Source organism: Polyodon spathula, chromosome 15, assembly GCF_017654505.1.
Source record: "Polyodon spathula isolate WHYD16114869_AA chromosome 15, ASM1765450v1, whole genome shotgun sequence".
Classification (NCBI taxonomy): Eukaryota; Metazoa; Chordata; class Actinopteri; order Acipenseriformes; family Polyodontidae; genus Polyodon; species Polyodon spathula.
Genome location: NC_054548.1, coordinates 25070204 through 25142292, shown reverse-complemented (window position 1 = coordinate 25142292; position 72089 = coordinate 25070204). Strand labels below are relative to the sequence as shown.

The 72089-nt window shown below is 39.0% G+C and overlaps 2 protein-coding genes across 2 annotated transcripts; one reads left to right on the top strand and one right to left on the bottom strand.

Moving 5' to 3' along the window:
- The first annotated feature begins 12347 nt into the window (after nt 1-12347).
- On the top strand, nt 12348-38397 carry LOC121328079 (growth hormone-regulated TBC protein 1-like). The gene is made up of 8 exons (XM_041272559.1): nt 12348-12430; nt 12942-13093; nt 15984-16142; nt 24232-24356; nt 28795-28891; nt 36015-36187; nt 37577-37762; nt 38290-38397. Exons 1-8 carry the CDS (start codon nt 12348-12350, stop codon nt 38380-38382), a joined length of 1068 nt encoding a protein of 355 aa, XP_041128493.1. The 3' UTR covers nt 38383-38397.
- A 6499-nt stretch (nt 38398-44896) lies between these two features.
- LOC121327917 (lysosome-associated membrane glycoprotein 1-like) lies at nt 44897-70217 on the bottom strand. The gene is made up of 9 exons (XM_041272250.1): nt 69897-70217; nt 60817-60935; nt 59232-59448; nt 56785-56946; nt 54461-54654; nt 53939-54061; nt 47059-47101; nt 46787-46957; nt 44897-45495 (listed from the first exon to the last, which is right to left on the bottom strand). The coding sequence occupies exons 1-9, from the start codon at nt 69958-69960 to the stop codon at nt 45356-45358; spliced, it is 1233 nt and encodes a 410-aa protein (XP_041128184.1). The 5' UTR covers nt 69961-70217; the 3' UTR covers nt 44897-45355.
- Between the last annotated feature and the right edge of the window lie 1872 nt (nt 70218-72089).

Sequence of the window (72089 nt, the reverse complement as noted above, 5' to 3'; positions counted from 1 at the left end):
ACGAGGAAAACCTACAGCACTGACTAAACTGATAGATAAATATGAACAAAGAGGGTATAGTCCATAAAATCTAACAGATCAGGAAAAGATCCTGAGAAACCCCAGGCTAAAACAAGCTTACAGACAGGGAGTTATTAGGCTGGAGTTACACAGTGTGGAAGAAATGTGCAATCAGCCTGTATGTCAACATATACTTGGTACTGTGGACAGAATGTCTGTCTTGAGGTCGACCTTCATTGTTGTTCGCCCGGCTGTCTGGTGCAGGGTTAATGTAACTCAATTGCATGCTGCTTATCTCAAAGTGATGGAAGCAGCGAGATCTAGAGCTGCAGGTGTCACTAAGCCTGGTGTTATTACATAGCTAAAAAAAAAAACATCTTCGGAGAGAAAAGACAGGAATAGCCCAGAAGTCACAGAGAACAGAATGCCCAAGGTCATGACTATCCGGTCTGACAATATTTGGCCTAAAACAGATCGTACAAAACAAGAGGCTGAACTTTTCTCCAATCTTAGAAGCAGCTCTTCAGATGGAGTTGAATGTAAAGCCATCTTGAATGCCGTTCCTGCTTTATCTCCCCAGTGTGTGTGCTCCCTGCAGCTTGTTCTAGGTGCTGCAGAAAGGACCTGGGTGATAATGTAAATGTCAATAATATCCACACAGCTGAACTGCAGGGACCCCATTCAGAGAAAAAACAAGCTCCCAAAGCAAGGGATTATATACTTTCTGTTGGTTTACAAAATGGAAGATTTCTGCCAATACTTAACCAGAAGCCAAGCATGGGGTCTGTAATGACCATAACACAACTCTCCCGAGTGGCTCAAAGGTACTTCCCAAAACCTTCTTTAGCTGAGACTCTTTGTCCAAAGGTAACACAGTTTTGGAACCCGCAATGAAGGAGGAAAGGCCTACTCATCTTACAAAACCAATAATCAAAACACTGAAGCTTCTGGTACCAGCATCCATTTTAAAAATGTTTTCCAGTGAAGTTGGACACAGAAATTTGCCCCAGACCAAACAAGCCCAAACATTTATAAATGAACACCAGTCATCTGTTACTTCGCGCACAGTGAGTAACAAGAAAGCTACCATACTTGGTTTCTTAAATAAGGGACCAAAGATAAAGACAAAAAGCTGCAAGATAAAGAATTGGCATGGGAGTCAGTTAGGTGTGAAGTTGATGGCCCTTATCTCAGCCGACCAGTGCTGGCTGTAAATACTCATGATAAACAGGCTGGTGAGGGTGGTGGCTCAGTATTAAACGATAGGAGTGATGGATTAGGTAGGTATAACATTATCAAACATCACTGTATCAGTGAGACATCAGTTAAATGAAGAGTCAAAAACAAAAAGGACTCAGGACAAGCATGCCTTACACTTGGCCGACACCTTTTCATTTAAAAACTTTAGTGCTCCACAGTGACATTCAGGCTTATACTAAAATAGCATTCAGGGTATAGTGCTAATTCCATTATTCCATCATTTCCCCTTCTGTGCACACTACTGCACCAAGAACTAGATGCCGTGAAGTGTGCTTTTTGTTTGCTGCCTTCCTCATTGAAGCCTGTCACTTTATAACACTATAACATAAACAGGAATCGTGCTACCAAATACAGCCGCTGTCCAAAAGTTCAAATGTCTGGTATTGTCAACTTGAATGTAACACCCTTTGTATTCAATAACTATTTTTTAAAACTGTATGGGCAGTAGAGTACAGAACGTTTTCAGTAGCAAGTCTCATGTAATTTTTCTGTAGATCGTTTAGTTTTCCAGAATGGTAAACTGATTTATCCTGCCATGGCACTATAAGCTGACTTCCTGAGCAGCTTGTGAGACCCTACTAAAGCTACACGCTCACTATTGAGCCTTGATATGTGCTGCACACCACCTGCTGGATCAACAGCATTGTGTTTGTACAAATGGACTTGACAAGGGTCAAAGTGACAATAAGCTATATTTAGTTGATTTGGTGTTTAGGCAAGCCGCCACCATAAATCTGAGAAAGCTGACTGTACTTTGAGGTTGCTGAAATGGGCTGTGATATGATGGCGCTGAACTGTCAGGAAGTCTAATGGCACAGCTATCCCAAAAAGAAGGAGTTGTGTTTCAGACAAGTTTGCTCATAGTAATCCTGCAAAAACCTTTCAATACCTCTCACGTGTCAATTCACCATCAATCATATACAGCATCTGTCTTGCATTAAAGGACATATATCTTCAAATGCAATTTAAATATGTTGTTGCTATAATACAGGGATGGAAATCCTGTTGCATAGCAGTTTGATCAATTCCTGGTTTTACTACAATCTTTTAGTAAAACCTGGAATAGTAAAAACTGCTATGCAATAGGAGTCTTATTTCCATCCCTGTAATATATGTTTTTCTATTTTGGCTGCTTTCTAGCTGGCTAAATTGTGAAGCTATCTGGCAATGTGGGTGCTGCAAGCGTAGACATGGGGAGCGTCAAGGCATGAAATCCAGGAGAGGCTGGGAAAGGGTCAGGCTGGTTACAGAGCTGGGTGTACATGTTCTACCATCTTCACACCACAGGGGTTAGTCTTGTACCACGCTTACAGCACAGCTCCAGTCCCTTGCCAACCACATCATACTACTTTACAATAGCTTTACAGATCATTCATTAGACATTAATTACCTTAATTAGAACAATGTATCCCTCAGCACCACCTTAGGTATGCTAGCTAAATGGTCAGAATCATTTTCAGTTCAGATAAATGAGTTTCTTCAAGCTACCAGATGTGTGGTTATTTATCTTCTTTGGTTAAGCTTTTCTTTTAGGAATTAAAGGCAGGTTCTTTACTGGAAACTTTATAACACAATTGACCCACACTGTAAATTGCAGAGCTATGGACCCTAAAAAGTACTTAATGAATAATGTTTGGTGCCATTGTTGCATAATTTATAGAAATTACAGAATAATAATGTATTTGCAAGCAACATTTTTTTTTTTTTTTTTTTAAACACAATTAAATATATTTGTATTGAAGGTTGAAAGACTACCAACAAGGTTAATTATAGCCATTGCACTTATATAAACACAATTTTTTCAGGAAAACAGCATACTTGAACTAGAAAAAAGCACTGCAACATCTTATTTATGTTTTTTTAATCTATACAGTGTTAGGGCATTACAAGTAACTCATTACGTTTTTCAGTAACTTGTAACTGTAATGGTTACTTTTTCGTACAGGTAACTAAATGTGATCATATTATATTGTATGGTGAAAAATAACAGGTACTTTTAGTTACTTTAATTTACTTATATCTTGTATATTAAAAATATATAAATGGTATATATATCAATATTCAAGCTCCATATTTAGAGATATATATATATCTATATATAAGCTATATCTATATATATACCTGATATAAATAAGTACTGGACTGGTCAGATTCATGCTTTAAGAAAACTACTTTTCTATCAAATGTTTTATTCAGCTGTGCTGATCATGGTTAGGAAGTCATGCAGAACACAAGAATTTGCATAAATGTTGGTCTATCAGAACACAGATGGAAATTTTAGCAAACTGCATTCCTCATAAAATATTGTGGAAACACGCTTGTATTCATTAGCAAGAAAAAAAGAATACTACATAAAATAATAATAAATAAAAAAAACCTTGAATGTATCCATTTTCTAATAGCAATAGGACTCTCATAAGATGGTTTTACAGTCTGGTAAGGCCCTTCTTGGCTTTCAAACTGTTTTTTCTCCGCACTGCTATGAGAAAACAACATTAATCACAGTGAGACAGAACTACGGCTGAACACAATTATATAACTGCAACAGGGGGTGTCACCTGCGTGGGTCATCACTGAACAACAATGAGTCTGACACAGAACACTGAGTGTTGACACGCTGCACAGGTGCGCAGATTCAATAAACTCAAAGGTGCACAAATTCAATAAACACACAGGTGCTGCCAATAGGGTACCAGCAAAATCAAATTTAATAAAGAAAACAAAACAAAGCTAAAAATAAAAAGTTGCCACACAAGGCGACCGTTAGTGTCATGAAAAGAGACGTCCTGCTCCAGTAACCTACTGCACTACGTTACCCTTTCTACACTATTTGGGATCAAGTAACTTCCACATTAAACCATGGTCCTTCCACTTTCAGCCACTGCCTTCATCATTTATAATGGTCCTGCCACATTAAACCGTGGTCATTCTACTTTAAACTATGTGTGGCAGGCTGACGAGTGGATAGAGGCCCAGAAACAGTCTGCAGTTAAAAAAAAAAAAAAACTAATTTTATTATAAATAAACAAAAATATAGGTGCACAAGGGCAAAACAAAAAATCTTTAAACACAAATAAAACAAAAAACAAACTTCACAAAAATAAAGGTTTCCAGGCTGGGCAATGCCTTCACTGGATTCAAAACTTTCAAACTTTCAAAAATACCACAACAAACCACCAACCTGCTTCCTCAACTCCCTCCTCTCAAATGAGAAGCAGAGGCCTCCTTTTATGTCAGGTGGCTGGGCGCTGATTGATCATTAATTAAACTAATCATCTAATCAACCCCAGCCAACTGAACACAATGAACCCAGGCAGGGAGGGGAATTTAACCCCATCCCTGCCAATTTCTAAAGAGCAGAGCTGTGCTCTGCCACATACCTCCCCCCATGTACAACGTACACCGGCCGCAATCGGCCAACTCCCCCCTTCCCCCCCCACCCCCCCCCCCCCCCAAGAGTCCAATTATGTCCCTTGGGTGGGCTGTTTTGGTGGGTGGTGGTGGGCGGGGTTGATGTCGGAGCCCCCAAGACTTCTTTGGTTGAGGGGGCCCCGAATCTCCAAGGTAGCACGGCGACGACGACCCGGCTCCCTCTCGTGGCGGAGGCGGCGACGGCGGCCCGGCTCCCTCTCGTGGCGGAGGCGGCGACGGCGGCAGCAACGGACCCTCGGGAGGCCTAAAAAACAAAAAAGAGACAACTGCAGCCCCAGGCGATGTGGAGCAGCAGGCAACCCCAGCCGATGCGGAGCAGCAGGCGACCCCAGCCGATGCGGATGCGTCATCCCTGAGCGGTGCAAGGCAGGCATCCTTGGGCCATAGCTCCTCCCCTCTGGGCTCTGGGAGCGGCGGCTCCTCCCCCTCTCAAGGTCTGGGAGTGGCGGCTCCTCCTCCTCCCTCTGGCTCTGGGAGCGGCGGCTCCTCCTCCTCCCTCTCGGGCTCTGGGAGCGGCGGCTCCTCCTCCTCCCTCTCTGGCTCTCGGGACGACAGCAGCTCCTCCTCCCTCTCTGGCTCTCGGGACGACGGCAGCTCCTCCTCCCTCTCTGGCTCTCGGGAAGGCAGCTCACCCCTCTTTATTGGAGTGACCGGGGCATCTCCCATGTCTACCGCCAGGTAATTAACCACCATGAGGGCAACCTCTGGGAAGGACGCCGGGTGGTGTTGTTCCTTCCATTGTTCCCACCTCTCCCCATCTCGACGCCACAGTGTGCTGATAGCTATGGGGAGATTGTGGACGAGGTCTGCCTCAGGGTGCATCAACCGGTCCCAGATCTCCTGGGACGGTGGTGAAGGTGGTGGTGCTGGAGGTAGTGGGGTGGCCCCTGATGCCCAGGGTGAACACGACACCTCTTCTTGGGCCTGGTTGTAGGGGCATCCTGCCCAGTTGTGGCCGTCCTCCTCACACCGGCCACACCAGTTTGCCGGTGGCACATCTGGGCAGGACCGCCAACGATGGTCCTCCTTCCCGCACCAGGAACACCAGGGGAAGAGGCTGGCCGGGTCCTCCAGCGGTGGCTGCAGCAGCTTACATTTCTTCAGCTGCTGCTTGTCCTGCCTTTGCCGCTGTCTGCTCTTCTTTCCCATGTTAAAAAAAAAAAAAAAGATCCCAAAAATTCAAAAATAAATAAATAAATACTGCTCTGAGCCTCTAGGTGGCGCTATCCCACTACTGACATTAAATGTGGCAGGCTGACGAGTGGATAGAGGCCCAGAAACAGTCTGCAGTTAAAAAAAAAAAAAAAAAACCTAATTTTATTATAAATAAACAAAAAAACAGGTGCACAAGGGCAAAACAAAAAATCTTTAAACACAAATAAAACAAAAAACAAAATTCACAAAAATAAAGGTTTCCAGGCTGGGCAATGCCTTCACTGGATTCAAAACTTTCAAACTTTCAAAAATACCACAACAAACCACCAACCTGCTTCCTCAACTCCCTCCTCTCAAATGAGGAGGGAGTCAGGTGGCTGGGCGCTGATTGATCGTTAATTAAACTAATCATCTAATCAACCCCAGCCACCTGAACACAATGAACCCAGGCAGGCAGGGGAATTTAACCCCATCCCTGCCAATTTCTAAAGAGCAGAGCTGTGCTCTGCCACACTATGGTTCTTAGGAACGGTAAAAATATTGGGATTGGGAATTCTGTACTTCTCATATACCACTGTTAGCATTTCTGCATGTTCTTTTGTCTATTGTAAATACTTCCCTCTACTGGCTCATTAGTATGATGGCTGGTTATAATGAAGTCCTCCAACATAATCTTTACATTGAGGAGAAACATCTTTTGCTATGTAAAGAAAGTGCACATAGAAAAAGCAAACCAAAAATTGTTGTTTCCCCCCATTTAACCAAGTAACATTACAGAAATAATAACCTAGGTATGGGGTTGTGCAACCTGAGGTCTGTGGATGATATGAGGTCTTCCAAGGATCACCCTGCTGCCCTTACACTGTTGGCTTAGGAACAGTATGCTAGGATGAGAATATTTAATTATCTTTTGGAATTCAATAAACAGATCATCCTTTCAACAAATGCCACTTCTTCTCTGTAGTTTACTCCAGAGTGGAACAATGTCATTACCTTCTGTGATCTAGTCATGGCCACAGTTCCATTTTCTATCTGTTTATTTTGTAATGAGCTCTGCTGATCACTAATCAGGTTCTCATGCAGAAAAAAAAATGATTTCACTGAACAGGCCCTTGTTAAATGAAATTAACAATTTATTGGTATTCTTACAGCGATTATTATGAGACTATGAAGCAGATGGCTAAGCATTATATTTCACTTATACAAAGAGATAAAGGATATGAAAAAAAGAACACTAGGATCAGAATTGAAGTCACAGCAAAACAAACAAAAAACATTAATACCATGGCTTCAAATCAGTGCGAGATGACAGGAGCAGATGGCACTTTTAAAAGGGTACCAAGCACACCAGCAGAACAGTAGGTCACATATAGATTTGCAAAAGTAGCACTTCACAGATGAATGTCACTTCCGAGCATCTGCCATTATCTGTACAGCATCGTGCTGGGTGGAGTGGTTACATAACAAAGATAGTGCTTTCCTATTCTATATAACCGTCTTTTTAAGATAAAGAAGGTCTAACTATAAATATGGTATACTGTATTTGAAAGAGTACTCCATTGAAAACAGAACAAGGGGTTAGTTTGTGTCTGTTCATGGAATATACGAGCAGTAGATCCATGGCTATGTACTGTCTGCTGTAAAACACTGCCTGTTGGGAGAATACTTACTGTATGCATTCTCTTTTTTTTTTTTTTTTTTTAATTTAGTTGTCGGCAATTTTTTTACCCAGGTTTTTCTCCTCAGATTGGTATGCCCAATTATTATCTTGTATCCTCGGCTCACCACTCGCAACCCCCCCCCCGCCAATCCGTCATTTTACACGCTGCGGATCCACAGTGAGGCCGCCAGACCTATAGTGCCGGAGGACAACACAGATCTGGAGGCTCCACTGTAGAACCACAGGCTCCCTATTGGCCACAGGGGTCACTGATGCGCGGTGAGCAGTGGAAACCCCTGCCGACCTAAGCGCTCGGCCAATTGTGCGCTGCGCCCTAGGAACTCCCGGTCACGGTCGGCTGTGACATAGCCTGGATTCGAACCTGAGATCCCCAGGCTATAGGACACATCTGCGTGGAGTGTCTTGGATGCACCACTCGGGAGCCCCCCTACTGTATGCATTCTCACTGTATAATGTCATACCAATCCAACCATGATGAGGCAAGCGAAACAAAACAATTACAATGAACACATATTATTTTTCAACTGCATAATATTGATCTTCTCTTTGGAGTTTTTAACTATATATCTTGGTCACTCCATATATAAATATGATTGACATGCATATATGCTTCGTTATTTCCCTGTAATACCACTCTACACTGAACACAAGCATCCCTACATAGTTCCTTATAGTGGTATATATTGTTTGTCACTAAACCACGTAAACAAAGTGCAGGATTTAACCCTTCATACCACTAGAACTGCTAATACAAAATGATGCTCCTTCTTGGAGCCCCAGTCCAAAAAGGCACCAATGAACATAGTTAATCCCTAATCTGAGCCTTTATGGCTGGTTTCACAGCCCCTGATTAGCACTAGTCCTGGACTAGCCAGTGTTAATTTAGGTAAAATAAACCAAGATTAGTGCTAAACTGGGTCTGTGAAACCAGCCAACAGTGTTCCAGCTGCTCCTTTTGTGTTTATCGTCATTTATACCTGTGTTAAGGACAGCTCCTGCCAACATCTAGTTCCTGCTGTATAGTGTTTGTGTTTGGGTAGTTAAAGATTTAAAATACGTGCTTTGCCATTGTTACTCTGAACCCATGTAGGGACACTCCATCACTGAAGACACTGATAAAGACTTCTAGTCTAAATATTTGTCAAATAATTCTACATAAATGTATTTGCCAGGTTGTGGTACACAAATACACAAATACAGAGTTGTGAATATGTAGAGTTGCACAAGTACTGAAACAACAATAGCCCTTTCACTGTCAGCGTTATCACCTGCTTTATAAAAAAACAATTAAAACATCGATTTTCAGTTCACTTCAGATTAGTTCAGCCTCAACCTAGTGTATAGCAGGATGAATCAAGGTCCCATTAAATTTCTGTTAATAAATAATAAAGTTAAAAATAAATAAATGTATCACAGAAATATCAAATGTTGTGTTAAAAGTAAAAATATAAAAATAATTTAAAAAAACAAAACAAACAACACATCAGCTTGGCTGTTGGCAGTACTGCACAACAAAAACTACATTTTTGTTTTCCCGAGCTACTGTCAAGCATGCAGATGGCACTATAACCTCCCTATGCTGCAGGTAGCCATAGGGGTATGTACTGTATATCGGTTTACTTTGCAGGAATCATATTTTAGTGTAAAAAATAAAGATGATAGTAGAACTCTACATGTTCTAGATGTTAATATATTCAGAGATAGAGAAAGAGAGAGAAATGTAGAAAAACAGATTAATCAACTCATACAAAATGCAACAAGCCAATCCAGCCTTGAAATATCTACATCTAACACAGAAAAGCTGAAAGACAATTGTTTTATTCAGATCAAGAGCAGAACGAAAACTCCTCTCTTCAACTGACTTACATAATGCAATGGATATCCAAATGTATATAATGCTGATTGACCCAAATATAGATAAACAACAACACATTTACAATCTCTTCATGGTGCACTGTGGGTTCCCTTTCAATTCGAAGATGACCACCAACAACATTATGTATGGGTATGCCTAACCATTCGGTAGGTACTGCTGAGCTCTCTATACCAGAGCTGCCGTACGTTTTCAAAGTGCGTATATGCTATCCTGGCCCCTTTGCATTGCAGGGGATCAGTGTACTAAGCTACCTAGATAACTGGCTAATCTGTGGTCAGCACCGGGAGGAAGCAGTGGCTCACATGGCAATGGTGATGCAGCATTTGGCGAGGCTGTGCCTCACAAAGTACTTGGGACTCCGGCTGGACTCCAGTACGATGCGCGCATAACTGATGGACAACAGAGTAGCAGCTATTCAGGACTGTCTCTCCCTGTTCAACAGGAATCGAAGATCCCCTTAGTACGGTTCCAAAAACTGTTGGGTCTGATGGCCGCAGCCATATCAATCATACAGCTGGGTCTACTATGCACGCCCACTCCAAGTGTTGCTCAATGCATTCCAGTTACACCCAAAGCATGACAGAGACCGTCGTCTGACAGTGTCTCGCACATGCTCAGCGGCCCTGAGATAGTGGATATCCTCCCACCTCCGCGAGGATGTACAGATGGGAATGGTGTTAACTCGCCAAGTAGTGATGACAGAAGCCTCCAACTTTGGTTGGGAACAGTCTGGGAAGGCAGAGAAGTTCACAGCACCTGGTCGGGCTGCTGGACATCCCTCCACATAAATATGTTCCTAGCCCTCCAGCACTTTCTCCCAGTGTTTCTGAGCCTTGTCATTGAATAAGGCTAGGAACTATAAAAAAAAAAAAAAAAAAAACATATCCCTGTCTGCAAATTTTGATGATGCACGTCAACAAACTGATGCACAGGAATTGTGTCTACCAGCGCTTATTTTTAATTTTTTATCCCTTTGCTGCCAGAGCTGTTTTTTTTTTTTTTTGCGTGGGTCATAGCCATGACTACCGACCATGTTTCCATATTATTACGAGTTTACTTTTTCTATGTTTTTATAGTTTCTGTGTGTGTGTGTGTGCGTGCGTGCGTGCGTGCGTGCGTGTGTAAAAGGGTGGATGGTTATTATTTTTATTATTATTATTATCATTATTATCATTATCATTATTATTATTATTGCATGTTTTCTCTTTCAACGTTCTACCCTCCTGACATCACACAACAAAGGCACTGTTTCTGTAAATAGTTTACTGATCATTATCTTGTATATGTTTACATAAATAGATATAATACATCTCACAATTAAATACATGACACCATTGGAAACAGTTATTTTATACCTTTCTGTAGATATACTGCGTTTTAATTTCTGATGTAAGGTTGCCAAACTACAAGCGCTAAACACAAAGTGGTCATATTCAAGCCCACATGAGGTCATTCTACCTAGGCGTCAAAGGGTTAAAGAGCTCAGAGATACCTACCCAGTGGGCAGGCATATCCCACACAAAGTCATTGGTGGTCGTCTTCTCTTTCAGTGAACCAGGCTTACAGTAAGTAACCTAACATTTTGTGAAGCAGCTTTCCCAGCAGCTATCCCAGCAGGTTTCCTTTATTATTTCCTACATGTTTAGACCACCTTTAAGACACAAACGTACACAGGCATTCACGACTATACTGCTGCAAGCGAGGTTTTAAATCCCTACCTGATTTAGGCATGCGTTTCTCAAAGAACCGTCGCGTTCAATTTATGAAGTACTGGACGCGAGACGCAACCTGGGCAGTGCAATCCAAATTCTATATCTAGCAATTCCCATTTGAGATTAACCGCTCCTTTTTACACACAGTCTGCAGTTCAGACAGTTTATTCGTACAGAAATAACTTTAAACAAAAAATAGATTCTTGAACCGTATACTGCACACGCATTCGCTGAAATGACTGTCTATCCAAAGAATATACATGCCCAACAACAGTCTCAGGTGCGCATGTTTGATTGCTCTTGAAAGTTGACATCTCGCTGATGTACTCCGCGTTTTAACAGTAGAATAGGCAGCGTTGAAACTACACCCTCACTACACCAACACTGAGTTCATAGATCGGAAATTATGCAACGCCTAATTTTAACTTAATCTTAAAACCCGCGCACGGCTGATACTAGTAGTTGTAGGTAAATCGAAGTGCAGTGAGTGGCACCTGGGATTTACAGCAACTGTGGTTGGGCCACTAAGCTCCACACCGTTTTCCTAATCGACAGCTGGTGGTGTCCACAAACCTCCTCCTGTCTCAGTGCGCGTAGCTGCCAATGTATGTGTCTGAAACAAGTAAAGGCGAGGGAGAGGATAGGTAGAGAAAGAAGGGCAATTTCCAAACAGCTGTCTACAACTATGTTCAACGATTGTCTGCTTTAAATAAGTGCGAGTCTGCGTGTTGCATATTTGCAAAAGTGAAAAATACAGGCAGGTGAAAAAAATAAACAGCGTGTGTCATATTACACGGGAAGACTGGAAAAATAACATTGCAAGGTTGGGAGAGAACAGGCATCGGAGTGCACCCTTTTAATGCTACAAAGTTGTCACAAGCATTTCATTTTGAAAACAGTCGGAATGAACCGTGGATAACAATAATAATAATACAAGATCTCAGTCGTAACAAAAGCGGGTTGTGCTGTCCAGTGACTGCCTGGCGAACTCTGTTTCTTGGGGTTCTTTACTCGGTGATGAACTTTGGAGGTTCCACCGTGCCATGGCTGCTCTTCGCGGGATGTGCTTGCCATACATTTTCTCGGGTGTCTGATTTAACTTCAGCTTTAAAGGGCGACACCTGCCTCGGTTAACCAACCTGCAAAATATTAAAACATTTTTTTGTTTGTTTATTTCGTTGAAATCTGAGGTTTGTTTTCTTTTCTTTTTGAGTCAACCAATTTATTTTCAATGGATAAACAGAACGGGACACGGCAAACCGAAAACAAGCAGAGCGAGTTTAACAGAAGCACTGCAAAAGAGCGGATAGACAGGTAAACCTTCTATTGCATTATTGTATTGGTCTTCTTGATTTTAAACTGTAAAATATAGGTATATAATATGGTTATGAAATATTATTGTGCGGTAACCAGTTTAAAATATGTATTTCTATACTTTTTTGCTTACCTGCTGCACCACTGGTCAGGTGACGTAGCAGTGTGGTGCAGTCACTGACTTTTATCTCTTTCTCTTTGGTTTAAAAACCTTCATAAATCTGGCAAACGCTCTGCATGACTTTAACTGTTTTACGGAATCCACAAAATGAATTATTGCTTCAAGAAAAAGTAAACTTGAAACTTTTAAATTGAAGTGAGATCTCAGAACTCAACTGATTAGTAAATCATCTTTCATCAGAGCTGGCTGGGCTTTTTGATGGCGATTTAATAGAACTACTTCAGTTTTTCAAGAATTTCAGGTTTTTCTTTGGTCTAGGTTGGGGCTAGAGCTGAGGTGTCCTTATGTCCTTTCACACCCCGTTTACAGTATTGCACTTTGTTTTAACAGGATTGATCCTTATGGGTTTGAAAGATCAGAAGACTTTGATTATGACTCTCATGAAGAATTTATGTCCGTCTATCTTGCCATCCTCACTAGAAGGTCGATCAAGTGGTCCAAACTTTTAAAGGGAAACAATAAAGTGGTAAAAAATATAAAAGGTAGGTTTTGTAATGCATAAAAGCTTATTTAGGGTTAAAAAAATGTGTATGGAATTCAATATAATTCTATAGAGATTTGCAAGATATCTATAGAGTTGTATAGAGAATTGTTAAATATCTATAGAGTTCTATGGAGGTTATCAAAATCTCTATTGAAAGCTATATAGTTCTGTGGAGGTTAAGGAAATCTCTATAGAATTCTATGTAGCATAACTAATTAGGGGTGCCAACTATTTCTGAGCAGAGCCTCTTACAAATTAAGAGTAACCATAAAATCTAAAAAAGTGAGCGACTGCCAGAAATTGAAGGTCAGTAATATTTTTTAAATGCTGCCAAATTGTCTCTGTTTAAATGCAAGTGTGTGCTAATGAGAGGGATACAAATAATGCATTCCTGTTTTACAATACAAGGGTGTGCTGTGCATATAGTACATTCTACAGCAAATCAACACAACATCACCTAGAAATTTCCGATTAAGTTCCCAAAATATTAAATTACAAAATATTTATCGGTAACGACAATTGAAATGGTATACTGCGCATGTGCACACTTTGACCCTTTTCTCCTGCATGTGGTTGTAGAAAACAGAGAAAATAATAATAATCTGTTGTCGGTCTGCATGCATCCATTTGTCTAGTTGGAGATAAAGTAATACATTTGTTAAAGTCCGCATATATTTGCTAATAGCTCATAGTGAAGCAGCAAATGTTTTCCAATTTTAAAATGACATGACAATTTAAAATAATGTCTGCAAAAGAAACTGGTATTATAGAAGAGGATGAGCTGTTGGAAAGGCTGATTGCACATTGTGGGGAACCTGAATAGAGGTATAGGATAGTAATCTTTGAATTTAAGACCTGACACTTCGATAAAGCACTTGAGTTATTGGATTGGCCTCTGTTCTATCACAGAAATGTCTGGACTTCAAATCATACTTGGGCTACTACAGTACTTCGCATGCAAAAATATCCTGCGTTTTCCGAAAACCAATCCATCTATACAGTTGAATTGTAATTAGATTTTCTATCGTTAATCATGTAAACACAGAAAAGTGATGTTTTAAGAAAATCAGTTTTCTAATTCAGTAAACGTACTGAATGATAGATACAAGTCAGGAAGGAGGGACATTGCCCAACTGTACTGGGAAAGGTAATTTGTTTTTGTAGCAGTTTTTTTTTTTTTTAATGGGAAAGGGGTGAAGTCAACGTGAATTGAATAACCCTTTCCAGCGTTTTTTGGTGTTAGTTGGCTGTACACCAATTTCATTTTTTTAATCAAGGGTGTTTTATTGATTTAAAACCGAAAATCCGAAACCCTAGATAGACTGTACACATTTCCCGGGAATTGTCCACAGAACCCTGAGCAGTTGTATTGCTTCGACATTATTACTCGCACTATGGTGAGTGTTGTTGAATGTGTTTGTACAGATATTTGTATTCATTTTCCACAAAACAAGTTGCAATACTGCAGGGCTCTTGCTTCTAGAAAGTGCAGTGCTTGTGAGTGTCCTAAATAAGTGACGGCTCAATGATTTCAAGTCCCCCGGGGGTCTAGATTCATAGGTCTCATTCGTCAAGATGCTGGAGCTGTAGTAGAGCGTATTTATTATAAAGAGAATGACTCGCAGAGAGTAATTTTATACTAAGAAAGGTAGTCTGAGGCAGCCTATTTTCAGCTGATACTGAAATACTAGTGATTGCAATTTCATTCAAATCTAGAGTAGTAGGAAGCATTTTGCATAACAGGCTTTCTACTGAGTGTGCATATATTTGCAGATATTATTTCCGATATACAGTACATTGGTGTCAATTAAGCAGTACAGCTATACAATATTATACAATATTCTGATATTACATGTGATACATTCAAGCTATTTATTCAAGGAAAGTTAGTTATTGTAATCTGATTTTTTTCTCCATTTAAACAGGATTTCAAAAGCTGATATGCATGGACATAGAGACATAGAATAAATATAATGATAGTGCTAAAATACACAAGAAAAGGTTGTTCTTATTTACCAGTTTATTAGTAAACTGGAAGGTGTATTTGGGCAAGCTGGGTTGCACATGAAACTAAATACTATTAAATCTTTAAAACAAATATGAAAATAACAAAAATAAAATAAACAAATTGTAAAATATAAATACCAGTAGGCTGAACGTAGCTTTACAACTATTTCAAGTTCCAGCTTGAATTTATTAAATGGAACTAACGTGTGTTTTAATAAATAAGTGTAACGCTTAAAATACATTTCCATTATATTCAATGAACTTTGTTATAAGAGACTTTCTGTGATAAAATGGTAACTTACACAATGTACTGATAACTGCCTATTGTGCAATTCAAAAAGGTCATTAAAAGTAGACCAGACTCCAAATGTCTGTGTTCGAGGTATTGCAGTAAGTGTTAACTAGTAAGATGACTTGGTAGACACGGTTTCTGTTCAAATGCGTAACACCTGTGAGGAACTGTAAAGCGTCACGTCCAGAGCTCGTCTTCTCCAAATCACTGACTTGCAGTTTTTCAATTCCAGTTGCTGAATGAACCATAGTTCATTATGAGCATTATGAGCATTGTGTGCCAAATCAGGTTTTTTGCTTTAATGAGCAAGTGTGGTGGTGAGATTTGGAAATTGACGATCGCGGAACCTTTCTTAAAACATCCCAGCAGTCCTTTCAGGTTCAGATTTGTTACAGCCCTCGGTGAAGCCTGTTTTACTTGAACATTGAATAAAACTGACTTGCAGTAGGAAGATGTATTTGACCAACCCCATGTTAAATAACCTGTCTATAAAGACTACATGTAGTTGTTTTGACCCATCATTCAGCTGATTTGGCTGTATTGAAAGCATGTTGCAGTTGGGTTAGTGACTGTGTGTTCTCTTGTACAGTGAAGAGGTATGTAAGGAAAGGCATTCCAAATGAGCACCGATCCCTGATCTGGATGGCAGCGAGCGGGGCGCAGGCTCAGCTGGAGCAGAACCCGGGGTACTATCGCAAGCTGCTGGAGGGAGAACGGGACCCCAAACTCGAGGACATGATCAAGACAGGTAAAGCCTTCCGGGAATGGATTGATGTTACTTTTTATTTACCTTTTGTTCCTACCACACGTTTTTATTATTTTCATTTGGACACCACTATTTACTGAGTGTTTTAGCAGTGAAAAAAAAAAAAACACAACGCAGAGTCAATATGGGTCAGAGTAATGGACAAAAATTCAATGGGCATTATAGTAGGGGCAAAATAGTCTGTTATACAATGACATTAGAAATATGTGTAGCAGAGGAGAAAATATACTAATGGGGGATTTCAACTTCCACCATATAAAATGGGAAAACCCGGTGGGGAGCACGACAGCCGAAATTGAAATGGTAGAAAGGACAAATGATTGCTTCCTAACGCAATTTTGCACCAACTAGAGGGGAGGCATGCCTTTATTTTGTCTTTTTAAATAACGAAGACAGAGTAATTAAAACAAAGGTCAGAGAACCATTAGCAAACTGAGATAACAACATGGTCTCATTTGAAATGCTTTTTAAAGTAATGACTAAAACTAAGGTTTACAATTTAAGAAGGCCAACTATGAGGGAATGAAGCAGAGACTAACGTAAGTAGATTGGAGTAAAATAGAGAAAATATCCACAGAAAAAGGATGGCTATTTTTTTAAAAGTGTAGTACTAGAGACGCAAAACAATTACATCCCAAAAGTACACAAATCAAAATCCAAAACAAAATGGTTTAATAGATCAATTAAAAAAATATATATCCAGAGAAAAAAGGCACTTACAGAACATTTAAAAGGGACCAAGAACAAAGTACACAGAAAGAGTACTCGGAACTGCAACGCAAGTCAAATAAGAAGTTAGAAAGGCCAAGAGAGATAGAAATAAGCATTGCTAAGGGGGCTAAAACCAATAACAAAAATGTCCAATACTATAACAGCAAGAGAATTCAAAGAGGAGGTCAAATGTCTAAGAGATACAAATGGATGACATAATCATAGATGAAAAGAAAAAAATAGCAAATATATGAAAGATTACTTTTCACAAGTTTTTACAAAGGAGGATACGAACAACATGCCCCACATGTTAACATGATACCGATCCACAAAAAAGGGGACAAAACCGAAACTGATAACTACAGACCAAGAAGCCTGACTTCTATTATATGTAAACTTATGGAAACTATAATAAGATCCAAAATGAAAGATTACCTATATGGTAACAGTATCCTGGGAGACAGTCAGCATGGTTTCAGGAAAGGGGGATCGTGTCTAACTAACCTGCTTGATTGCTTGGAAGGTGCAACATCGACAATGGATAATTGCAAAGCATATGGCATGGTTTATTTAGATTTATAGAAAGCTTTTGACAAAGTCCAACAGAAAAGATTAATTCTCAAACTGAACGCAATACGGATTCAAGGAAATGCATGCACATGGATTAGGGAATGGTTAACATGTGGAAAACAGAAAGTACTGATTAGAAGAGAAACCTCAAAATTAAGTGAGGTAATCAGTGGTGTACCACAGGGATCAGTAGTAGGTCCTCTGCTATTCCTAATCTACATTAATGACTTAGATTCTGGTATAGTAAGCAAACTTGTTAAATTTGCAGATGACACAAAAATAGGAGGAGTGGTAAACACTGTTGCAGCAGCAAAGGTCATTCAAAATGATCTAGACAGCATTCAGAACTGGGCAGACACATGACAAATGATATTTTAATAGAGAAAAGTGTAAGGTACTGCATGCAGGCAATAAAAATGTGCATTATAAATACCATATGGGGGGTACTGAATTTGAAGAAGGCATCTATGAAAGACCTAGGAGTTTATGTTGACTCAGAAATGTCTTTATCTAGACAATGCAGGGAAGCTATAAAAAAAGATTGTGTTCAGTTCTGGTCACCTCGCTACAAAAAGGATATTGTTGCTCTAGAAAGAGTGCAAAGAAGAGCAACCAGAATTTCTCTGGGTTTAAAAGGCATGTAATATGCAGACAGGCTAAAAGAATTGAATGTATTCAGTCTTGAACAAAAAAGACTATGCAGTGATTGATTCAAGCATAATCAACAATGAAAGCATAATAAACAAGCAGATATTCAGCACAAGAAAGAAGGTTTGGCAGCTCCTATAACAGGTAAGAAAACAGATTTTAAGGCAAACATTAAACCAGCAACCAGGTGATTTTTTTCATTTGGATAGAAACCAAGAACAGGCCTTTCAGCTGCAAAGCACTGCTCAGACCTCCTGGAAATAATGTGATCAAAATGTGTTTGACTTCATGCCCCAGTTACCCATGTGAATAAAAATAGAAAAAAGTATTCTTGATTATGTTGGAAAAAATATGGCAGGGTATATGAGTTTTTTCTAAACCCCAAACAACACAGGACTGGATTTACTGATTTTTTTGCTCCATTGCAAAGTTCAGTACATAGTTATTAATATTTCAAAACTATAAATGAACAACCTAGTGGTTTTCTTGATTTTGGAACTGTCTCATTCCTCGTAATGGGAAAAAAAAGTGAATCAAACGTCTGTCAGATTTTGTGCCTGCTGACCATATCAATTATGATATGTATATATAGATATTTAGATATGTATAGCATGTTTTGTGAACAACTAGATGTGCATTGGCTTGCTTATGTTGAGAGATTTTTGGCAGAGGAACTTAAGAAAATCAAGAAAAAACAATTTTTTGTTTCTGAAGAATTAGGGGGGTCATGATTAAAGTATTAAAATGAGTTGACAGAGTTATACCAAACCAATGTTTAAGCGCAGCACAGAAACCAGGACCAGAGGACACAGGTGGAAACTAAGTGGGCATAAACTCAAGACACAGAGATGCACACAGTTCTTCACACAGAGGGCGATGAGGGTATGGAATGGGTTAACTAGTCATGTTATTGAGGCAAAATCACTTGGATCCTTTAAGTTCTGAGATCAAACATCTACAAGGATCTGGATGAGCGTAGATGGGCCGAATGGCGTCCTCTTCATTTGTACAATTTCTTATGCTCTTTTGTAATGTGGTGCTGGCTGACATTTTTCCATGAACGCTACAAGAATCGTCCTTTCTACAGGGCAGAAAACCCCCCAGATGTAATGTATGTGGATGAAGAATTGTTTAAACAAGTCCAGTTCACTCGGGGTGGACTCGGGTTGGACTCGGGTTGGACTCGGGGTGGACTCGCACTTCGAGATCGAGATTTGACCCACTCTAGGATTGATTAGTCCAAGTTTGGATCCTGGATTCATTTCTGTTTCGCAGATCAAGACTGGTGGCGGATCTTTGGATCTGAGATTGAATCTAAAATTCACCCCTTAATCCTGGATTCACAGTGTCTGTGACGCTGGTTGATTACGACACATCGTCTCGTGAAGTTGTACGGTAGAGCATAACCATGGCTACAACAAGTAAAACCGTTTTCTTTATTTGAGAAAAACCTGTTATCAAATTTAATTCTTGATAACAAAAATTACAAAAAAATTATAGAAAATAAAAAGATGGATAACATAACTTTAGCACGGAAGGAGTCAACCTGGGCAAAGATCAATGCAGAATCAATTCCCACAGTGGAGTAAACTGTCAGGAGCTGAAGCAGTTAAAACTGTTATATACAAGTTTAAAGGCTAAAACAAAAAAAGTTTCCAGGGAAAAAACGAGAGCAACACGTGACTGGCGGTGGACCTCCCCCGACAGCAATAGATAGTCTACCAAATCCATACGATGATGATGCCTGTTCCAACAAGGAAGCTTCCACCGGGGTAAGCTTCGGACAGTTGTAGAAAACAACCAACAAAAAAAACAAAACACTTATTATATTCCATAGCAATATAGCCTAGATTATACATTTACAACTAAATATTGTTATTTACCTTGACAGCAAGTCCGTGTGCTGATTAACTAATTTATGTTTGCGTTATTAATTAGAATAACCAATCAAGAACTGAATTAACTGAAACGTTTACTTACAACACATTTTCTTAGGTAGATCTGCAAGATAGCCCCGCTCCTAATGTCGCTGTCTGTTCTGCTACTAGCTCAGCCACTAGCTCGCCTCCGGTAGAACAAAGCCTGCCCCCTGTCACTTCACCTCCTGTAACACAGTGAAGAAGGGAATCAGCTGACCCTGGTCCAGCCCTCCTGGAGATGGCTCGTAAAGAGCACACATTGAAAATGCAGATCTACGCATTGAAAGAGGAGAAATTAATGTTGCAGATAGCTGCATTGAAAAGGAATGGGAAGGAATAAATGTACATCAGTGTGTACAGAATAATAAATACACTTAACTGTTATATCTTACATGACATCTGCTTTTTTTTTTTCCTACTGTTGAACGTAATTGTTAGGATATAATAAATCTCCACTGCCATAGTTAAAATCCACTGGTATCTACTTGTGGTGAAATAGTAATCAGTTAGGCTATTTTTCCTGTGTTTAACTGCTGAAACTGCTGCTGTCTCATCGCCTGTCTGCCTTGATGCCTTTCGTGCACAGGAGGCTGGGGGACGGGGTCATCAGGAGGTGCTTTGTTTAAAAATCCTGAAGCCCCGTAGTCTACTGAAATTATGCAAAACTGCACATGCAACTGTGATCACAAGTGACCTTTCCAGTTTAACACGGTCCAGATGCTAAACATGGAAATCTCTTTTTAAGAACTCCGAATGTCCATTCAGTAACATTTCTCATCTGTACATGAGCCCTGTTAAAACGTCTTTCAGGACCAGTTGCAGGGTTTACAATTGGGGTCATTAAATACTGCCTACAGGAGTAGCCATTATAAACCTCTCCTTATTAAATAAATCTCCTTATTTTCAAACTTGGCACAAACAAAACTTATCAAATATTCGAGAATCGTGTGGATCCAGGCCATAGACGACTACGTTGGTAATAATTAGCTCTGTACTACAAATCATTTGCACATTGATTGCAAAAGAAAAGCCTTTACTATTCCAAAAGCTAGAGCTGGAAAACCTGCTCTAGCAAAAAACAATTGCTGTATATGATGGCTTAAAATGCGTTCTCTCGTTGGAAATGTAACGTATTGCTCATGTAAATTTGCTATAGCTTCAGTGATCTTGTGAATTAATCTACGCACATAGTCAACACATCGACATGAAACTGGCCCCCGATTACTTTCTGAAACGACCTGGTGGCATAAAATCTCAGAGTAAGTAGCACTTGAATGAGTGGAGGAAGAGAGTCTTTTTTGTCTGTGTATGTAACTTTTTTTTGTTATAATACAATGACCAATTCCATTATGCTTTCATTTCTCATTCCGAATCGCTGTATAAAACTTTCCTCACTAAAATCAATAAAAGGATTGCTACGATCACAAACAACATAATATCTAACCATTCTTGCATCTCGAATTTGCCTAACACGTTCAAAATAACCAGCCATCTTCCCACGAATTCATTCTCAATCCACCTAACACCAGGATTGCGATGTAATCAAGGATTGAATTTGAATCTCAATCTGCGCAACGGAAAAAAAAACGCGTATCAATCCAGGATTCAATCCGGGATCGAGTCTGATCCAGGCAGAATCTCAATGTGCGTAATCCACCCTCAGTCTCTCAAAAAGGCTGAACCCCAGTGCATTGAGCTATAGAGGCAAAAGCTGTGGTGAAAAAACATTCCCTTTCCTGCAGGTCAGCTGGTGACTGACTGGCTGACTGGTGTGTGCTCAATAACAGGCCACAGGGTCCAGACTCCAGACATAAACTGCAGTCTGAACAGTTCCCAACAACAGACATGCTGCTTCCCCTCAAGCTCATCCTGGCTACAATTGTTCTCTTGAGTCCGGGATTACTGCGTAAGCATGCAAGACATTGCTAGAACTGGCAATGTTACGGAACTAGCAATAAACAACTCGGAGTTCTTAAACTAACCTCTTTGACATTCTTAAACTACCAATTGCGTCTTAATAGGAAGACTTGCTATATGTGAGCCATTGTGTTTGAACTGTACATCTTGCTGCAAAATTCCTTATTGGCACGCACCATAAACCGACTGCAGCTAGTCCAGAATGCCGCTGCCACCATCCTTACCAGATGTAAAAAAAACGTGATCACATCACCCCCCATCTTGCCCAGCTGCACTGGCTGCCTGTGAAGTTCAGGAATATTTTAAAAACTCTCCTGCTCCCCTACAATGCCGTTCATCACACAGGTCCAGAGTACCTCCTCAACCTACTGACCTACTATGTCCCTGCCTGCAAGCTGAGGTCCTCCGACTCTGGACTGCTTGTTATCTCCAAGCAAAAGTGCACCACACTTGGAGAACGCTCCTTTAGCTTCATGGCTCCGAGTCTTTGTAACTCTCTCCCAGCTTTGGTGCGTGATGCTCTCACTGTCGCTCGCTTTAAATCAGCTCTGAAGACTCACCTGTTCTCTCTTGCTGTTCATGCTCTTTAAGCCTTAAATCTGCTATTAGCTGCTGTGTTGCTGCTACTATTTCACGTATTATGCTACTATCATGTATTATGCACTATATTAAATGTACTATTTCATGTATTATGCTACTATCATGTACTATGCATTTTGTTTTATTTATTTTTATTTATTTGTTTATAATTTTTTTTGTATATTATGCATTATGGATTTTCTTGTTATTACTGCATCTTGTTCAATGCATTGCTAGCAACAAAAACATTGTCAAAGCGACTAGCGACACATCTACACTCTTTCACTGCAGACAACAGGGATTTTCAGAGAAGGAAGTTGCCAAATTGTATCATCACAGTACATTACGCTTCTCTCGTCCTGAAGTAGTACAGTGCTGGCTTTCTTCACATAGTGCAGATTTCCACAGATCTGCACAGTTCCTGACAGAATCACAGAGATGCTCATTCTTCGAGGGCTGCTGCGTGACGTCACTCAACTCCTCGCACAGAAATCTGTGCAGATCCTGCACAGCCCAGCGCAGCTTTGAAAAGTTGCTGCGGAGCTGGTTGCGGATGTGAACCAAAGAGTTCACGAGTGACCTGCTAATCGTAATGTAAATAACTACTACGACTGCAGCCCTTGTTACGAATGCGAACGACATCAATTATTTAAACACATGCACTAAATGGTGTTAAATTATCTGAAATTCTGCGTGGTAAGAAACCCATACTGCGCGCAAAATGGAAGGCGTGACCACTCTACCACAGCCAGTTGCTGCTCCTTTCTGCTGCTTCAGATAAGTTCTTCACTGTGCGACTCAACTTTTGGCCACAGAACCCGACATCTCTGAGAAACCGGGTTGTAGAGTGTGCCACAAATCCTCGACAATCCACCTCCACTGGGTAAACCAGGACTCCCCATCCTCGCTGTTCCGCTTCAGCAGCTAGTTGAGCATATCGAAGTTTCTTTCTCTCATACGCCTCATCCACAGCATCTTCCCATGGCACTGTTAACTCTACCAGATGAACAAGGCATGCTGATCCAGACCACAAGAGAATGTCTAGTCAAAGGTTAGTGGTGGCAATATCAGGTGGAAAAATAAGTCCACTCTATAGATAATCCAGATAGATGTAAATATGACATTTAAAAATGATCAGCCATCATTAATACATTTTTAATATTGTTTATATTGGTGTTTTACTCTGGTAAGCGATTCCATGAGGAGAGGTAAATTATCTAGCGACTTTGTGTAGTTTCTCCAGTAAGTAAGCAAGCAAGCATTTTGGGTTGTACCATAAAATACAATTTGCTTACTAAGGTGTGTGCATTAGTTTGTATTACATGGTGGATTGAGGCTCCAGTCTCTTCGGTGCATCACATGTACATAGCCATAGTTGCACGTTTCTTTATTTATTTTTTGAGTAGGGTTAGAAAAAAATACCTTTGCGTTTCTTTATTAAGAGCTGTGTTTATTCGAGGGCGGCGTCTGCTGGCTGTCCTCAGCGGTGAACATATAGTGGACAGATAGGGTTTTGTTGTCCAACCCCACTTTTTATTTTGATAATGGTCTTTAGTACATTTTTGTTTGTATCATATGCTTAACTAACTGAATCAGGCTCAGGATCTGCAGCTTTTTAATTGTGTGCATATACCGTGGCAGTCCTGTCTTTTGAACAAGCTTTGCTAATATTGTTAAATAATAATGATTTGTCATATTTTTATGTTGCTTTTTTTTTTTTTTTTCAGACATGCACAGAACATTTCCTGACAATGTACACTTTCGAAAAAATGCTGAACCCTGTTTGCAGCAGACCCTGTTCAACGTGCTGCTAGCGTATGGGCAGCATAATAAAAATGTGGGATATTGCCAGGTAAGTATGAAGCAACATTACCAAGTACTACATAATTATCTTTTATTAAAAAGTAGTTTATTTTATTTGTGTGACAGGGTGAAAACCCCTCACTTGTAAATAGTGTTTATATTTGTTATTTATTTTATGTTAATGTATTTTGTACCAGTACTACTTTTTCACTTCCATATTCTGCAGCATAAATGCGAAGGATTCGCGTCAATAACAGTATCTTTATTTCCATATTTTAATATAAATGTATTACTTTATGCACTGAATGTTCTCAGGAAAGTGTTAAAGTTGAGCCTTAATGTAACCCTTAATTTCCATGTGAGAATGTAGCTGAAATTGAGAAGAATGCGCCTTAATTGGTGGTCCAATAATCAACAATGTAGCTGTGTATATTAGTTTGCCTGTTCAGTTTTGTAGTGGCTGGCGCTTTGGAAGGAACGCCAGTGGGTTGCTGGTATAGTGTTGTTATTTGTTAAATCTTTTGTTTTATTTTTGTTCAGTGAAAGTCCTCAATAGCATCGCTATTTCAATGGTTTCTTGATGTTCTGCCTTTTTGCCTTCTTGCTTTCACCTAACCGTAACATTAACTTAATTACATTATTACAGCATTTGTTCTTGTGAGCAGCAAGTTTAATGAGGATTTTGCTTATTGCTAGTGTGTTGGTGTAATTGTAGTGGAATCTTATCTATGGAATTTGGAACTAGGTCATGGAGATCCTGGGGAAACTGGGCACTTCAGAGATAAATCATTGTTTGCTGATCATACAGCCATTCGTGATATAAGTTTAGTCTTAATGTCCTTGTGTTCAAAACTGATGCCTTTAAACACCAGCAGTTTGTACACACTACTGAAATTTACACACGTATTTTGTTATTTTACTGAAGTAACCTATGCCTTGGACGGAGTCTAGATGTTTTTAATATAGCGCATTAAAATATAAATGTTTCTTGTACATTTGTACAGTATATCAAAGGGTATATGTAGGAACGTTGGTTTTAAGTCCATTGCTTTTACACTTTTTTTTTTTTTAAATAAGTACCAGGAACTGTGCTTCGCATGAACTCTTTTGCAATGCAAGTTAATGGGATTTCCATTTCAAAAAAGATAATGTTGCTGTGTTTTTTCCAAGGAAATGTTGTTTTGTGGGCTTTAACAAACCAAACTGTTTATTTTTTTAATTGTAAAATGTATTTCCATTAACAATCAGTTGATATGACCAGCTGTGCTGAAGTAGTGTTGCAAACTGCTGAAGGAACTCAAGTGGTCAATCAGGTTGGAAGTACAAGACCATCTCTGCTTGTTAATAATTCACGTGAAATGCACAGGACAGATCCATCACTGTGTTATGTTCATCGTTATGTTTACACAGTTACATGGTCCACATAACTCCTAAGGTGAGAAGCCCATTGGTCTGGAGAGGAATCGTTTTATTAGGTTACGTAATGATTTTCTGTTTAACTAAGCAATTTACGCTCAAGTGGTGCTGATTATTGAAATCCTTTGATGGTGCTGGACTGCTCAGAAGCATTTGTTCAGACTAAATTGTTTCCTGTTTGTGGAACAACCTGTCTTAAGAATAGCAAAGGTCCTTGAAGTGTTTTTTTTTTCTGTATTGGTTGTTCACTTTTTGCATGCCAACGTTATTTAGCACACTTTATTGAGACTTTTTTTGTAAAAGCCAGTATTGCCTGCAGTAAACTGAATAGTAACATTTACACTTTTTATCTAGCAAAAAAAAAACATTACCTAATAATCAGGGATTCTTCATATTCAGTTGTAAGTTGCTAGTTATAAACAAGTAAGGTGTACAAAAATACGGACACTTAAGGGAAAGTGTATGCACAAGTGCTTCTGTGGTAGTACGGGCATTAGGAAAAGCAAATGACTGATTTGAATACAGCTCTGTGTTAAGCAGATACTATATGAGCTGCTGCCTTTACTGTCATCAACATTCCACACAGCAGCTTGATGCTGAGCATCTATCATTCTGGGAATGAACAGATAACTTTATACACCCCTGGAGGACTGCATGTATGAGTTTGCTGGTCTGTTGCTGCCGCCACACCTCCTGTTGCTATCACATAAACTATTTAAACTCACAACTTCAAATTTCAACTGTTGTGGAAACTCAGCCAGATTATAATGACACCCTTCATTTTGACCTGTGACCTAAGATGGAGACCATATTGTGACTTCCTGTTGGTGATAGACGCAGCGCTTTAAGATATTTCCTTCTTAATGTCTTTATGGTTGGTATTCTGATTTATGCGCATTAATCTTCCATTACAGGTGGTGTCCAGTAGATATTAATAATTAAACTGCTACGTTATTTCAACCTGTGGTCAGGTAGATCTTTTTCACTTTTCTAAATGTGTGTGTGTGTGTGTGTGTGTGTGTGTATATATATATATATATATATATATATATATATATATATATATATATATATATATATATATATATATATATATATTTATTTTTTTTTTTTTATGTTTTTACATTTAAAGGTGCCTATCTTATTGTTGATATTTGTGCCTGCCCATTCATGTGTAGCTCTATATATACAGTAATGTATCTTAAACTTACATGTTTACATATACATACTGTGGATGTAGGTTATGTATGGTAAGATACTTTCATACTGTACATGACGAATGCAGAGCATTTCCTTTGCTTTTTTAGCTGCCTGAGAAATAAATGATTCAGTATTGCCATTTTGTATGAACTCTGGGACAATGACTACTTGGGAATTACTTTTGCCCTGTCTGTGAAACCGGCCCTTTGCTTGAGTTTATACCTTGAGTAGTTCACATTGGAGTTGGCTGTCCCAAGGGAGAGAGTGTCACAATTTAAACTAAAGTAGCTAGAATTATGTAGAAAGGGTTTGGACCCTAGTAGTTATGAGTGCAGGGATCTTCATAGATTAGAGCTGGTTTGGGGAGTAAGGAAACGTGTTGTGAGCATGTGGAGTGCTTTTAATAGGTTAGTGCAATAAAGTACAAAGTACAAAGGGTCCCTGGATTGCATTCCTTCTTTTTCCATGAGATTTTCTCTTCTGAAAAATCGGGATGGAGCGGCCTTTTATTTTGATTTATAAACAACACTGTAGGACTGTCTTGAAGTACAATTCTCTCCTAATAACCATTGGGTCTTAATACCACCACTCTCTACAGGAATGGAAATAAGACTCAAATTGCATAGCAGATGGATCCATTCATGGTTTTACTTAATAAGACACACCCGAGCTTGTTACCTTTACACTGTGTCTAATCAAGTGTGTAGTGAAACGTGGAATGGGTGAAACTACAATGCAATAGGAGATTTATTTTCACACCTGCTGTAGTTAATATAAGGGCCCTGCTGTGAAAATCAAGCAGTGTGTATGCGAGTCTCTTAAGTGTATTTCTGACTGAAAGAATATGAGAAAATGTGGTAAAAAGTTAAATTTTTGAAGATTTTAATATGATGATATTCAGACCCACTGCCTGTAGATTAATAGACCCCCCCCCCCCCCCTTGTGTTTCAGCAATAATGTACTGTAGATCAACAGAACTATATGTAGGCTATCATCTGTAAGTTAGTATTTCTAGCTCTTCAATGAGTGTGCCTCCACCATTCTACCCTTGGCACAGTGCTGCGGTCTTGTGTTCTATGTTAAGATCAGTAGCACTTTACAAAAGAGGGGCAGGCATTTTTACAGCTGGAAATTCCCATACGCCCTCAAAATGCTGTTAACCTTCAGTATTGTTGAAAGAGCTCCTATCCTTGTAAAAAAGTTTCATAGCAGATTATTATTAGGAGACACAATAAAAATGCTGTATATTTTATTCAGGAGTGAAAAACAAAGCAAGAAGCTTCTTATTGCCAACATCTGATGATGTTGATATGCAGAAACCCCTAATTGCATTTTTTGAATACCTTTGACTTTTTAATGTAAGGTAGCTCAAGGTCAAAATAATGATGTATGTGGTCAACATTAAATCCTCATGTTTTTGAGCCCCACCCCTAGGGCATTTGAAATTGGGTATAATGTGGGGATAAAATTGACCAAAAAATTGATACAGATAATAAATGCTGCCTTCTCTAATAAACTTCTTTAAAAAAATATGCAATACACCTGCAAACATTGTAAAGACTTTGTGAAATATAATATATATATATATATATATATATATATATATATATATATATATATAGTACAGTATTGTACAGTATCTCTGTAGCACAAGAGGTGCGTGATCAGCTGATTTCTTTATGTGATGAACCCAGTTTTATTTTTAATCTTGATTTCTATGATGTGTGCTTTGGAAGCCCGTAGGTTGTATATGTAGCATTCAGTGGAATGGGTCTCAGTGCAGACCAGGCCCTTTGTTCTTTGCCAGAGCTCTGAGAGGCCCATCTTCCTTCAAGCTCATACTAATTTAAGGCTTTTCTTTCACATTTCAGGGCATGAATTTTATTGTGGGATATCTGATCCTCATCACGAAAGATGAAGAGAAGTCTTTCTGGTTGTTAGATGCTCTGCTGGGGAGAATATTACCTGGTAGGTGTATTGTAATTACAGTCCGTCTCCCCCTGTGTAACTTCAGAACAGTTCATTAAACTGCACAAGTAATGTGCCTTGTCTTTTTAAAAATATCTTGTCTCGCAGTTACTTAAATTCTTTTTAATATTATATATAAATATAAATAAATTAGGGCTGTCAAGCAATAAAAATCTGAAAAAGAATCTAAGTTAATCTTGGTTTTAATCAAATATTTAATTGGTACAATTACAGCATCAATCTCATTTGTTGATTTTATTATTATTATTATTATTATTATTATTATTATTATTATTATTACCCTAAATAAAACAAAGCTACAATGTTAACAGGTCTGTAGTTGATGGCTGTCCAACAGCACGTTTAAATACATTTTAATTTCATTTAGGTCCAATGGCATGTGGTGTTCGATTCCAGAACACTTTTACCAAATACCAATACTTCAGCACAGCGTACTTTATATCAGCGACCGAGAAGGTCATGAATGAAATGAATCTGTCAAGGTGTAGTCTTTAATATAAGCTCAAAGGTCCCACACAAAAACAAACTGGAGCTTGGGATTTCCAGGTTTGTCATTTACTTCAGCCAGTGTTTTGTCACATATTGCATTTCTGGCATAATGACAGAAATGTGTCCCATCCTAACAAGTGCCCGATTGTAATCCTAGAAAACATTTTCTTTACAGAAACACATAAGCAGCTGATGTTCCTGTTTTACATGGTTGAGTTTATTTTGTTGAGTGCTGTTGGCTTGTTATAATGTGTCCCTTGTACAGTACACAGGTCATGTAGTTCATTGGCTGAGCTGGCTGCCACACTGTGAAGTGGAACACAAAGCTGAGAGTAGTCACTGTTGGTTCAACTGACTTTAAGTGCCACATTCCCCATTTTTTTTTATATTTCATGTTTAGGTATTGTTATATAATATAGGCTAATTGCTAAACAAATTATTTTTCGTATGTGTGCTTGATGAAAGTGGTCTTAATACTGTAGATGAGATGTTCTAGTTATTAACCATGGGAAATGTACAACTTTGACTGTAGGATTTCTATCCAGCATCCTCGTGAGGGAAGTTCTATGTTTTTGTAACCCTGCCGCCACTACTTCTACAGCAAATACAGTGTCTGCAAAAGGAAAGGGTTTTGAAGGGTCTTGCTACTGGAAGTAAACAGACTGGGGATAACTTTTTGATACCCCATTTGCCATATACTGTAGCATTTTCTTTCTGAACAGTTTTTGAGATTTCTGTAAAGGAAGGAAGCAGGTTATGTAGTGGTGCATAGCAGGTACCAGTCTGAGTTCTAGTTCAAAACATGGTGCAGTAATGGCTTTAAGGACAGTAAGATTCAGTTAAATGATGCCAGTGTTTTCCTTGCTTGGAATTGCTGCCTGTATGTACTTAAACAAATGCATATTTACTTAAAGCAAAAAAAAAGTCTAGTCAAAAAGTGGATTTGCTATGATAAATGTAACCAGCGTTGAGTGGGAATGCTGTTTTGCTGCTGTTCTTTTTTCAGATGTGTCCACTTTAAGACTTGCCTCATATTGGACTGCAAAAACACGTCAAACTTTTGTGACCAATACTTTTACAAAGAGTATTTGTCTCTGTTGATGTCTTGTTTCTGGCTTTGATAATCTCCATGTTTTAAAGCTTTAGTTTACTGCTCCCATGCTTGTATGCAGGTCTGGTATTTCAGTGAAGTATGCAGCGGGGCTGCACGCAACACTTTCCTTGTATTTTCACTTCTTTTGTAAACAGTGTTAGTGTACTGAATCTGCTCCTAGTGGCTGATGAGTTCATAATTCTGTCATCAGCATGAGACCCATACTTGCCTGTCAATTCCAGAGCTTGCTCCTGATTTAAATGGTAAAGTGTATGGTTTGCGGTTCGTGTCCAGCCCTTGCCCTTCCATTCAGTTCAATTGGCTGAGATGCCAATTTGTTGCACTCAACAACTTTAATTAAATATATATATGTTATTATTTATTTTTTGATGAAGTTGACTACTAGAGTTGTCAACCATAAGGGTACAATTTTCTCTTTTTCTCTGTTACAAAATGAACTACAGTATGTGTGTTGCATGTTACTTGGTTCTTAATTTTTTTTTACCCAGGTTTTCTCCCCAGTTTGGAATGTCCAATTACTATTTTGATCCCACCACTGCAGCTCCCACGCTGATTCGGGAAATGGCGGCAGGTAAACGTTTCCTCCGAAATGTGTCTGTCTCTTTTTGCACTGCAGGTGTACTGCGAAGCCAGCAGACCCATAGTGCTGGAGGACAACACAGATCTTAGTGGCTTTTATAGCAGACCCAAGGATTACCTGGCCGACCTGAGCCCTCCCCACCCGGGCGGCACTCGGCCAATTGTGCACTGCCCCCTGGGAACTCTCGGCCATGATCGGCGATGGAATAACCTGGACTCAAACCAGCAATCTTCAGGCTATAGGGCGCATTCTGCACTCCATGCGTAGCACCTTTACTGGATGCACCACTCGGGAGCCCCCCATGTTACTTGATTTGTAACATTAACAGTTTTATTTTATTTTCCATGTGAAACTTGCACTTAGCAACACAGACCTTGATAAATCCGGCCCAATGTGCTTGACATCTTATTAGGGTTATTACGTTAATCCTTAGTTATGCAAGTGGATCAGGAAGCAGGTTAGTTTTATTTACCTGACATGAACTTCCGGGAAGCTCGGTAGCATTTCTGGTCAGCAGATGGATCTGGTTGTGCCTTCGGATCCCTAACCTGGTCTTGCTTATGACTTTAAGAGTTGTCCAGCGAAATGATAAGCTGTAATCTTGTTATGCATAGCTTGAAACCCTGAGAACGATTTACACTAAACCATATCCTGTTAACCTTCGCATTTGAGAACATGTTGCTTTTGTAGAGTCCTTCAAGTCGTAGTACTAATTGAATTTGTAAATCCTTAAAGGCGTAGTTTTAAAATATTGGATGTTACTGTTTTGTTAGCTTCATGACTTATTTTACTTCCTGTAAATGGGACATACTGTTTAACTTGGAACACTTAAATAAAATAGAATAAATATATAATATGGGGCAAAGCCAATAATTAAATGTAGGAGAAACCCCTGTGGACAGGATTTATTGAAATACAACTTCTAAGTAACGGTATACCATTTGGCTTTTTCTCGTTACAGTATATACTGTGGTAATATTCATAGCTTCCCAGTTGCTACCTATAGTCATGTACCATGTGATGAATATAATATTTTCTGTTGATCAACCAGCCCTGAGAACACTGTCTCAGCAGTCTGTTGAGCTCATTAAGTTTCAATAATACTCTTGCAGAACAATCTCTGCAGTGTCCCCTGGATGCCTGTGCTTAATGAAGGCACCAATGCTTTGTTTGATTTAGGTAATGCCTTATAAGACAAATGGTAGTATGCTGCTTGAATTTCTCATGTTTCTTCAAAATGAAATGCCCACGGTTAGTGTTGATAAAGGATTAAGAGAATTTTAGATTATTTGCATAAATTAGGGGGCTGTGTGGTCTGGTGGTTAAAGAAACAGCCTTGTAACCAGGAGGTCCCAGGTTCAAAACCCAGCTCAGCCACTCACTCATTGTGTGACCCTGAGCAAGTCACTTAACCTCCTTGTGCTCCATCTTTCAGATGAGACATTGTTGTGTCTCTGCAGCTGATGCATATTTCATATGAATAAACCTCCTGATAATAATAAATCATGCATGAATCAGCACTTCTCACAATCCCCATGTTTTCATGATCAACATCATTTGTTACAAAGGCACATGGAAGGAATACCTGTGATTCAATCCACATGAATTAACCAGGCTGAATTCAAAATGAATGACTTCAGAACTCTGAAAGGAAGTGCAGAAGATATTCAGGTGTTATTCCTTTGGTGTTCAGTCAGAATTCATCACAAATTTGTGTTCCATATTTATTTATTCATTTTGTCCAGCATTAGATAGGATTAAGTAGCAATTGTGGCAGCACTTTTCTGTTGTGGCGTTTTTTTTTTTTTTTACGAAGTACAGAAAAGCGCACACTGCTTAAATCGACAAACATGAAATGGTGATAAATTGTTATTTTATATTAATTGTCCACATTTTACTTGTATGTATTTTCTTGCCTACATGCCCTGCTGTATCTAGTGCCCTTCACACCTCTGCAAGGCAGGGTGTCACTTGAAAAATATTTTGAGAATCGGCACCTTCCTCCTGATACGATCATCAAGAGGTCCTCACAGTTTGTTGGGGGGTGGAATCCACATTGTCCAGTGATATGAGAGTGTCAATCGAATCTCATTTCAACGTCGAAGACATTGGAAAAACACGTCTAGTTGAAATCTGTTTCATTGATTAAGTTAATTAGTTCATTTTTTATATTTAGCAGCGTTGAATAGTATGGACTGGGCTGTATTTTTTCACAGTAAAAAATTGTTTATTTCATGGTCTCAGTCATCTAAAAATAGCTATTTCAGGATTAAACATAATATTTATTTAAGCAGATAAAAGTAGCATTGATCATTCCAAATGATGCAGATAATGTATAAATCACAATAACCTACTTTTTATAATGACCCCAGTAAGGTAATATAGCATATTCCCTGACCACTTAGAAGTTACATTTTACTGACATTTTGTGTGTTCCAAAAGACACTAAAAGAGAAGTTTCTCTACTACACCAGGGCACTTCAGCATGACAGATGTACCTTGGTTGTACTGGTGCTAATGCCTTTATTTATGTAACACTCTTGTAAGGTTTATTATGTGTGTGAGCTTGCAGTGCACGCACTGTTTGTATGCGGTATGGAAACGAGTGTTTGGATGTTTTGTTTCTGTGAAATCTTAAGGCGCTTATAACTTGTTGGATGTAAGTTATTTGAAAATTTAAATACACATTTGTAATGTGAAAGGAAACATGCATAATTGGAATCAGTTATTAAAAAAGTGTTACCCAAAGCCCTGGAAAAGCCCAGCACTGGTTAGTAATATAGATATTTTGTGAGTGCACATTGGCATGCTGTGATATGCCAGTTCCCTCCTATTTTAAACTTTCACAATAGTTGGTTGTGTAAAGGCATTCTTAAAGTTGTCCAATGGGATGCAGCTCTGCAGAAGCACAGCAGCTGATAGCGGCAGCAGAGTTGTTCTATTTATGGCACCTCACCCTGAGGCTAACTGTAACTCGGAGCACGGTCACATGGTCCTACAGTCCCGATTCTTCATCCTTATCTACTGAAGAGCTCATTAGGTCCGTGCAATCTTCTCCTGTCTTTTCTCAGGAAGAGACTTAGCAGTTACTAGATGTTATTTGTGTATCTTATAATAGGATTCATTTTTTCTCTTGTTTGGTTTGATTTTTTTTTTTTTTACTGGCGTAGGCTACAAAATCGGTAAAACAGAATCCTTCGGTATATGCTGCCTTGTTTCAGTCACACATGCGAACGCTCAGAACATCGAATCTTCCACAGTAGCTTTTTACCAGCATGCTTGTTTTTTTGGTTTTTTTTTTTTCTGTACAAGCTAAAATGATTTTGGAAACACAAAACGCATTGATCTAGCTATCGATCGATCGTTCTCAGGGCTGTCAATTAATCGCAGTTAACTTCTGCAATTACAGCATACTGTCTAGCGCACTCCTGTCTAGTCCCTCTTCGCATACCGTAATTCATTTACTGTGTCACCATTTTAGTGCATGACAGGACTGAATGAGTGCAGTCATTGTTTTGAATATAACATTAGTCATGAAACCACATTATGTAGCAAAGCACTCAAGTTGAAGGACTTGTGAGTGGGAAGTTTATTTTTTGTAACTTTCTGATGGTTCATTGGTTAGAAAAAGGGTTACTTGTATCTACTATCAAACTGCGTTCCAGTATCACAGAAGTGCATCTAATCTGTACCACCTCCGTGCTAATCATGCTTTCACTTCTCAAAATACACTTTTTCTAGTAGTTCTTCTGCCACAGACGACAACAATAAAACTAATGAAACCCGTCAGTTTCGACTCAAAATTCAGGATTGCTGCAAACCCATGAATCAAGCTAAGTACGAAACTTTAACTTGCTGGTGGACAGCTGTTGACTGCAGACCTTTTGTTTTATTTCAATAACCACATTTATTTTTAAACTATATTATTTACAGTTATAGAGGATATAACTGTTATTCAGTGAATGTTCTGTTTTTTGTAGACAAGGTTAATTGCTATACGTTTTTTTCTTGACAGCCCTAATATATATATGCCCTTTCAAAAGTGACTTTTAGGTCCCCGAGTGGCGCATCCTCTGGGAGCGCAGGATAATTCACATAGCTTGGACGGCGCCAGTTTGCATCCGGGCTGTGCAAAAAGGCTGAACTTTGCTGGGGATTCCAAAGGGGGCGTCACATTGGCTCTGACGCTCCCAGCGTGGGGGATGGGAAACAGGCAGGAATTCCTTCTCCTCACCATCAACAGCAAACCCACATGGACAGACACCGAGTACATTCAGAGTGGATAAAAAGCAGGGCTGATCTCTGTTCTCTGGGATCGGTAGCTCGCCCACCTCTGCTCTGGATTGCTCGGCGTAAAAGCGATTCTGGCTTTAGGCTTGTGAGATCGGAGGAGGCTCACACGTCTTCAGAACGTCCTGTGCAGTGTGGGGACTTGCTGCGGTGAGGAGAAAAAACAAAACAAAAACTTGGACATTCCAAATTGGGGGAAAAATAATAATTGGTCAACCAGTGCTTTAAGAAATATTTTATTATAACATTCAAACGTGTTATTTATTGTTTTCCTAGAAAACAAATGTTACACTTCATTTTCATTTGACTTTACAGAAGTAAGGGTGTGATTGTTTATGCATTTTCCCTGTATTCATGGAATGGAAAGAAGACTCCTGTTGCATAGCAGTTTCACCCATTCCAGGTTTTAATACAAGCTTGATTAGCCGCAGGGTATAGGTAGCAAGCTCAGATGTGTCTTATTAAATTCATAGCCGAACCAGGAATGGATCAAACTGCTCTGCAGTGAGTCATATTTCCAGCCCCCTGTATCTGTGAAACTGGCAACAAAGTTTTCCAGCTTTGGCTTCAGAAGTGTAATTTTAAATTTGAACAATTCCTACAGTATTTGCCCTTTTTCATTTGTGAAGATTACTACAGCCCGGCCATGCTGGGACTGAAGAGTGACCAGGAGGTGCTGGGGGAGCTGGTAAAACTGAAGGTCTCTACCGTGGCAGAGCTAATGGAGAGGCACAACGTCATGTGGACACTGGTGGTGTCACGATGGTTTATCTGCCTCTTCATCGATATTCTTCCTGTAGAGGTGATGATGATGGTGCATTGCTGTTTTAATGTCTTATCCCAGAACTACGGTGACTCTCAATACCTGGACCAGGTCTGAGGAGCAAAAGCTACAGAGTGGACAAGTAGCCACGACTGTCTATACAGGACTCTGCATCATGGGATAACAGGGGGATCTGGTCTGCTTGTTAGTGCCACACTACTTGCAGGATATTTCAGTACAGATCCAGACACTGTGACACAACATGCAAAACAACACTCTTATTGGATTAGTAAAAACAAGTTGTTCTTGTTTTCCTTGCTGAAGATGCAAAACATAACAGTAAATGAATAATAATCTTCATGAAACTCAGCAAGTTTAAATCCTATTTAGTAGCAGAACTTTTATATTCCTCTTTTTTCTTTCCATGTTTTGAAAGTATCTTTCACTTACAACCATGCTCTTTGTTTTATAACTTTTGTTGATACCACATCTTTGTATGGTGAGAAGAGATTACATTTTTTTAATGTTATTCAAGGTAAACATGATACTTGATTTGGAGAGTTTTTAGATTGTCAGAAATTGATTTGTCATAGAACATTTCAGGGTACACGATACCTAATTCGGAGCCCCATACATTTGATTGAGACTGGAAAGGCTAAGTTGTTTACCCCTTTAATGGTCAGTCATTCCAGTTTTGTTCTAACAAATTCTTCCTGGCCCCTTACGTCTTTAAGAAGCTTGCGCCTATTGTAATTACTCAAATATTGTGTTAAGGGGCTTTCAGCTAAGGTCAGGAGTTGCTCATCAGGTGTAGTTGCTTGTAATGTAATCTAGATCAGTGCTGTGCACTAGATGGTTCGGCAACTTAGTAATAAAAAGACACTTTGGCCAATCTATCTGTAACCTATATTGCACATGTCTGCTCTATGACGGGCTCCTGAATGCTTAAAACAATTATTAAAACATAATAACGTAGCACAGAATAACTGCAAACCTCAGAAAAAGGTGGACTGTAGTTTGAAGCTGCAGGAGTGCTTTGATCATGCAAACCTCATACAAATGTAGACTAGTTTGAAGCTGCAGGAGTGTTTTCATCATTCCCAAATTAGGGTTACTCTTAGTGAGACCACATTGACCGCAGATTACTGTATTTGTGTGCAAGGCCCATTCACTATTTCACTTTAATTTTTTTTTGTGTCAGACAACAATTTTTTTTTTAAATTATTTTACTTGTAGCAAGAGAACTATCTATCCTGTTGTAATACAACTCATCTTACAAATAATGAAGTATTAGAATCTGCAGATATATAGAGGAAGGGGTACTGGCAGTGTGTCACGCTTGATGTGACCTTTTTCATGATGCCGATGGTGCTCACTTTGTAGCCGTGGGGCGTATCTCATGAACCATGGTGTTATTTTTTTTGACAGACTGTTCTCCGTATTTGGGACTGCTTATTCTATGAGGGATCAAAAATTATCTTCCGTGTGGCCTTGACTTTAATAAAGCACAATCAGGCTTACATACAGCAGGCCACCAATTTCCCTGACATCTGCGATAAATTCAAGGAGATTATCAGGGGGGAGCTTGTGGAGGACTGTCACACATTTATGCAGGTGAGCGTATCTGTGTTTCTGTTAAACCACCACACATCTTTATTTAAGCAGGCATAGGGACATGTATTTTCCATGGTCTTTAGATCAAAATGCAGAATTCATGACAAACTGCTAACCTTGCATATGGAGTTACAAGCGCAGGCACACTTCTGAGTCACCAAATGAACCTTCATTGCATTTTGTTTTTTGTATCATTTTACAGTTGTATTTTCCCCCCCATCTCAAATTTGTGCATATTTCATTTTGTGCTAACAAAGTTGATAAAAAAAAGCAAGAAAAGCACCTGTCCAAGTTATTAGTTTTATAAAGGCACAGCTAAGTAAAGCAATAGCTCACTAGCAGCACCTTCTGGTATACTTCAAGATGACATCTGCATGACAAGTTATGTCAGAGGAAGCCATACAGTTACCATGATATAAAAAGAAAAAGTAATACAGCTGTAAAATAGAACAAAAAGTAAGCATAAATTTTGTTGTTTTTCTTCATCAATATCCGTGCTTAATACATAAACCCTTTTTTATTTTCAGAAAATCTTCACAGTACCTGGCCCTCTGTCCATGGCGACCATTACCAAACTTCGGGAGACGTGCCAGGCAAACGTAATTGCTCAGGGACTCTGAGCGTTTCTAGTTTAGGAAACTAGACTTGTGCAGCAATATTCTTACATTCCTAGGTAATGATTTGCACTATGTAAAGATTGACCAGCTTCCATGACTGTTAGAGAACCGACCAGTTTACGACCTTTTGGGGGGATTGTGTTGTACATATGAGTAGAGTCCAAGTTTGATCACGTGACTGTAAATTTAATATGTATATGTGAACAAATTTATACTGATCTGAACTAGTCTTAAGCCACAGCGATGAATATTTCTATGAAGAGTAAACAAGTTAATATAATTAGCTTTTTCCTGTGATAATAGAATGTAACTAGTTTTATAAAGGCATTGCAATGTGGTATAAAATTAAACTGCCAGTTTTACTAAAACCTTTCTTTCACTGGATTTTTCTAAATCTGAACTAAAAAAAATAGTATTTTCTTGTGTTTTTTTTTTTAGAGTAGTAATGTGTACTGGACACTAATGGTTATATCAGCAAATGCAGAAGCTATGGCACATGCTTTACCATGGCTTACTACCAATCAGTCTTCCTACCAAGGTTCATAGAAAACCTCTTAGTTCTTTCAGGTTTCCTAATCTATCAATCTTTTAAATTATTAGTTTTTGAAAGTATAGGAAACATTTCTTTGACCATTTATTTTGGAGCATTATTTATGGCAGCCACACATCAGAGTTATAACTTACAAAATTGGAAACACCTGGGTAAATGAGGGACACCAAGTCTATTGAAAGCAAGGGCTTCCACACAGGTGTGGCTTATGCGTTAATTAAGCAAATAACATCCCAGCATGCTTAAGGTCATGTACAAAAATGCTGGACAGGCCTTGATGCCTATACGTATGGTTAGCATGGCTGCAAGAGGAGACCTCACTGACTTTGAAAGAGGGGTGACTGTTGCGGCACGTTTGGCATGAGCTTCAGTGACAGACAGCTTAACTTGCTGATGTTTCACAAGCAGCGATGTCGGCATGGAACTCCAAGGGAAAGATATCAGCAGCAAAGGGCAACAGTGGGCGAAAGGCATACTCCGGGATCGTGATATCCATGCATTAATCTGAAGTGCAAGGCAAAACAGGCGAGCAACTGCAGATCAATTGATTGCAAATTTCAACCTGGGGCACGAGAAGCCAGTTTCATCGAAAACGGTCAGCTGAAAACTCCACAGAGCGGGATACCAGTCACATTGTAGTGCACAAACTACTCATCACACCTGGCAGTGCACACTTGCAAGTCCAGTGGTGCAAACAGCACAGGCAATGGACTACAGAGCAGTGGAGAAATGTGATATGGTCAATCATCTTTGAATCATCTTTCACCATGTTCTTGACAAATAGATGAGTGTACGTGTGGCACCAACCTGAAGAACTCCTCAGCCCTGAGTGCTTGGTTCCAACAGTGAAGGGTTCTTGTGGTTACGTAGTGTTGTGGGGTGCATTTTCCTGGCATGGTTTGGGTGCACTCATTCACTTAGAAGGCAAGGCCAATGCTAATCGCTACTTAATTGTATTGAGTGATCATCTTCACCCCATGTTGCAGCATTTCTTTCCTGCCAGGGGGGCTTCCAGAATGAAAATGCCCCCATCCACAGAGCATGTGTGGTCACCCAGTGGTTTGATGAGCATGACACTGATGTCATGGCCTTCTCAGTCACCAGATCTGAACCCAATTGAGCATTTATGGGATATTCTGGAATGACACCCAAGGCAGCGTTTTCCACCTCCATCAACCAGGCGTGAGTTGACTGACTTTCTTGTGGGCAATGGTGCCGCATCCCCCCTGCAAAATTCCAGAAACTGGTAGACTCCATGCCATACGTGGTGGCCCAACACCATTAAGTGACTTTACATTGGTGTTTCCATTTTTTTGTCCAGTGCTGCAACAATTCAACAAATTCTAATACCAAATAGCACTGTCAGGTATATTTTTATAATCATTTGCCAAATTTAAAAGCACCATTCATCTTCATATTTTAATGGACTAATAGTTACTAGAAAATCAATCTGAGAGGAGGTCCCTAATCTCTGGTAAATCACTGCTGATACTGTTCAAATTGTTTAATCACTGTTCCAAATCAATCTGCTGAAAATAAATAGTAAATATAAAAATCATTTGGTGACACTTTTTTTTTTTGGTCTGAAAGAATCCCCTGGTGTAGTGTACATGCCCTCTGAATGTTGTCTTTCAATGGTGACTAAAGTTTGTTTCCCCTCTGTCCTACAGTATACGTTCAATCTATCCATTTAAATTTAGTGTAGCAAATAAAAGATGAAAAAAAAGAATAGTTTGCTGACAGTGGCAATACAGTGACCACCATAGCAACTCGTCTCCAGTTTGAATGACAAGTTGCAGAAATTAAACAACCGGATACAGACTGACATTTCAGCACATCATAACATAGGTAATGTGCTCTAACAGGAGGCTGAACACACTGTTAATGAACAAATCAGCATTAACACATTATTTTTATTATTCAATTTAGCAGACGCTTGTGTAGGTTACTAGATATTTAATTACTACTTTTTTTTTCTACTTTCCCAAATTAATTTTACGACCTAATGGTAATTTAGAAACGGAAGCTTACGCAAACCTGCACTCATTCTAATTAACATAAGTTTGTCAGTGAATCGGCACTTTCGTGTTTTACAGTTTTACAGTGTAAACACAAATCACAAAACATATTTGCCTTTGTGCCTGCATTTTTTTTATTAAGGTATTATTTAGGCTATTGGAAATACCCACGATGTGACATCATCCACCACTGCCAATTTAAAGCTACAGCCCTCACAATGTCGACAAAATTATAGAATAACTCAATTTTAATATTGTATAGGAATTTACCATTTCATACTGGTATAATAAAGCCTCAAACAACATTACTCATAGAATATTGAGGAAAACGTTTGTATTCAGTAACAACTACGAGTGCTAAAGACCACAAATAGAAAAACTTTATGTAATTTTTTTTAACGCAGCCATTTTCAAATTGCAATAGAACCCTCATACGAGGGCTTTACTGCCATTCTCATTATGTTTGCCTCTGCCATTTAAACACCACAAGGAAAGCCTTACCAAAGCCCTCAGGTCTATTGCTTAATTAGTGCATTTATGTCCCTTAATGCATTGTAATCATTTTGGCCACTTTCAGAGGGTTACTGAAAACACATTTAATAGATTCATATTTATTTTGTCCTCATTATATTAGCTGCTTGGGGTAAGAATATTCTTTACACCATGGTACATATCAGAATTTGGGAATAGTGGGACACACATTTTACACACAGAGTATTAGATGTGTAGGTCACATGATCTTTCCATGATGCGGACAGCTCTTTCTCTGCTGGGGTGCAGGCTGGGATATATCCCTTACGGTTTTACCTGTAAATAGCATATAGAAACATTTTCTAACGAGGAGGCCATTTGGCCCATCAATGCTCGTATGGTTCTACCAAGATAGGGTGCTACAAACAAACAAAGCTGCCGTTTAGAGACGTCTTGATCATGATATATTTTTAAACTACCCTGCTGGTTTTTGTTCCAACCAAGCTCTTATTTAAATGAACTAATAAATTAGCTTAATTTAAATACTTTAAATAGTGTAGCTTCTAAAAAATTGGAGAAGTTCCTTATACAATTTTATACCTGAATTGAAATCTCCATCTGTTTAAAATAATTAAAGCTCAGATTAGGCTAATTTAGTTCAATTATGTAACTGAGCACTTGGTTGGAACAAAAACCAGCAGAGCAGTGGTGCCCTAGGATCTGGATTGAGAACCACTGTACTAGACTATAGTTGAGCATACTATTTTAAAAAAGGCAGCCAAATAATAGAAAAATTAGATTACTTTAATCTTGTTTTCTCCACTTGATGGATTAACAATTGGGAAAAACAACAAAAAAACACACACACCACATGTGGTTACCACCTGTAAAAGGATGTAATATTTATTTGTGCCAAGTTTCACACATTTTATCTTTTTAAAAACAACAAAAGTTACAGTGTATAAACACAAGCAAGGAGAACAGCTCTGGGATCATTGCATCCTAGGCATACAGCAACCCAAGGGTTAATTAAGAAAAATGCAACTCATTTCAAACTTAGCCTTAAGAAAAAAACAAAACACTATTCAGATGAAATATTTACTGCAAGAATTAAACAGGCAGATCAACCATGCTTCAACATGAACCTGGTCTGACAGGAGTATCTTTTCCTTGAGCATTTTGCATGGTTTAAAAGGAACACAGGTGCTATACCTCTTCTCCACATTGCTTCACTAGTTTGTGAAAATTAATGTGGTACAAAATCACCTTGTCCAAAGATTTTCCTAAGAGGCCAAGCAATAGGCACATTAAGATATGTTTGGATACGATTCAAAAGAAAATCCAAGCAATGGATTATGAAAAGCACTGGCAAGTTTGCTTTAAAAAAAAAAAAAAAAAAAAAAAAATTTAAAAAAAGTTGGTTTTCCGTCCAGGGCTTAACCGAATTCCAGGACAAGGTGTGCTGCCGTAACCAACAGCAACTTATTTTTTGTTGTTAGATCTAGTATATAGTTTGTGTACTGAAAGTACTACTTGGAGGCGCTGTTTCTGAAGAACAATCCTTATTTAAAAAAAAAAAAAAAAAATCGCTAGCAGGGCCTGCCAAGTGCACAATTATTCTAGGATACAACAGGCTCTTTGAACAAAACTTTAGAGCACATTTATGGTGCCAACTGCAGTTCACAAAAGTAATGACAGAACCATTTAATTTATTAAGCAACACTTCCAGTTGATGTGTAAAGCAGTGGTGCACAACTCAGGTCATGGAAGGGCCTCCTGGTTTTTGTTCTAACCATACCTTAAATTAGTTAATTTGACCAATTAAGCTTCTAATAAGGGTCCGATAAAGTACTTTATGGTGCAGTTGGAATAAAAACTGAGCTGTGCACCACTGGTGTAACCAAACAAGATCAGGTACCTAGCACGTGCAACCCTCAGACAGTAGTCAAGATCTTATTTATTAAAGCAAAATAAAAGCCCAACTATAGATAGCAAAGTAGGCAGATATATGAACCCCTTCGGAAACAGAACCCTAAAAAGCACAAATAGGAAACACTTTAAATTTATAAAATCCCAGACATTTCTTAGATAAGAATTTTTTCCCCCATACTGTAGTTATATGTATTCACCATGTGAGGCAGCAGTTTAAATGTTTCCCCAATTAATAAAAAAATAAAATAAAATCTGTACTACAGGAACACATCCATCCGTGGGTTAGTGCAGGAAGAGGGTAAAACTGTAAAGCAGTCCCATACAGCTTCAAGGGAAAAAAAAAATAATAATTGAGAAACTATGTCAGCAAACCAAACTACTGCACAATACAATAGCACACTGTATATCAAATACTTCATTAGGATGCACATCATTTGTTGATTTTCTATGTGCCAACATTGTGTCTAAAATACTGAACTTAGTCAGATAACACAAGCTGTATAACTTGTATGGGTTAATAACAAGGGTAGACAAATGTCATCATTCTTTGTTAGAGCCCAGAGTTCTGGTTTTTATTTACATGCATTATACTGTAGTAGTAGAACAGCACTTAAAAGGCCTAGTTTATAATATCAAATCATTGTGTGGCTTAATCCATATGTAAAAACTCAAAGTATGGATAGAAATGGAATTTGTTAGCATTTACAAAGTATTCCTTATGTACTTAGCTACCACAAATACAGGTAGACTGGAATAAATCAATGAATTCCACCCCCCCTCCATTTATCAGATTGAGAAAAGGTTCCCTTTTTTCTCCCAGAGCATTCCAGCTCCTTGTAAACAATTTTTTTGAATACAAGAAAAATAGCGATCTCCTCTATTAGCATTGTTATAGGCAATGCATACACCAAAAGAGCCAAATCCCCCAAAACACGTGCAACAATTCCAACAAGCTTTACCACAGCAAGATGATCAGCAAAGATCAGAGAAATGATAGTGTACACCACATCCACCGAAGCAAAGAATTCCCCATAGAACGTAACCAGGAAAAAGAACGTTCCACTTTTAGAACACAGAAAAGGAAGGCACAAGCTGTAAGTTAAAACAGAAAGTACTCCCTAATTAAGTTAACACAGGTAGTGCCAGCTACTAACAAGGGCATCAAAAAGACATCTCCCGTCCCAAATAAGCATTATATTTATGCAACTAGCAGTTCCCCAAGGCATGAATAAAAATATTGCATTGTTACCCTGCTATTAATGTTTTACAAATTAAAAGGTGCGCTTTATTTATTTATTTAGCAGGAACGCAATGATTACACTATGTAACAATTTTTTTCCTGGGTAGTAAGTGTTATTTCCTAATTGCTTTGCCTCAAAAGTATAGAAAATGTCTATTATTCCCCACAAACTTTGCTTTTGTGACCAGGACAGTGATATTTCAAAATATCACTATTTCCAGTGGGAAAACGGGCAAATGCGTGTCTTCGTTCACATAAAGTCAGAAAAAAACAACATATGAATCCAAATTAACATGTATTTATACTAAAGTAATACAAAGATGACTACAAAAGATTTAGAAGGGAGTAGTTTTTCGAGATTTACGATTATACTGTAAATACGGAACGGAATTCATTTTGAATGGTTACTGACTCTTAAGCATGTGCAGTATTGTCATTTACAAAACCACAGATAAGAAGTAAGACTTAAGTGGGGAAAAAAATCACTACATCAAGAAAAAAAAAAAATTACCCCCCCCCCAAAAAGTTACATTTAAAAAAGAATTTCAATACAATCCTCTGTAACTTGGCAAAGGACAATACTGCAGATTTCAAATACATAACAGCAGAAAGCGCTTGTCAAGAAGCAGATTATTATTGGTAAACCAATTATAAGCTCACTTATGATTTTGGATCTTTACAGAATTTAAGAATCTCTTGTATCCACTTCTTGCGAAAGCTTTGTTAGTAACAGTGGTAGATAAACATCACTATCTTTGCGCTGAATTAGATGGTTTGATATCCAGCATGACTTCTCTTTCTGCCAATGAGATAAGCAATCAGAACTATCAGAACCAGTCCAGCCAGGGCTGCACCCACTATTATAGGAATCACCATGTTGTCCTCATCCAGTTGACAATCCTCCGCTGAAAAGACACACAAGGAATTATTACACTGAACAAAAAAAAAAAAAAAAAAAAAAAAAAAAAAAAACACAAAAAAAAATTCAGCAACACATTTCTATTTTAAAATTGTAGATAGTAACTGAGCGAGCCAACATTCAGTGAAGGAACGGCAAAGCAAGGACAGGTGAAAGGCTTCTTTCAGGTTTAGTGGATCAGACAATGCTGTCTTCACACCCTTCCAAAAGCATCAGGGGGTTTGGGTTTTACTTTGTAAGTGGAGCTGTTGCATCAATACTGCTTGTGCATCATCAGCTGCATCTAGAACACAGTTCTACCTTGCTTCAGCCCACAACTTGCATTACCTAGTGAAGTTTCTTGTTAGGAAATCTCTTGAATGCCATCTAGGAATGACTGTCCTACCAAAGCACAGGAAACACACTGAGGTTTTCATGTATTTATTTATTTAAGAATCGTATATGGCTGGTATTACTGTATAAGGTCTCAATGGATCCTGCTGGGCCCATTCACAGTAGCCAGCTTATTATTTAATGTTAATGTCAAGGAAACGCATATCGTATGAACTAGAATTCAACAAAATACACAGAACTACAAGTTACAACAGACACTGTAGGGTTGGGGCAACGATTGGTGTTCATGATATCCTAAATAATGGATCAAGGATCCGATGTATGAAGAACTTGAGGTTCATAATTTTCTGAACATACCCTTTTATACTTGGGAGATTTGTGCGTTACACACAGGTTGCGCATTATAGTATTCTGTACTATGGTGTTTTTGATAGGGCACCATACAAGGAGCTATGCAATATAGAAGATTGTTCAGTCATGTGCACTAAAACACAAGGTTTGTGTTTTATTGCAAAAGTGTTGGTAATCACACCGTCTTCAAGGGCCATATCAATACATTCTGCATTACTGCTCTCAGTACACTACTACATCAAATGGCTCATTTATGTATATGGCCAGAAAAACAATAAAAAGCTCAAAACACCCACAAAAAGAAAATCTTAAACTACACCGAATCCAATGTCACCCTTTTTTCTGTGCTCCAATGCCAGTATATCGGCTTTCCCTTTTACCTGACTATGCAGCAGACACCCAGCATGGTCAAATGGCTGTCAGCCAGGCAAGGCAGTTTAGCCAAGTAGCCCAGCAAAACTTAGGAGATAGTTTAAAAAGTGCAAAAAACCAAGGCAGGCTCACATGCAGGTTACTGCACTTGCCAAACCAACCTCGGGTACACAAGAAAGAACTGCAGTTACACCTGTTTCCAACCTGGCAGTGTATCTTACCTGTTCCAAACTTGCCATTGCTGACACCAAAAGGCTGAACTTGCAGGTGAAACGCATTGATAGAAAACACAGAGTTGACAGTCAGGGTTTGTTCAGCGCTGCACACGTAGGATCTGCCAAGAGTGCCTCTTAGGTAGGTCAGATTTTTATTGTCGGCTGCGAATCCATCAGCTGAATATCAGGAAAAATAAAAAAAATAAATCTCTCATTAATAGAAGAACATTACGCTTGGCAACTTTAATAGACAGTATTAAGAAAACAACAAGACTTACATGTGGCAACACCAATTTCACTCAGGTAGAATTTCTTATCATTCTAAAGACAAGAGTTTGAAAAAAAGAGAGAGAGAGAGAGTCAGGATGTACAGCATGTGAACTTTGATCAAATCCTGCCACCTAAAGGACACTCTTACAAGTCACAAAGAATCTTTAAAACTACATTTTAATGGCAGCTAAGCAGTAAACAAAGCAAGTTTAGAGTGGCTAATACCACTTGGGTTAGATACAGTGCCTTGCAAAAGTATTCAGACCCTTCCTATGGTGTCCCATTTTGTGAAATTACAAAATGATGCACACTTTTTTTTTTTTAAACTTTATTTTATTCAAAACTTGAATGCTCAAACTGAAGACTTCTAAAAGGTATGATAAGTTACAGTAAATGTCAGCAAAAAACTAAAAGACTGAAATATGTTGATTGCCTAAGTATTCAGACCCGTCAACTCAATATTTGGTGGAAGCAACTTTGGCAGCAGTTACAGACTTCTTTTTGGGTAAGATTTGCTCAAGCTCTCTAGGTGCTTGGGGATCGCTTATGGACAGGTTTTCAAGTCTTTCCACAGATTCAAGTCAGGACTTTGACTGGGCCACTCAAGGACATTCACTTTTTTATTCTTAAGCCACTCCAGTGTAGCTTTGGCCTTGTACTTTGGATCATTTTCCTGCTGAAAGGTGAATTTTCACCCAAGGTTTAAGGTCTTTAGCAGACTGAAACAGGTTGTCCTAATATTTGCCTGTACTTTGCTCCATCCATTTTTCCTTCAATTCTAACAAACTTTCCAGTCCCTGCTGAGGAGAAGCATCCCCACAGCATGATGCTGACATCACCATGCTTGACTGTAGGGATGGTGTTGACTGGGAGATGTACTGTGTTGGGTCTGTGCCAAACGTAACGCTTGGCATTTAGACTAAAAACTTCCAATTTATTCTCGTCTGACCACAACACCTTTTGCCACATTTTTGCAGGATCACTCAGGTGTTTTACTGCAAACTCCATGCAGGCTTTGAGGGCTTATTTTTAGTAATGGCTTCCTTCTTGCCACCCTGCCATACAGTCTACTTTTGTGAAGTGTTCTGGATAATGTTGACCGATGCACATGCTTTCACCCTTCTGTTCAGTTCATCCCAAACCAGCTCGATGGAGTTTAAGTGTGGAGACTATGCTTTCCATTCCATAATTTGAAGCCTACCGTCTTGTTCTTTTCTTCTAAGGTAGTGCTGACATAGCCTGGAGGTATGTTTTGGGTCATTATCTTGCTGTAGGATGAACCCCTGACCAACTAGGCGTATACCTGAGGGTATTGCATGGCGCTGCGAAATGTTGTGGTAGCCATTTTGGTTCGGGTGCCACTCACTCTCTGCAAGTTGCCGACTCTGGATCCAGCAAAAAAGCCCCAGACCATCACGCTTCCTCCTCCATGATGGACAGGAGGTGTCACACACCGAGGAACCATCCTTTCACCTACTCGACGCCGTACAGAAACCCTGCGTGATGAACTAAGACTTCAAATTTTGATTCATCGGTCCAAAAGACCTTCTTCCAGTCTTCAGTAGTCCACTGGCGGTGCTTCAAGGCCCAGGCAAGCCTCTTTTTCTTATTTTGCCATCGTAGCAATGGCTTTCTTACTGCCACTTGACCTGTCAAACCTGCAGCACGAAGTCTTCTCTTCAAAGTTGAAACTGAGACTTGCTTACTTCGACCAGTGTTAAGCTGTGGTTGAAACTGTTGTCCTGTGAGCCGCCTATCACGCAAGCTGTGGACTCTCAGAAACTTGTCTTCTAATTCTGTTGTGGCTTTGGGTCTGCCAAACCTCTTCCTGTCAGAGTTTCCTCCAGTTTCCAAGTGCCTTTTGATGGTGTAGGAAACTGTACTCACTGACACCTTGGCTTTCTTTGCAATTTCTCTAAAGGAAAGACCTACACTTTTAAGGCTTACAATGGTCTGTCTGTCTTCCTTTGTTAATTGCCTTTTTCTCGCCATTATGATAGCAATATACTACTTCCTGCAGTACAATATTGTCCAAATAATGCTTAAGAGGGTGTAGTAACACAGTCTGTTCCAACACTGCTTTTATACAGACAGAGGGTAATCAGCAAAAGTTGGGACACCTGCAGGAATTGTTAGCATCCACTTTCAAGGCTTAATTTACTTCCATTACTGCAGAACAGCTGTAAGTTGTTAACCCATTACTTGTTCCCCGAAAAAGGCCTTTTTGTATAACTCTGAAATGTACATTATTTTTTCAGTTTTTGGTAACCTAAACTTTTTTTTTTTTTTTTTTTTAAACCTCTGGCAGTTTACCGCTTACCTTTGTACCATTTCAGGTTATTCACTGGACTTGAACTGCTTAAATTTCAATAAAAACTGGGAAAAATGGGGGTGTTCCAAAACTTTTGACCGGTAGTGTAAATACTTGATAAATCGATTCAATAATTACATTTTTGTAACATGCATAGTTAACATTTATTTTAGTTATCAACAAAACTGTGCCGAACGCCCTGCCTTGCCATTTACAGTATTTCTACCACAGCCACAGACAAGCAGTGGGTGTGCGCTTCTTCTCCTGTTCGTGTTAACTAGAATCTGATTTGCTGGTCCCACCCTACCAGCGAATCAGTTTTAAAAATTCTTTGCAAGTACGCTCCATTGGGGGGGGACGACACACACGGACACTTACTGTATATAGTTTGCGCTACTTTGGAGTGCAAAATGAACAGTTATATAATGAATATTTAATAATATTCAACTATCTTAAAAATAAAAGGATCAGTGATGTTAAATACAATTTTGGAGTAAGGATCACATAGCGGGTTTGCAATTTCTGGTAAGTAAAAAAACATTTTTCGTAAACTCTTGTCTAGTTTATATAGCTTACATTCCAAAGTACTGTAATCTATTTAGAATAAATATAATACACTCCTGTAGTAAATTAAACTTGCTAGTTTGGTTGAGAACGTTGCGTTTTGTTTTTCTTGACGCTACCACGGTGCAATTACCCCTCGCATTCAACTGTCGTGCACAAGCTTTTACTGAACTGCAGTGATATTAAAATAACAACATCGAGCAGAGGAATGCACTGAAAATGCGTGGTACAATCATTGACATTTACTAGAACGATTATTTTGCGAGCCCAATCAATCGATTGCTATTTTGAGGGTTAACTGAAATTATATATATATGCAGTACCATAGGATGTGCATCCAATCCACAGAATGTGGCAAAAGCACACCAACAAAAGCAGGAACAACTTTAAACACACCCACCCATACTTAGCGCTCTCCCTATACTGTCCTCCATTCCACCCTTAATTATCAGCATATAATTTCAATATATTCATCAAAATGTACACGCTATTATGCCACCAGAAAAAAAAATAAATAAAAAAAAAACACTACCTTGGGTAAAGTTGAGAACAGTATTGAAATGTGTTTTCCTAAAATTACAAATGAAATAACGACAAAATTGAATAAAAAAAAAAAAAAAAGGAGTATGCATAAAGATCATCATGCCCATATGTAAGAGCAGCCCTGTACAGTGTTCAGTATTTATTTTAGAACGGGGTCTCCCCCTCCGCCCCGTGTTATTTTGTATTTGTTTATTGTATTGGGTTTTATTTTGTAGATATACGACGGCGGAACACCGTGTGTTTGTTTTTGTTATTGTTTTCCCGTCCTCTGCCAGTTGCTGATTATTACCACAAGGTTTTTGTGTGGCTGTCAGCTAGTGCGTTGTTAAACTAGCCGGCAGTCACACAATTAACAAACTTTGTGCAGATTGTGGCTGAGGGGTAATAGAATAAATTACGAACTAGTTAAACTCCTCGGCCATGGTATTTAAGCCTGCAGTTCTCCCTGCTCTGTGGTGGGATGTATGGAGAAGAGCGAGAGGAGAACATCAAAACAAAATGAAATTAAGTAAGCAGGCAATTGCCAGCCTGACCTGTGTTTTTGTGTTCGTGATTTTGTTTCCGCTCTGTGAGCAAGTGTTTTTATTTTTGTTTAAATATTTTAATTATTTTTGTCGTTTGAAATAAAATTGCGCACGTCTCACTTTTGTACCTACCTATCTGTGTTTTTGTTCACAGCCCAGGTACCCACCAGCAGAGGGAGAATACATGCTGGTGGCACCTCCATCGACGTGAGAGGACTGTGTGCTACTCCCACCTCCACCAGCAGAGGGAGCATGTCTGCTCGTTTCCCTACTGCAGCCAGAAGGGGAGGAGCCCCTGCCGCCTTTGCCAGGAGCACAGCAGCAGCAGCTGCCTCTTTCTCCACCGACATCACCACCTGGAGAAGAGGAGCAGGAGCTGTCTCTCCCTTCAGCATTGGAGGGTCCAGAGCAGGATGCTGCCGGACCTCAGCAACCCCTGCATAGGTTGCTGAGGGGAGCACGGGGGAAAACCGCCTGGCCGCAGTGGCTGTGAAGAGGGCCAACTCCAGCACCACAACTAGGCCTGGCTCTCCTCCCGCCATCGCCTCCCGTGGGTCCGCTGCTGTAGTCACCCTCCGAGGGACTGTTGCTGCCTTGCCTCCGACCGCCCAAGGATGCCATGTCTGCATCAACCAGGGCTGCCTGTATCTCTCTTATCTCCTAGGGTTGCCGAGGGTCCCACTTCGCTTGGGGTTGCTGCCGGCTCTGCGCCGCCTGGGGTCACTACTAGTCCTGCAGGATCGCAGGAAGCACTGGGGCTGGCGCCTCAGAAAAGGGGGCTGTCGGCTACAAAGAAAGGGGGGAGGGGGGGTCAGGAGACCAGCTCCCCCCAGCCGCACTTTCGCTACAACAGAAGCAGTGGCTGGAGCCCCGGAAGAGGGAGCTACCAGCAAGGAAGAAATGAGGGGAGGACCTCCCACCATGGCCACCCCCATGGATTATTCCAGACCCATCTTCCGGGACATGGAGACTGAGGGGGATATGTAACAGGGCAAGCAGCTCTGTACAGTGTTCAGTATTTATTTTAGAACGGGGTCTCCCCCTCCGCCCCGTGTTATTTTGTATTTGTTTATTTGTTTTTTGTATTGTGTTTTATTTTGTATCTATGACTGCGGAACACCGTGCGTTTATTTTTGTTATTGTTTTTCTGGCAGAGACGAAATTGGCAGCCCTCCCCTGCCCGTTGCTGATTAAAAACCTTGTGATAGTGTGGCTGTCGGCTAGTGCGTTGTTAAACTAGCTGGCAGTCACACAAATTAATAAACTTGTGCAGACTGTGGCAGAGGGGTAATAGAATACCACCAGCAGACGGAGAATACCTGCTGGTTCCACCTCCACCACTGTTTTTTTCTGTTTGTTTAAATATTTTATTGTGCTCTGAGATCAAGTGTTTTTTTTTTGCTTAAATATTTAATATTTTTGTATTGAAAATAAAACTGCTACGCGTCTTTGAACTGCAGTTACCTTTTGTCGTTCGTCCTCCTTCTGGCCTGACGTCACAGAAACGCCATTTCCTGCCACACCATACTACTCTATTCCACACTTCCAGGTTGTATAGTACAAAATAATTTATTTTGCAGACTATTTGAAAAAGAATTCAGAATAGTTAGCAGTATGTGTGTAAAGCAAGTACTTAATGTCTCTAAAGAAATGCAGATTCTTCATATTTCGTAATTCTGTACTGGTTTTCAAGTACATTTAAATAAATAACATGTAAATACAGCAGGAGGAAAAAAAGCTTGACGTCCCATTTTAACAGACTTAAATAAAGGCATCATTTTTTGCAACTGTTAATGATAGTAATATAAGGACAATTTCATTAAGATTATTTCTTCCACCTGTGTGCTAGTAATTGTTTTCATTCTTGCTAGAATCTTGCTCTTTTTTAAAGTCTCTAGCTTCCTTGTGTTGCAGACTATATTCCACAGTGAAAAAAATACATAACTTATTTTTTTCTTTTTATTCGGTTAAAAAAGTAAATAAAATAACATCTATCGTGATAATCAGTGTACTATTCGTATCATGGAAATTTACCATCGTTTCATCCCTAGGTACAATGCACCTTCCATTTCTTGACGACTGAGCAGACTGCTCACAGGGATATTCCGAGACTTCGATATTTTTTTGTACCCTTCTCCTGATCTGTGCTTTTCAATGACTTTATCCCCGACAAGCTTTGAAAGCTACTCTGTCTTCATGGTTGAGTCTCTGCTTGAAATTCACTACCTGACCACCGAACCTCAGGCGATTTTATTCTGAAATCATGAGAACCACTAATATTGCACACAGACAGAGGCCATTCAACTAATTGTGTGGCTCGTTAAGGTCATTTTGTGCACCTGAATTAATTTAGGTTTGCCACAGCAAAGGTTTGAATACTTATGCAATCATGACACTTCCATTTGTATTTCATATTATCTATTTACTTCTTTCTGTTTTTGCTGTGAAAGTGTGGAGTAGGTTGTGTATAACACATATTAATTCCTACTTCAAAGTGTCATAACTGCAAGTTTTAAAGCAACAAAATGTGAAAACAGAGGGTCAATGTATACATTTTATGCAGCTCCACACTTGATTGAAAATTAGCACAATGCCTTCTACTGCTCTACATGTACAACAGACAAGTTTTTAATTCTGAAAAGTATGAAGATGCAATTACATGCTGTATTTAAATACCTCAACCACAATACTTTATTATAAAAGGCCCCGATATTGATGTAAAACATGTGATATCAGATGGAAATTGTCACAAAGATCAGCTATGCAGTTTTACTATTCTTGTTTAACCAAATATAATAAATTAAAACAGAATAGGATGCAGTAATAAACAAGCTCATTATCACTCCCCTCAAGGTTAAAGACAGTCAAGTGGTGGACTGTATCATACAGCACTATATAATTAAGTACATAAGCTTGTTCAACAGTAGGATTCACTGGAATACTTACAAGCACAAACATGAAAGTTAAATTGGTGCTGCCATCCCTCAGAAACAGTGTTGAAACATTAGTATCACAGACACCGCTGGCTACAGTCGTTACAGGATTGATGTTGAAGACAGTAGTTTTGTTCTGCAAACAGAAGCCAATGACATGATTAACAAAAAACATTGAACAATCTGACTACTAATGCTTGCATTAACATTTCACAATACTGACAGAAGTAGAATTAAAGTACATTACATATGCCCCACTGCCTCAGAGAAGGGGGGGGGAGGTCCTGGGAAATTGCCTGGTGCGGGTTGGGAATTTGGGAACCACTGATCCTAACTACTGCCTTACATTAACTATTAATCCTGCCAACATTTTTTAACCAGAGGGGTTTTGCAGGCACCTGTAATAAAAGGATGATAAAATCCAGGGCAAGATAAATGGAGATTTATCATTTTTAGGGTGGCAGTATTTTTGCACCCCCCCCCCAAAAGTGATACTTTAATATCAGATTGTATTAAAGCTCTTTTTTTTCTCTACCTGGTAGGTGATGTTGAGCTGCAGAGCCATTTTAGCAAGCAGGCACGTCTCGTTGGATTTGGTTACATTGTATGTTCCAGTAGTGGGGTTTGTTGGGACCGTAGTTGGTGCTGGGGGTGCCGTGGTTGCAGTGGTTACCGGAGTGGTTTTTGGAGCTGGGGTGCTAGTGCCGATATCCGCATTGCAAACAGTGGCTAACAGCAAGAGATGAAAAAACAAACTGTAGTTTTAAGCCATTAATGCTGAAGCTCAAATAAGCATGGGATAGTAGAGTAAAGGTTACTTCCAATGGTTTTCATTGTAGAGAAGCTACCTTTTTGTAAAACTCTTAAACATTTATAGCAAATTCTTCAAACAGTTTTAGGGTAAACAATGAACGCACATAATGTGATAATGAATGGATATAAAATGCAATATTATGCACATTTTTAAATTTTAAAAAGTTCACTAGAATTGCAAATTTGAGCAATTCTTTCAGTAACTTACCTGTCCCCTAGATGTAAATACAAAAATAGATCCATCATTATCATGAAAGAATCTTTATGACCCAAGGCCTACAGCATGTACATAATAAATCAGATAATTAAGAATCTATAACTGACTTCGGCTACTGCTATGAGGTTGGAAACGGTCCTACCAAGTATTATACATACATATATACACATCAGGTTGGCTTGGTTAAAAACAGCATCTGCTGACAATTTGAGAAGACTGCTACATCTTCTGTGGAATCATCAGTCCAGATCTGCCTGTTCTCGCGATCTCCTTAAATGCAGAAAAGGCCTTTGACAGGGTTGAGTGGAAGTTTCTCGTCTGCCCCTTCTAGATTTGGTTTTGGCCCCGGTTTCACTGAATGTACTTTATTCAGGTCCAAGAGCTGCTGTCCTCACTAATGGGTTAATTTCTACGTTCTTTAAACCATCAAGGAGCACTAGACAGGGTTGTCCTTTTCATCATTGCTTTTCACCAGTGTTTTAGAGCCTCTGGGTGTGCCAATTAGGGCAAATCCAAGAATCAAAAGGCATTCATTCAACTGGCATAAGTCTGAAGCCATGCTGATATCCAAATCATGTCAATCAAGTACAGTAACCCCATGGAAATTTAAATGGATCCCAAGTGGCATGAAATATCTGGGAATTGTGGTTTCCTCAGACCTTAATGACATTATTATTAACATTACCCCATTACAGAAAATTGAAACCAATCTGGATACATGGAAGATAATTAACACTTAGCCTATGGAGAAAGAAATTATTAATGGTTTCTGGACTAGACCCCCTACAAAGGCTCCACAGAGCAGGTATACGGAGTAGTAATTTGTGTTGGAGATGCAGGGGGGAGGTTGGCAACTTCTTGCATGCTACATGGGAATGCCTAGTGGTCTTGCCTTTCTGGCATAATGTTCTAAACAGTTTGGGGGGTGCAGCTCGGGGAGTCTCTGCCAGCTTCACCTGGACTATACCTCCTAGGAGACAGAGCCAAGTTTCCAGGAGCGACCAATAGCTAATTCAGTTTGATCATGGTGGGCATTATCTCTGCAGCCAGGTTGGTCCTCTGTAATTGGAATAGCACCACTTCTTCAAAATAGACTGGCTAGATTCCAGGATTGAAACTTCTTATGAACAGATGCTAGCTAGACTATCCAGTAAAAGTAATGGTTTCACTAAAACCTGGAGTCCTTTCCTGTCTGCTACAGCATGAGGGTATAAAATGTAGTTGCTATTCCTGATTGTCACCTGTTTGGATGCAATCTATAATATTGTATTCACAAGGGCTTGCTGTATGTGATGTACACATGTATTATGCAATCTATAACACTATTCACAAGGGCTTGCTGTACGTGATGTACACATGTATTATGCAATCTATAACACTATTCACAAAGGCTTGCTGTACGTGATGTACACATGTATTATACGCCTCAATACAAACTGAAATTAGTGTGATATATTTGCTGTTTGAATACATATCATAATGTTTTGTATAATATGTTGAAAAATCAATACTTTGTTGAATCGATAACTTATGCTAAAAAATATCCTTATCAAGTTTCGTTACACTTGGATAAGCCGTTCTCTTAACTCAAAACCTTAACACAAAATTCCCTTAACGACAAAGCTGTATAAATATTTAGATTTGCTTTATATGTTTTATTCTGCGTGATTATACAGGTGCTTCCACTATTAGAGCAGGAGAGAAGGATCTGAACTTCATACATACATTTTAGATTAAATACACCTTAAGAGGCGGTTGACTGTTTTACCCCTTGTTAAACTATCAAAAAAAGAAAGGAAAAAAAAACACACAACACAATCCATGTATACCTTCTTTGCTGAAGTTAGCAGCTGGCAGGTAAGCCTCCACCCTCATATTACTGAATGTGACATTAACATTGTTCAGGGTCACCGTGGTCACGCTCATACATCTGTAGGTCGTGTTTAATGAAGCCTGGATTCCAGTAGAAGACGAAGACACGGTCATTGGTGCTGAAGGGAACAAAAGCACTTAATATACACCATGAAATACATTTGTAAAAATTTGTCACCAAAACAGGAAGCTTTGTTTCCTATATAAATTTAACATGTTTATAATCAAGCAGTATTAAATTAAAATCTGGCAAAGTTATAAAAAAAACACTTTTTACATAATACATGTCTAACATCAATGTTATTAAAATGTTAACACTGCTCTTTGCAATCCGTTAGTTATGATCAGCCCTCGGAAGGTAGATGCCCAGCTATTCGATTCAGTGCATCACCCGCGAGTCAATAATAAAAAGAACAGCCCCTTCATAAGCAGTTCCAGTTCTAGTTTTGCCAAAAACAAAATTCAAACAATAGGACTCAGTGTCCATTCATGCCCTCTTGTTGTACTCTCTGTGCTAAATATGAAGTAGCGTCTTAGGTTAACTTTATCTAGACTGTTTATGACTTTTATAGACCAATCAAGTCTCATCTCTTTCTTTTTATCTGGGCTAGAAACAAGTTTGTTTTGTGGAAGCCATAAAATACACATATACATTTTTTTAAACCTGCATCTTTTCGTTTACCTTGAAAGTCAAACAATTCCAGCCCTCCCTCATTACACCGCTGTCAGAAATCCATCCTCACAATGTACCAAATGCATTGCAGTCTCCATTACTTCACTGTGCACCTAATCATTTAAAATTGAGTAAGTACACTTCCGGTCAAAAGTTTTAGAACACCTCTATTTTTCCAGTTTTTATTGAAATTTACGCCGTTTATGTCTCAATGTACTCTGAAATTAAAGCATAGAACAAACAAACTGGAGAAAAAAAAAGAAAATCATGGAATCGTTTTGTTTAACAAAATTTAATCTAAATTTGACTGATCAAAATAGCCACCTTTTGGTGTATACCTGAGAGTATTGCATGGCGCTGCAAAATGCTATGGAAGCCGTTTTGGTTCAGGATGTCACTCACTCTGTGCAAGTCGCCGACTCTGGATCCAGCAAAAAAGCCCCAGACCATCACTCTTCCTCCTCCATGTTTGACAGTTGGTGTCACACACCGAGGAACCATCCTTTCCCTTACTCGACAGCGTACAAAAACCCTGCGTGATGAACTGAAGATTTCAAATTTTGATTCATCGGTCCAAAAGACCTTCTTCCTGTCTTCAGTAGTCCACTGGCGGTGCTTCATGGCCCAGGCAAGCCTCTCTTATTTTGCCATCTTAGCAATGGCTTTCTTACTGCCACTCGACCTGTCAAACCTGCAGTTCGAAGTCTTCTCTTCACAGTTGAAACTGAGACTTGCTTACTTCGACCAGTGTTAAGTTGTGCTTGAAGCTGTTGTCCTGTGAGCTGCCTATCACGCAAGCTGTTGACTCTCAGGGTTTTGGGTCTGCCACACCTCTTCCTGTCAGAGTTTCCTCCAGTTTCCAAGTGCCTTTTGATGGTGTAGGCAACTGTACTCACTGACACCTTGGCTTTCTTTGCAATTTCTCTAAAAGAAAGACCTACACTTTTAAGGCTTACAATGGTCTGTCTGTCTTCCTTTGTTAATTGCCTTTTTCTCGCCATTATGATAGAAATATACTACTTCCTGCAGTACAATACTGTCCAAATAATGCTTAAGAGGGTGTGGTAACACAGTCTGTTCCAACACTGCTTTTATACAGACAGAGGGTTTGTAAGTAATCAACAAAAGTTGGGACACCTGTAGGAATTGTAAGCATCATCTTTCAAGGCTTAATTTACTTCCATTATTACAGAACAGCTGTAAGTTGTTAACCCATTACTTGTTCCCTGAAAAAGGCCTTTTTGTATAACTCTGAAATGTACATTATTTTTCAGTTTTTGGTAACCTAAACTTTTTTTTTTTTTTAAAACCTCTGGCAGTTTACCACTTACCTTTGTACCATTTCAGATTATTCACTGTTATTAAATTTCAATAAAAACTGGAAAAATGGAGGTGTTCTAAAACTTTTGACCTGTAGTGTAACTGCTTCATTTGACATGCACACTGATGTAACAATGTAATTCTCATTGCTAGCATTGTTATTGCTGATTTTTTTTTGTGTTGCTAATCCAAGCAGGACACCAATACCACGATTATCATTACATTTTACAAGTTTAATTACAAGGCATCGCTAGAATATGTGAGTATGGACAGGAACATCTGCTTAACTCATCATTTGTGCTCAGTCCTTTTCAAGTGATATTAAAATGGTGTGGTTGTACCCTATTTATCCTTGATCACATCCCGACAGTAATGGTTAATCATGCATTGGGGCTTTTCAAGTTAACTTACCTTTAACACTTGAATTGACAAAGACTGCACTGTCACTCATGTTCAGTGTGACTGAGAGGGTGTCCACCCGGTAATCAGAGGCGTTTCTCGAGAAGTTCAGGCTGAGGGAGTGGCCATCTCCAAAGTGGATCACCAGCAAGGGGGATACTGTGGCATTGCCACATGTACTGCTGTTATCTACTGTGGCACTGTCAGGAAGGGCAACCAAAACTGTGTTCTGGGGAGAAATCAAGCAACATGATAGCTTCAAGCAAAATGTGTGTTAAGTAACAGGCTATTCCCCACATAGGATATGTAAATTTTAAGAAAACTTTAAAAAAATATTTTTATAAAACATTAAAAACAAACACCGAGGTGTGATCTGCATGGCTAGCATGTTCAATTACAAAGTTATCAAATTCAAGCAAATATTTTTTTTTTTTTTTTTTTTAAATCTAAAAATGTTTAACCAAAAGTATATAAGCAAGTGTCTCCACAATGTCATGAGGGGAAACTAGAAGTGCTGCCACACTATCAAGACACAGTTTGCCTTGAGTTTGAACCCATACTTTAATGCAATTTAATTCCAAAAAACTTTTTTTTTTTTTTTTTTTTTTTTTTTTTTTTTTAAAAGTCTGCCAATGCAATCATTTTGGAACTTAAAATGACTGAGGTGGGCATGAATGTTTAAACTACTCTCTCCAAACAGCATTGTGGTTGTAGTGGGGGATTACATCAAGTGTAAGGTTCTTTTCCAACAGAATCTTTTATTAAAATGGAACTATCAATAGAGTGTCAAGCAAAAAAGTTATTTTAAAAAGGTGTCTGTTTGAAGTATTATTTTTAACAATATTATGAATGAGGCATATAATAAAAAAAAAAAAAGACAACCATTGCAGTAACTACAAATGCCCACTATATGGCAGACCTTCACAAGGGAAAGAAAAAATAAATTAAAAAAAATCAGTTGGTGAATAACCATGAATTTGCACTTGAGTTTTTGCTCAAAAGTACTTTGATATAAACCCAGTTTGCCACTTTGGACTACTGCTGCTTAAAAAGACCCAATAAAAACCACTTTAAAAGAATGCTCTGCTCTGTCTCGGCAGGGCTGTGCACCAACACTGTGATCTTGATGATAGAAACCACTCCTCAAGACAAGTCCCCATAGTGATCACGTAGTTACACATATAGGTTCCTTTACGACAAAGATTCTTGTTGCCAATTATTAGGTGCCTCCATCTCAAGTTTCGTTGCTCAGCAACAAATGCTTTTCCTCAGCAGCTCTGCAAATCTGCCGATGCTCACAAACCCCACTCTATTTGAACCTCCTGTACTTGTAATGTAGAATGGCATTAACAAGTTAATGGGGTTCTGTTTCAAGAACCTAAATGACAACTGTAAATGCCTCTTAGCTATATTAAAATCAAGCTTACTATAGTTTTCGGTGGCAGTATTTAGGTCCTTCACTTGTTTTAGTGTAGGCTCAAATACCCATTGGTTAAAATGTCACTGGTATTTTGTTTGGGGTTTACTCAAAATAGCTATTTTCTATGAAGCGGAATGCATTTTTATTACATACAACAGAGCAGAAACAGGACTGTACCATTTGCTCGTCTTTTAGTATGTACTTGACGGAGATGTTGGCCGATAGCTCAGCCATTATACAGGTATTGTTTCCATTCTTCACTTCAAATGTCCCAGCAAACACAGAGGTAAAGCAACCTGGAAGACAAAAAAAAAGGCAGGCATTTTTCAACATGTTCAACAAAAAGCGTTTCTCCTACAGTTTCTCTTGGTTCTCTCTTATAAGCCCTTAGTTCCTTACTGTTACGCTGAATGAAAAACTTAAAAGCAAAAATATGTTTGGTAACAAAGACCAGCTGCAAAACAATAAAGCACTTGGGAAGGTTTTGATGAACAAATTACTGCATGTAATTATATATATGTAATATATATATATATATATATATATATATATATAATATATATATATATTATATATAATTATATATATATATATATATATATATATATATATATATATATATATAGACACACACACACAGCAACAGCAACTTGTTTGAGACAACTATTTTACTACATGGGGCCTCTGACAACCAAATTAGCAGAGGTACAGTTTGAAATTAACACCAAATAAATAAGCCATTCATCCATTATCATTAACCACTTAATCTTTCACAGGGTCACGGTGAGCCACAGCCTAACCTGTCAGACACAAGGTGCAAGGCAGGACTACACCCTGGATGGGACGCCAGTCCATCGCAGGGCATCACACACACACTGGGCAATTTAGAGTGACCAATCAACTTGAACAGCATGTCTTTGGACTGTGGGAAGAAACCGGAGTACCCGGAGAAAACCCTTGTGATAATTCCGTGAACTGTGTTTGTTTTGAAGCTCCAAGACAAGCCTGTTCCACCAGCAAAAGGAACTCACTCATGGGTCTGACTGTATGATTTCTGAAATGCTCAAAAAGGAAGCTTCATTGACAGACTTTTCAAACAGTGTACTACACTGGTCTCTGCAGCTGCCAGAACTTGATACAATGACCATCTGCACATCAGCCAGGACTTCAACATGTAACTCATGCGATCAGAATCAAGCTCAACAGGACGAGATATACAAGGCCACCTGGTTAAAAAAATACAAAATAAAAAAATACTGCCAAGCATGGTGATGCTACATTAAGACATGACAGTCTTTGTCAAGTGAAACTGAACCTTTTCTGTAAAAGGAAGGGCTTCAAATATAAATGTGCATCCCTAAATTAATCTGTGACAAGTTATAACATTAACAGTTTTATTTCTTTCACAAAAAAAAAAAAAAAAAACACAACCCACCAATGCTGTGGTATAAAGACCAATTGAACAAGCAGCTTACAGTATGTGTTTATGATTTTCACAACTGAACTAGCACTACTTGGGTGCAATACAGTATATACTTTGTCTTGCGTTTAAGAACAACTAGGAACACTTCCAGTAAAAGGAGGTCAAACTACTGTAACTTGATCCTGCCATTTTCCTACAGTTTAACTTTCAGTTCTGTTTCTTTAAGAGGAAACTAACATTAGTTTAATTATGCAATGCACTTTACCGTACTCAGCTGTACAGTTCCTAAGTAAATATTCATTCCTATCAAATCTTTCAACTAACCCAACCAATGGGGTTGGTGATATATTCCTAGCACCAATATGTGGTACTGTAGAAATACGAAAGAGGCAAGTACTTTGCTTTCCCTAGCATACTTATGACTTCAAGAAGATGTACAGTACTTACTCAGCTGGGCTTTCAGATTACTTGACTGTTGTAACCTCAAGACGTTTTCAGAGTGACCAAGCAGTCATGTAGCTCTTTATCACCAAGTCACAAGTTCAATGGGGTTTTATGCCAATAACCAGCATACCGTAAAACTTTAAATAAACGCCCCGGCGTTTACTTACAATATTTGCCAGTAGCCCCGGCGCCTACTGGAGACCGGCAACTACTTCAGACTCTGTTTATTATGCAAGATCACTAACATCTGCAAATACTTCAGATGCCATCATGAAAAAGCTGCCTGCACACAACCTTACAGAAACGACGCAATATTCCAGCAACGTCATTAAAGGATGTGTTAGTGAGTAATAACAGTTTGTATTATAATAAAAACAGCAAGATTCACTAAAAGGACAGCCCTGTAAATATCTGAACACAAGCATGTATTAAAGGTAGGCTTGCAAACATGGTTTTAAAATTAATAAAAGCAATAAGTATAATCTTTATTAAACACATATCGTATTTATTGTTCACCCTCAAAACGCGTACATTGGTAAGCATGGCCCACAACACACTCAAATGCTTCAAACTGTTTAAAGAGTAATAAAATCAATACAAGTACCAGTTTTAGCACAAAATCAAAGCAAAACTAAATTTGTGTTTATAATGTATACAATGTACATTGATAAATTACAGCGCTGTAAAAAGGAGCAAAACACAAATATTCATTGCAAGACTCAGATGCACGAAATACTGCAACACACACAAAAAAAAACCCCACAAATACAAATACACTAAAAGGCAACCCTGTTAATATCAGAAAACAAGTTTGTATTTTACTTTCAGCAGGCTCAAAAAAGCTTCACAACTGGTTTTAGAACGAAGATTCATAAAATGAAAAATGAAGTCATAAAAATAACTGAATGCAATATGTGTACCTTAAAATAAATTAAATTCAGTTTTCTTATTCATCCTGAGCCTCAGGGTCTCTTCATCGCTGTTGAAAAAATAAATTGGTAAGCTCTCTGTACAGCCACGTGTGTGTACGGGCTGGAACAATCAGTATGATGCGCATTGTATTATTCATAACCCGGCGTTTGAGAGAGACCTGGTGCCTATTTATCATATTTCCTAGCAGTTAGAGACCGGCGATTATTTGAAGGCTTACGGTACATCATTTCACCATACATTTTCAGATTTTTGTTAAAAACCTCATAACATTTGGGATTCCCAATCCTGCTGATGTGGTGCAATTTGGATAAACTGAGGTACTACCTGTACAGAGTCCACTGAACAGCACGCTGTAGCAAGAGCTGGTGGCCGAGCCAACTGCTGACTGATTCAGTTGAACTCCAACTCAAAGTGAAGAGATACTTATCCACTTGAAAGACGTCCTTGTAAACAAAAAATTTGTTATGCACCGGTTTGATAATGCCTGTGCAAGATATACTATAGTTCAGTAAAATGGTAAGGTATACATTACATCCACAAAACTACTTCACTTTATTTCTACAGGCACCAAATCAAATTTAAAAGGTGCAGCCTATAATTCCACTTTTTTCAAGGTGCTGGTATTACTCAGTTTATATACCAGTACCTTTATTTTAGAATTCAACAATTAAAAAAAAAAAAAAAAAGTATATTAAATTTTGTCATGCTCTACATATGAAACTATATGGGGTCCAGTTACTCAACACTGGGAGAGGGTCCAAGTGTTGTGGCAGGATACTGTAAATTGATAATAACCAAAGGCTAATTTGTTTGCAGTTATGCATTATGTTTGTTTAACAGAGGCTATAGACTACTTTAAAAACTTTGCGAAAAAAATTAGTACAATTAGGTTAGCTACAGTGCACCAATTAACCAGCTAAACAAGGGATTGCCTGTCTTGGAAAAGCAGTCTGAATGCAGTTAAGAGCGATCATGAACATTATAGTGCGATAGCAGAATAGGGCAATACTGTACACAGAACAAGGGAATCACCCTGGATTGCATCATCCACCTATCTGTGGTAATACCAGGGTGGATTCCCTGGTACTGTAAAATACTCCTGAATAAATCCATCTGTCTTATTCTGAACTCCACTGAAAGCTTCTTGTTGAGATTTCTTTAGATGTCAGCATGTTCACATTTCTGTGGATGACATACACAATGTGTAAAACTTGGAGAAGTACCTAAAACTGATGATGACTGCATGGAGTTAAATGATTCAGGATATTTTCAGAGAAATGTTTTGCAACAATAGGCTGATTGCACAGGGAAGTGAAAGCTGTAGCAAGTTTATCAGAAGCTACATTTACGCTAGGAAAAACTACTGTCACAGTGACTGGTCACTACAATTTTGTTACGAGTCACAACTCAAAACATTGTCGTCATTCGTGTGACGCCTGTCCATTCTGAAAGCGACACACACACGTAGTTATGGAAAATAGGCCTATGTGAACAAGAAAAAAAAACACCTTATTCTTTTCTTAGCAGTGAAAGAACATAATTTGTAATGTTTTAAAGTTGTCGAAATATAATTAAACACTCAAATTTAATTATTTTACAAAACAGTTCTTGGCAAAACTGAAAACTTTCATTAAAACGAACACACGAGGCACAGCCAAATCAGAATCATCATGGATGAAAACTAAATAAACAAATCCTCACCTTCAGGAGGGGTGTGCACTGTTAACAAGCATGCACTATGGCAGGAACTGCCAAATCACTCCCTCATTCGATTGCCTGTGCCTTTAAAAATGGAATAGTCTAGAAGGGCACTTGAGGCACACTCATTCTTATTTACATCAATGGTTCTAGCTGTCTGTCACAGACCTTTTGCTTCCAGTCAAACCGACAGATGGCTTCAGTCTCTGCTGGTGTCAAATACATTTACAAGTCAAAAAAACAGCACTATTAGTGTCTCTGTATGGAAACAAAACTAATTAAAAGAGCTAAATTTGTCATGCCACTGGTCAACTAGCTTTTGAAACCGTCTGACAGGTAATTACCAGCAGCGTTCCCTCCAAGGCTAAAATGTGCACACTTTTTGCAATAACTGGCAACAACCTTCACACTCAGGTTTACTAACTTTCACAAGTTATTATCAAAAATACCAGCATCAAACTGAGATTCCAACATCTTGGGGTAAACGCATCATTTTGAGAGCATTCTTGCAAAGCATGAACATAAGGGTATTTGCCTCTGCCTTGCAGTTGATTCTCTTATTTCCCTGTGTAAAAATGCACATCACATCAGTGTAGAGCTCGCTCGGCACCAGCAAATCTACAAGTACAGGGAGGGAGGGCGAAGAAGGCATCTGCATATTCTGCATCTATAGAGAGTGCACTCATGAACTTTACAGTTTTGAACTTGTTGTATAATTGATTTAAATCTTTCTGCATTATTTAGAAGTAGAACTACTCAGATAAACAAAACAAAAAACAACAAAAAAAAAATCACAATACTCACACTTTCATGGTTTTTGTTTTATTTCCCTTTTAAAAAACGACCATTTAAAAAAATGAAGCGATTTGAAACGGGTAAAAATGTAATCGGAACATTAGTCGAAAATACACATTTAAGTGTATAGTAATTGAAGACATGCCATGTACATTAATTTTGAGTTTATTCATCATTTGACTTCACTCGCATGTCTGCTGAAACTCAGAGCTAAAAAGAAAAATCTGATTATAGGAGGATAGTGGGATAGTATTCACGTGATCACGTACGAGTCAATACCATTAAATATCACAATGCCAGTCAAGCACGTAGAGAATAAGAAAGCAAATAAGACGACAATTGTTATATTTTCTGATGAAGAAATGAGCTCAAAACTATTTTTCTAGCCATACAATCCTTAAAGGAAATGGATCACTTTACTGTGTAAAGGATGTAGTCACTACACTACACACCGTTGGTTTCATAAAGACACTCTGTCTGGAGACAGCTGGAGAAGCAAAGTATTTCTAAGTAACAATTGCGTGTGTTTGGCCTGACACAGAAAGAGGACCTCAAAGAAAGAAAATAATGACTGGAATGAGTGAGGGGTATTTCTCTCTGGAGTACTCCATTGCTAAATTCTTGTAGTTCACATTAAGAGGATGCCAATGATAAATAATTTGCTTTATTTATGTAGTCATTCAAAATTGAGTAATTTATATGTAACTATTCACAAACCACCATTTCCAACAGTTTGGAGGTACTGTAGCGTTACAACTATGGTACTACAAAAAATTCCATCATTAAATAAATTTATTTTAGATATAATTTAAAAATAAATAAATAAAACACTTAAATATAACACTTTCTGTTGTGCAACAGTGGCACACCTGTTATATCTTACATAAATACACAAGTTATTAATTGGCATACAAACATGATTGCCCTTGAGGTCAGGAACAGACAGCAGTGAAATCCAATATTTCCTAACCATAACTTAAGACTGCATTGGAAGTGGTGCACTATTTTGGTAATCAAATATTTACTAGAAATTCACAGAAATTGCATTATTGTTCTGTAGTTCGAATCATACAATTAGCTCTAAATTGGAGATTTTTGCTTAGTAGTATACAAAAAACTGCTTCCAACTAGTCTTTAGTGAAGGAATATGGGTGATATACAGAGATATTTCACAGCAATTGCCTATATACAAATTATACTGTAAACGCATACTCTGGTTATATACCACTTAATTATATTTACACCACTTCAACAAACTCAAAATGCTGCTACCCGTGTTATATTTAACATCCCCCACTCCCCCTCTCTTCCTCCAGATACACTGGCTCCCTGTTTACAACCGTTGCCTGTTCAAATTCCTTCCACTAGTACATAAATCTCTCCATGGCCTTGCCCCCACCTTATCTGGCTGCACTCATTTCCTATTATATTCCTCCTCGTCCTTACGCTCCCAATCACTACTGTCCCTCTCTGTCCCACCCTCGCCCTGTGCCCAACCCTGTTTTTGTTCCCTCTCGTCTTGCTCTCCCCCATTGGAATAAACTCCCACTCAACATAAAACAAACAGTCATCCACTTTACACAGTTTTCGCTCCTCCCTTAAAACTCATCTTTTTTTCCTTAGCCCATCCTACTCTTACTACTGCCCCCGACCTCCTGTTATGACCCAGCCTCTGGCCCTTGCTTTCATATAGCTATTAATCTCCTCACCCTACCGAAAAAATCTTACCCTCGTTCTTCATCCATTTATTCAGTTTGTACAAAATTCTAAAAACTTGTAAAGCACCTTGGTTAAAAGGTGGTATAATAAATGCTAAATAAAAAAAAATATATATATATATTTTGGAACTCCCATTGTGTAGGAGTTTGCGCTGTTCAATATCTTGACACAACAAGAAAATTTTAAACCGGTAACTTACATAAAAGCTCATATGAAAACTAGCAAAGGCTCTCTTCACTTATTTCAAAAGAATACATAACTGAGCACAAACTGCCAGCATGTCAAATTCAATCATCTTAGCTGAATCTACTGTACCACCAGGCACTAGTATAGGCACGATCACCTATGAATCGTTTCTTCCCAAACACTTTGTTTATCAAATAACAGAACCATAAAACAGTAATGAGCTTCCCTGGGTTTTCAATCAAGCTATTGAGGACAACAGTCTACACTACAGCAAATTATTTTTTACCATTCACCTTTTCAAAGAACTAAAAATCACAAATGTTCAAAGCACCCAATAATTCTTCAACAAGGTTACATTTTAGATTATTGTTTTGACAACAAATATCAAACATGACAGAGCAATCAATAATCTTAAAGGGCATACTTTATGGGGAGGGACATGTTGGGATGACACTTATATCTGTCTTCAGGCTAGATCCTTAGACTCCATCTATTATGGAAAAAAGGGTTCTCATTTCTTGAAATAGTCAATTCACAGGGTGGCCAATATGAAGTCTATAACAACTTATTTGTTCAACTAAACGACATATCATCTAGACCCAATTCTAAGTTACAGACTCTTCTAGAACAGATTGCAAAAGTGTATACAAAAACGTTAAAGTTGAAGACATACTATAAAATCAAGATAATAACCTACTTTAATGATTCAGCAATTGTTTTGTTCTTTTTAAAATGCACTCTCTAATGAAATAGTAGGTTTGACTTTTTTTTTTTTTAAGGGGGCCTGCATAACCTAGCATTTGTCACTAAATCCACAGTCCTTTTCCTTGGTAGACTCACATTAAGATCTCGATGACTCATGAAGTTCAGAAAGACAGCTAAAACATTCAGCCATTGTCGCAATGTTCTATAATCTTCTAGTACCCCTTACAGTAAATACAACTGCACAGATCAAAATGCTTTAGAGTTTGTTTTTTTTCTTAATTATATTGCGTTATAACTTTAAAATAAATTTAAAAAAAATAAAACTGGAGGTAAAAAGAATGGTTTACAAATGCATACTGATACAATGTCAACTTTGTAGTGTGTTTTAGACAGCCTAGGATGTAACAACGCTTGGGTAAATATACAGCTATAATAATAATAATAATAATACTTGGTTTTCAGCATTTCTACAGAAGCCGGTTACACCACATTTTAGGGCACTGCACTTCTGAAAGGCCTAGCTAATCCTTGGGGAATAAAGGAGAGTAACTGCTTCAGTGAAATAATGAATCGTTTTGAGAAGGAAAGTACACGAACTTTCAAACAAGGCCAACATTAGCTCACTAAGCACTATCACGTGAGGAACGGAGACAATAGAGTGAAATTCACATAGCACTGCAGTTTTGAGAATTGTTCAAAATTTGCACCATATACCAACTGGCACCAAGGCCCACGTACTGTGCTCGACATTAACGCCCAGATCAACAACAGTATGTGCTTTTGCTTAAAAATATTTCAAGCAAAAACAAAACAGAAAAAAAAAAAAACACATTCATTAAATGACAGGTGACAGAATAACCCAATTACAGCATAATTTACTGTTTGTTACTGTAAAATGTAGTGTTTTTAGCGTTCATTAATAACAGAAAAACACTAAAATTGCCGACATTTTAAAAGCTGTTTTAAGACAACTGAACTATACACAGCGATTGGAACCATGAACTCCGTTTAGTTATAAATATTGAGTTGCACATACATATTTCAGTCACTATTTGCCGACAACAAAACTAAAAATTCCTAACAGGAAGAAATTCTAACAATGACACCCACCCTTTAGAAAGATTCAATATGAAACATTTCCCTCATGACATAAAACATGCAGGACGTTAAAATATTCTTTAACAAATCGCTGTTTTTATCTCTATAGTTACTGAAACGTTTGTTTGCACCAACTATAGGCCCCTCAGTAAGTTTTCTAATGTAATGTATATTTACGGAAATATAATATTTAATGACAAGAAGCATCACATCGCGTCAACGACTACCAGCGAACCAAAAATAGCAAACTTCTTACTTAGAAATGAAATAAGAGCGACCCCGGCAAAGCGCAGTTGTTTATTTGAGTGCAGCAGAGCCATGTTTCCAGGAGAGCTACCTAACACACACACAACAGAAAGGACGCCCGGAGAAAAACAGGCACGCCTTGCAGGATATATTGTTCTTCCAAGATCGCCGGTTACAAGCAACGTAGCAAACGTTATTACATCCCTTATCTAAACTCAGATCAAGTTCGTCTTGCTAACAACAGTACGGCTTTGTTGAGCGATACACCCAGCCCTTTTTCCTCTCCACTTAAATCTGTCGGTGTCGCTGTTTTTTTTTTTTTTTTTTTTTTTACAGGAAATTTTCAGTCATGTGATCCTTACAACCCCATTCCAATCACGTGAGTTAAAAACAACAAGCTGGGTGCTCTCGCGAGAGTGCCCATGCTCTCATTTCCAAATGTGACGGTGACGTATCACTTTCAATTCGAAGACGACCACCAACGACATTGTTTATGGGATATGCCTGCCCATTGGGTAGGTATTGGTGAGCTCTCTATATAGAACAGCTGCCGGTAGGCCCCTTCCTGGGATGACGCAGTCGGTCCCGCTCACCAGGGGATTAACACTAGAAGCCCCGCCGCAGTCATTTTGGTTTTTAAAATGTAATTCCCTTTCAATTCGAAGATGGCCACCAAAACATCGTTATGGGACTACGCCTGCCTATTGGTAGGTGTCAATGAGCTCTTTCTAGCAAAGCAGAGATATACCCTCTCCCCTCGGTGACCCCCTCGGTCCCGCTCCCGAGGGTGTTTAACCATCACGTAGGAGAGACTCACTGTTTTTTCGCTTCTCAAGATTGGTACTGTAAGACCTACCTTCTTATTTTTTTTAAAAAGCGCCGCGCTGGGTTACTGCTAGTTCCCCTGCACTTTGTGCTGAAAGCTGGCTCCACCACTTTCATGGAATCAGTAGCTCTAAGCCGTAGCCTTTTTTCTCTGATTCCTCCTATCCAGCACATCTTTGTCTGTCGTCTTTTAGTCGACCGCCGGTAAGTATATTAAGAACTGTGTGTGTTTTCACCCTTTCTTACTTGGGAGAGCTCTTTTTCTCCACGGGGCCGGGCCTGCCTTGTCCTCGTTGTCGGGTTAGTCCACCAGCCGCCTGTGGGCCACCAGTCAGGCCTTGTTGTTTTGATTGTAGCTGCGCGTCCTCGCACTTGCGCAGAGGACTAGCTGCAGCACGGCTGCTTACAGCTGGACCAGCCACGTACTACTCACCGAGGCTTGCCCCGTTGTTGAATTGCGAGATACGTAGGCTGCGTCGGCCTTCACCGCGTGTGTAGGCCTTACAATCAGACAGACAGTGTGCTCTCCCCCATCTGTACTGTGTATTGTTCTATTATTACAATATTGTATTGTTGTATATTGATTTACTGTGTTGTACAAAGTCAATCACCTGGCACGGCTTCGGCCCTGTCCCCCTATTGTACGCTACGCGCTGCTCAGGTGTGTGACCACGCGGTCAGGGTAGGCACCGTTGCATAGGTGCCCCGGTGTTTTTTAAATACCACGTTGCGTAAGACTCAGCCCTTGCTACTTAGGTACAAGGGTGCGCATGGTGCTTATTGACTCGCAGTACCGCTACAGACAAGTGCGCTGGTGCTGCACAGTACTCAGTGCACACAGTGCACGCGGTACTTGGTGCACGCAGTGTGTATGGTGCCTGGTGCTACACTGTACTCGGTGCAGGTATGTTCGCAGTACTCAGTGCAAGCGGTAGCTTGGTGCTCGGTGTAAGCGGTACACACGGTGCTCGGTGCACTCAGTGCTTGGTCGACGCGGTAACCGGTGCACGCGGTGCACATTATACTGCTGCTGCATGGTACTCGGTGCACACAGTACGCACGGTGCTCGGTGCACGCAACGCGCACATTATCTGCTGCCTCATGCTTAGTGCACGGTGCGCACCGGACTCGGTGCTGCATGGTACTCGGTGCATGTGGTACACGTGGTGCACGCGGTACTTGGTGCACCCGGTGCACATTATACTTGGTGCGGCGGTGCTCGGTGCACGCGGTACACACAGTGCTGGGTACACACGGTGCGCATAGTATCCAGTGTTGCATGGTATTCGGGGCACATGGTGCGTGGTACGCGTTGCACGCAGGCTTACGATGTGGATCAGGGCTGGCTTCCATGCCTGTGAGGCTTGTGGGACTAATA

Excerpts from the sequence above, each read along its gene's own strand:
- LOC121328079 (XM_041272559.1), top strand. The coding sequence starts at position 12,348 with ATGGATAAACAGAACGGGACACGGCAAACCGAAAACAAGCAGAGCGAG. Across the intron at positions 24,357-28,794 it reads AAAATGTGGGATATTGCCAG|GGCATGAATTTTATTGTGGG; the intron begins GTAAGTATGAAG and ends TTCACATTTCAG. Across the intron at positions 36,188-37,576 it reads TCGATATTCTTCCTGTAGAG|ACTGTTCTCCGTATTTGGGA; the intron begins GTGATGATGATG and ends TTTTTTTGACAG.
- LOC121327917 (XM_041272250.1), bottom strand. The coding sequence starts at position 69,960 with ATGGCTCTGCTGCACTCAAATAAACAACTGCGCTTTGCCGGGGTCGCT. Across the intron at positions 59,449-60,816 it reads TACTAAAAGACGAGCAAATG|AACACAGTTTTGGTTGCCCT; the intron begins GTACAGTCCTGT and ends ATTTCTCCCCAG. Across the intron at positions 47,102-53,938 it reads TAACTTTCATGTTTGTGCTT|AATGATAAGAAATTCTACCT; the intron begins GTAAGTATTCCA and ends TCTTGTCTTTAG.